This window comes from Myodes glareolus, chromosome 20, assembly GCF_982192425.1.
Source record: "Myodes glareolus chromosome 20, mMyoGla1.1, whole genome shotgun sequence".
NCBI classification, from domain to species: domain Eukaryota; kingdom Metazoa; phylum Chordata; class Mammalia; order Rodentia; family Cricetidae; genus Myodes; species Myodes glareolus.
This window is the reverse complement of record NC_142045.1, coordinates 32,480,698-32,552,606: the sequence shown is the minus strand read 5'-3', so window position 1 is coordinate 32,552,606 and position 71,909 is coordinate 32,480,698. Positions and strand designations below refer to the sequence as shown.

General features: G+C 46.1%; 1 long non-coding RNA gene across 1 annotated transcript; it reads left to right on the top strand.

Moving 5' to 3' along the window:
- The first annotated feature begins 36,725 nt into the window (after positions 1-36,725).
- Positions 36,726-39,887, top strand: LOC146890063 (uncharacterized). Its single transcript, XR_015735760.1, has 2 exons — positions 36,726-37,364; positions 38,154-39,887. It is a non-coding gene; the product is annotated as an uncharacterized LOC146890063 (long non-coding RNA).
- The last annotated feature ends 32,022 nt before the right edge of the window (positions 39,888-71,909 follow it).

The following is a 71,909-nucleotide window of genomic DNA, read 5'->3' as shown; positions in this document are numbered from 1 at the left end:
GGAGACAACCAAATTAATTAGCATTATTAGCTATTAATTAGCATTATCAGCTATTAATTAGTATTATTAGCTATTAATTAGCATTCTTAGCTATTATGTCCATGTAGAAAGGCAAACCCTTAAAAACACAGCATGCAGTGATTGGGTTCCTTGCCCTTGAATGCTGAAAGGCATGGGAGGGCTCACTTCCCCTGCTCTCTCTCCTTGACAACATTCTGTGTGGGTCAGAGGTCAGAATGAAATGGTCCGACTTCTCCCCTTCTTCCATTCAAACTGGACTCTACCATTTCTGCCGGATATTGTTTACCCCACTGGGGTGGGAAGGGAGTCACACCGTGTCCGTGGAGTGGGAAGGGAGTCACACCGTGTCCGTGGAGTGGGAAGGGAATCACACCGTGTCCGTGGAGTGGGAAAGGAGTCACAGCGTGTCCGTGGAGTGGGAAGGGAGTCACACCGTGTCCATGGAGTGGGAAGGGAGTCACACCGTGTCCATGGAGTGGGAAGGGAGTCACACCGTGTCCATGGAGTGGGAAGGGAGGGCCCCTGTGCGTGCCGTCGAGCTGTGGGCTCATCCATGCCACCTGCTGTCCTTTCGGTCCTCTCTCCAGATACCACTGGACCAGTCGTTCTGAAAGCACAGATTGAGATCCAACCTCTCTGCTTCCACTTCCTGTCAGACACTGCACTCCACCACGTGACTTTTATTATTTGACAAAACCCTAGGAACCCTTGAGTTGGGCATCCCTGAGCCCATTTTAATAGGTGAAAGAATGGAGATTTAAAAGGCTCTGTATTTCTTCCGGGATTAAACAACTACCATAAGCGGGAATTCGAAGGGGATCTGCCTATTACCCTCACCCTCCTCCCCACGTCAGCGTCTCTAACCTTATGTTTCTTGTGGTTTTCTGATTAAACCTCTTACTTCTCACTGCCCTGTGTGTACTGTGGCCTGGTCTGGTAGATTGGCCTTACCATCAAGTCCTTCTCTCTGGGCTGGACCTTGGCATTTCCTGATGCCCCTGCCTGGAATGCCAAACTGCCTATTATTACGTTTTTGAATCAGTTCAAATCCTTCTTCCTTCCTTCATTCCTTCTTCCCTTCCTTTTCTTCTTCTTCTTCTTTTTTTTTTTTTTTTTGTTTGTTCTGTTTTTCAAGACAGGGTCTTTCTGTGTAGCTCTGGCTGTCTTGGAACTTATTCTGTAGACCAGGCTGGCCTTGAACTCGCGGAGATCTGCCTACCTCTGCCTCAAGTGCTGGGGTTAAAGGCAAGCGCCACTACCGCCTGGCTGAAACAGTTCAGTTCTCAGCTGCTCAGAGAATTTGTCTTCCCTTCCCCTCTCCAATGGCTTGGGGCTAATCAGGGACTGACTCCCTGCCTTAGCTGGGGCTGTCGTGGCTGTGTTGCAACACCATCACCAAAATGCAAGACGGGAAGGATGGGATTTGTTGGGCTTATGCTTTGTGGAAGGAAGTCGAGATAGGAATTCAAACAGGTCAGGGCCCTAGAGGCAAGATCTGAGGAAAGGTCTTGATCAGCCTGCTTGCTTTCTCTCTCTCTCTCTCTCTCTCTCTCTCTCTCTCTCTCTTTCTTTCTTTCTTTCTTAAAAATTTCCACCTCCTCCCCTCCTCCCACTTCCCTTCCCTTCCCCCACTCTCCCTCCCCCTCCTTCTACAGGCCAAAGAGCAGTCAGGGTTCCCTACCCTATGGGAAGTCCAAGGTCCTCCCCACTCCCCCCAGGTCCAGGAAGGTGAGCATCCAAACAGACAAGGCTCCCACAAAGCCTGTCCATGCAGTAGAATCAAAGCCTAACGCCATTGTCCTTGGCTACTCAGTCAGCCTCCACTATCAGCCACATTCAGAGAGTCCGATTTGATCACATGCTCCATCAGTCCCAGTCCAGCTGGCCTTGGTGAGCTCCCATTAGATCAGTCCCATCATCTCAGTGGGTGGACGCACCCCTCGCGGTCTTGACTTCTTTGCTCACGTTCTCCCTCCTTCTGCTCCTCATTTGGACTTTGGGAGCTAAGTCTAGTGCTCCAATGTGCAGCCTGCTTTCTTATACAAACCAGGACCACCAGCCCAGGGGTGGCACCACCCACAATGAGCTGGGCCTTCCCCCAACAATTAATTAAGAAAATGCCCCACAGACTGGCGGACAGCCAGCATTTTCTCAGCCGAGGTTTCCTTCTCCCAAACGACGGTAGTTTGTGTCAGGTTGACATAAATCTATCCAGCATACTCCCCAAGGCCCTTTTAGCCTCCCTCAGCCTTTTCCACGGGTTCCTGTGTGGGCTCTGCTGAAGAGCATGCGCCGTGAACAAAGGCGGAGCAATGGAGTGTTAGAGACGGGATGAGCCACTTTCCGCCTTTCTGACTGTCAATCGCAGCTTTCCCAGCAGGATCTCCAGCAGTTTCCTGTGATGCTAGGCTGTCAAAGAGAGGGTTAAAGCGAATGTAAAGTAATGATCTTCCCGCCTGCGGGGAAAACACATGTTTTCACTGTAAGCCCCCTCACAAGGCTCCCGCTTCACCCCGAGGACAGTGTAAATCCACACTTCAACACCAGGGAACCGGTGCTGGGCCTTGTTCTGGATTCCCTGGGCCATCTCCTCATCTGGGCGGCAGCATGAACAGTTAATCTGCTCAAGGACCTAGAACTAAGGGACCGGCAGTTTGGGACTGGGAACAGTAGCTGGAGGTTGGGGGGCAGTTCTGGAGCCCACTTGACAGCCCTCAGAAGGCTCTCTGGGGACAGGCTGGCCTTGACATTCTTGGGCTCCTCTCTGGAGCTGCTGGGCCGCTGCTACAAGCACCCCTGTTGCTGCTGAGACAGGAAATGATATTTTCAAAGCCTTTAGCCCCTAAACCTCAAGAACTCTTGTGATGCAGTAAATGTCATGTATATTGTTGAGAAGAGAGAGAGAGAGAGAGAAAAAAAACAACCCAGGTGTGAGCCCGTGTTACTGACATGACAAGAGATACTTGGTAATATCACCGGAAGTCATGCTGTCAAAATAATAGAGAAGGTAGTGTCTAGGTGGGGACCACACCTTATAATAACTGTACTTAGCACCGAAGAGCTTCCGCCGCCTCTTGAGCTCTGTGGTTCCCTCGGAGGTAGAGCCCGAGGTTGGGGGGAGGGGGTGAGACACTGGAGCCTACTCTTCAGGCATCCTCGCTTTTGGCCCAGAGCACAGAACCACACTGAAAGGCTGCCTTGTCTGAGGGAACTACCTCGGCTGCAGGCAGTTACCCTGAGTGGTGCTCAGGAGTGTCATTGATTTAAAGCGAACTTTTACATTGTTTCTGCCTAAAGATTCTGTCTCCTTGGAGGATCATCTCCAGATAAAAAGCAGCTTCTGGGAGCTTGAACCTTGGCTGGCCACATCCTGCCTGTCCCCACCCCCCTCTTTTTTATTTTTATTATTATTTTTTTTTAACACGGGGTCTCATATGTCCCAGGCTAGCCTCGAGCAGGCTAGCTATATAGTCAAGGATGATCTCAAAGTTGACCTTCCTGCCTCTGTCTTCAAGGTGCTGGGATTAGAGGTACGCACCACCACATCTAGTTCACGGAGGGCCAGGGATTGAACTCCGTGCACACACTAGGCAGGAGCGCTACCAACTGGGCTGCACCGTCAGCTCCTTCCATCGTCTCTTCACGAGTGTGCACTTTCTGTTCTCCAGGACACGGATCTAGACTAGCCCTGGGCCCAGCTTCTGTCCTAGATAGGCTTGCTGGGAGGATAAGTGTGTGTAGGGCAGGAGCTGGCCTCGGCTTCTCCATGAATTTGTCTGTGGAGTCTGGAGAGAGGCTGGTAGCTTGGCTGTTTAGTGTACCAAGGGTCTCAGGCTGGAGAGGGTGTGGGCGGCTGAGGACCTTTGGACGCTCGCTGGGCAGTACTTACACTGCAGCAAGAAACAGCTCGCCTCTCCCGGTTCTTCCTGGGAGTTTCTGCCTCTAATTTATGTCTCAAGCCCTGCCCTACCTCCCAGCCTCTTGCTCAAATGCCAGCTTGACAAATTTACTGCTCTAGTCAGCTGTTGATTATTCGGCTGGGTGCTGCCAGGTCCAGGTGGTCTGCTAGGGGGTGGAGTGGGTAATAGTTCCCCGATTTACCCTAAATTTAAGCCTCCGGCTCCAATTCCAGTCAACCAGCCAGTCTTGTGACGTCGTATTAAATAGCACATCTGCACATAGAACCTCCCCATCTCTACCTCTCTCACCCAAGCCTCCAACCTGGCTGACCTGCTGCCTTCTCTGCTGAGCCAAGCTGGATTGCGCTTTAGGAACCTTGTCCTACCTTGCCCTGCTTTGGGGGCATGCTTCCATTTTGGCCAGGGCTGAGCATCTCTAGTTGACCTGGCCCGACTCAGATATTACTCCACCCATTAAGTTTTCTCTAGCTCCCAAACTCACTGCACCATCCTTTTCGGTTTTCTTTTCAGGACATTTACAGGCATCCGATATGGCCCTTTTTGTTTATTATATGTTTTCTGTCTACCTCCTTACCCTCGAGGACCCCGTGGGACTCAGGGACATGGTAGGAACCTGATCAGTACACGCTCAGAGCCAGAACACGGCTACACTATTGTGCGTGCAAAGCAGCCACTGAAAAGTCCGTTAGAGGGTTGGAGAGATGGCTCAGAGGTTAAGAGCACTGGCCACTCTTCCAAAGGTCCTGAGTTCAACTCCCAGCAACCACATGGTGGCTCACAATCATCTGTAATGAGACCTGGTGCCCTCTTCTTGTGTGCAGACATCCATGCAGAATGTATACAGAATGTATATTATGTATACAGAATGCTGTATACATAATAATTAAATTTTTTAAAAAAAGAAAAGTCCGTTAGAGGAGTCCAGAGACACAAGCTACTTGGAAAGAGGTCTCCATTCCTCCCTCTGCAAGCTGTGGGGAGGGTGCTCCTCCTCGTGCTCCCCTGCAGAGGGGAGGACAGCAGCGGCTCTCCTCTGGGCCTCTGGGCCGAAGAGTGCTTTAGCATCCTTGAAGGATGGCCTGAACATCGACTGCTCACGTCTCTGGGTGCCTTAGCTGGTCCCAACTGGTCCTGACTGCCCTGGCTGTTGCAGCAGGTAAGTGTACCCCCATCCGTTAAGCAGCTGCTGCATGTGACTGGGTTTTCTGCTGCCTTGCAGTTTCGTCCTTGCAGACAATTCTATGAGGTCAGGATGTGAAACCTGCTGTTTGAACGAAGAATCTGAATGCAACTCGTAGGTTAAATGGCCTCTTAGGAGTCTGTCTAAATTGGGGAGTCTGTGGAGTCTGTCTGACTCCCAAACACATGTTCTCAGGGCTCTAAAACATAGGTAGACCCCGGAGACCAACTGTCCTGAGCTGTCAATTTCCCCAGAACGTACGAGTTCCCAGGGCTAACGTTAGGAGAGTCTGAGACTGCCTGGGGTGGTTGCTTTACCTGCAGGAGCAGGCGGGAGGTTATCATCACAAGGCCGGCTAGACCAGATTTCAGATGATAGGAGTCTCTGGCTTCCTTTGTGCTGCCGCTGTCCTGTGTGGGGTGAGATGTTACTCTTCGAGGCCAGGCAGAAGTCTTGGGTGGGTGGCCTCAGTACACGCCTGTGTTGTTCCTCGTGGGAAAATCTAGCAAGTGTTGGTCCATTTTGAAATGATTTTATAGGTCATACAGGTTGTGGGGGTCAAAGGTTACATCAGGACAGCCTGAGGAGAAGCGCAGGTGCCCTTACCTAAGAGTGAACTACCAGGTCGCTGGAAGGCTGCTGTTCTCCAACTCAGGGCTCCGGTGTGTTCCCGTTGTAGCATTTCTCCTAGCCATTCGCAAATCTAAACCCTTTGGCTCTGCTCCCACCGTCCCTGCCCTGCTGCCCTTCCCTGTTCCCCTTTGTTTCTCCTCCTGCTCTGCTTTTCCCCTGAGGCTAGTCTTGCTAATCTCCCCCCCCCCCCCGCCACCCCCCCACCCCTCCACCCCCGCTTGTCCGGCAGCTGGGAATTAACATCCGTTAATCAGTTAAAGAGATTATTTACCTAGAAGGGAGCAGGTAGTGATAGTTCCAGTTAATTAATGAGAAAGAAGTTTAAGTTAAAGGACTCTTCTTGGCTTTTCTTTTGCGTTACTGGGTCACTTCAATCACTGTGGATTGGGAGGTGCCGACATCCGTCGAAATGGGACAAGGCCCCTGTGCCGTCCAACATGACATATCTCAATGTTTGAGAGCTGACCACTGACCAAGGCAGAGTTTCCTAGACTGCTACCCTGTTCATCAGCAGTCTGTTTTAGCCTCGACACCACCAACTGGTTAGTTAATGCACTAGTCATTTCTCCAGAACTGGGTTCCTAGCGCCAATTCGGCGTTTCCGTGGCCAGCTTCAATACTCTCCCTAGACCGGCTGCCACTTTCTGTGTCGACTGTAGCGCGGCTTTGCGCCATGTGCCCACCCCGACTTGGGCCACCTTTGCCCTACCCTCATCCCACTGGCTTAGACACATGCTTCCGCTTCTTCCCTTAGCCATTCAGGTCTTCTAGATGATTCCAGATACTGTTAGTCTCTGCAGTGTGGCCTGAATTATTGTACGTTGCAGGTGGCTCTTTGCCTCTGCGGTGTCCTGGTTTTCCGCACTTTGGAGCTGGCGGGGATGCATCCCAACCCTCCCACTCCTCTAGCCACAGGTCTGTTGTTGTCATTGTTGGTTTAGGCGTCTGCTCTCCCCTCTACCTGGCTTCTCTAGCTATGAACATCCTACCCTTCATTCAATAACAAATTTATGAGTCACCTCTTCTGGGAAGCCCTCTTGCATTCTCCTAAGATAGTTGAGTTGAATTGCTTGGTCTTCCGTAACCCTCGGCCATTCGCAGCGTCTTCCCTCTGCTCTGGTCTGGCCGTGGTGCTGGCTCCCAGGTCACAGAGGGCAGGAGTTGTGTTACCTGGCACCAGTGTCCACAGATTGGCTCTAACTTGTCCTGGATCTGGGTTGATGGCCTTGTGGCTCCTGCCGTAATGAGACCTCCTGCCGTCCTTCATGGCCCCCTGAGAGGATGTTTAGGGTTCCCCTAAAAACTGCCGCTTCAAAGCCACAAAGGGAAAAAATAATTCTAGCTAACTCAGGCAATGTTTCTGCCTTCTCAGGATGCTTCGCTGTCCTCCTGCACCTGCATGGCCTCCAGTCAGATTTGGTCACTTCACTGTTGAGCAAGCCAGCAGTGCCCAGCCCCTGAGGTACCCAGGCAAGGTCGGGAGAGGGCTGACCTCCAGACCCCATGCCCTCTCTGGAGGGAAGAGCAGCAGCCCTAACTGGAATGGTTCCCCTCTCTTAACTCTGCCCAGACAGTCTGTGGTACTTCCTCCACCCAGGGGCTGTGTCTTTCACCAACAGGCAAAAACACCTGAGAGTCTCGCTCTGCCATCTCGAGTGACCCGGTGCTTAATTCTCAGGGTTTTTGGTTTTGTTTTACAGTGCTGGGGATGGAGCCCAGTACTCACCGTCCTGCCATTGCAGGCTACAGACTTTCTTTAACTTTTAAAATTCCCAGGTGCCCTGGGTTACCCTTCTCAGTCGGAGTTCTGCCCCAAATCCTAGGCATTTGCATTTTCTCAAGGACCCTTTGTGGCAGGTAGGTCCTTGCCTCCTGCAAATGACCTGGAATAACACTGCCCTCTGCACTCTCTCTGGCAGCCACAGGAAGAAAGTCCTGCCCGCAGTGAGTCTGGGGCCTTTTAGACCAAGGCAGGAAAACAAACACCCTGTCCTTATTCACCCATTCCTGGTGGCCAGTGGATTAAGCATTTAGGAGTTGGATTTGCAATTTGTGAGCTGATTAAACAGCAAGGCTTTACTGAGCCGCTCCCTAGGGCCCGAGTCTTTATGCATCTTTTACAGAGGAAGAATCCGAGTTATGACAACTCCCAACAGGACTCAGTCTGGTTCCCCCAAGGGCTCCTTATTCGCGCTGAATCACCGGCCTGACTGTGGCCCAGAGGAGAGAGGGCGTCTCCTGTGGCTGGCGGATTTTTACTGCTTCCTTTCCATACTTATTCACCTCTGTCTGATCTCCATCCTTGCCTGGTCACTCCTGCGTGCCCCACAAACACGGAAAACCGCTGCCCTTTTCTCTGCTTAGCTAGCAGGCGAGTGGCGTGCTTCCCCCGCTGAGTGCGGCAGCCATGACGGGGGCCCTGAGAAGAAGCCGTCATTCACCAGGCCTGAGCCCACTGTCTCCCTCGTATGCATCTCCTGGATCAGATGAAAAGAGCAGGGGGGCACCCTCCTGGGAGGCCGATCCAGGGGCTTTCTCTCCCTCAGGACTGTTGTCTAGGCTTGCCAAACCCCACAAGTTGGCAAACTGCAGAACTGCTTTCAAAGGGGCCTTCGCCCTCGTTGGCAGGCGCCTCAAAGCTGTCTTGCTTTGCTTTGCCTGTGCCTGGGAGTCTGTGTGAGGCATTCGTTCACACGCCTCAGTGGGGACATCGCTGGAAGCGGCTCACACTGGCACACTCGAGGCAGGGCCACTTGAGTGGGCGTCAGAAACAGAGTCCAGGTGGCCTAGGAGGAGCAGAACCCCAGAGTGGGCATGGAAGGTGCTGGAAAACGTGCAAGCTCCTCGGGAACAATGTTTAAGGACTGGGAAACACTGCCTGACAGTTACTTTTATAAGCTGTAGACAGAGTACTTAAACTTTCTATTTCTGCTTTGCTTTGTTTGTTTGTTTTTGTTTTAGTTATCCTGTTTGGGATAAAAACACAAGTACTTCAGGACCCAGAAATGAGTCCCTAGGACCAGACAGAAAGGAAGATGACCTTGGAATTTAGTGACCTCTAAAACATTTTTTCTAAAGTTTCATCCCTGGTTCTTCACTGACAGTCTTTTACAGAGCTTTAAAGTGAGGTCATTTTGAAAAAAAAAATAAAAAGAACTGGGCATATTGTCACAAGCCTTTAATCCCAGCACTATGGAGGTGGAGTCAGGGTTCAAGGTGGGTCTTGTCTACATTGAATTCTAGGACAGTTCTACAGTGAGAATCCTGTCTTGAAAATCCCCAAAATAGCGGGGTGGTGGCAGAGCACGCCTTTAATCCCAGCACTCACTGCGGAGCGGAGGCAGAGACAGTCAGATCTCTGTGAGCTGGAGGCCAGCCAGCCTGGTCTACAGAGCAAGTTCCAGGACAGGCTCCCAAACTGCAGAGAAAAATGTTATAATCTGCTGGCCTGGTCTGTCACCTGGGTACAGTCCCTTTAAGAGACAAGGCCCGCCCTCTCCCAACCCCTCTCCTTCTACCAAGGGAAGCAGATATCTCCCCTCCTCTTCCTCCTCATCCAGCCTCCACTCTCTCTTTCTGCCTCTCCTGAAGAGGTAACTTCTACTCTTTCTGTTTTCTCTCTCTCTCTCTCTCTCTCTCTCTCTCTCTCTCTCTCTCTCCCTCCCTCTCTCCCCCTCCCTCCCTCCCTCCCTATTTCTCTCTTTTCCCCCTCCTCTTTCTCACTCTTCCTCCCCCCTCCCCTTCCCCTTTTTTTCCATAATCCACTAAATAAACTATACCCACCCTCTGCTGGTCCCATGGCTCCTCCTCATGGGACCAGCTGCCCCGCACCACCTCCCACCCACCTGGGACCCACAAAGGCCTCATGTGGTGGGATCCCTCCTGGCTCACTGCCAGCCCTGGGGAACTGGGCGCAGCTTTTATCTAAACCATTACAGAAACCCTGTCTTGAAAAACCAAAAATAAATAAATCAGTAAGTATAAATAAGTAAGCAGACCCTAAAGAGGACCATTTGAGGCTTATGGAGCAGGGTGAGTGCCGTAGTCTGTCTCAGGTGTCACAGGTGGCGATGCTAGATTGTCAACCACAAATGCCACGTCTGCTTAAAGAAACAGAGCATTTGGACTGGAAAGATGGCGCACTGATAGCATATTTGACATGTCAGCTTGAGGACCAGATGCCCGGAACCCACATGTTCATGTCCGATGTCTCTAGGATCTGTGGTGCTCACTGCTCAGCCAGCCTGGCTGAACCAGCAGCTCTAGAGTCAATGAGAGATGCTGTCTCAAGGGCAAAGTGAGGAAGACCTATCAGCCTTCGGGGGCATCACACACACACACGTGCACACACATCCGAGAAAGAAAAAAAGAAACACATACTGGTGTGGTAGTTCAGTGTGTGCAGTGACAGAGAGACAACCCCCTGGAGACACAGTAACAGTGCCAACCCCGTGGATCAATCACAATTACAGAGCCAACCCCGTGGAGACACAATGACAGAGCCAACCCCATGGATCACGGTGACAGCCAACTCCATGAATCACAATGACAGAGCAAACCCCATGAATCACAATGACAGAGCCAACCCCATGGATCACAGGGACAGAGCCAACCCCATGGATCACAGGGACAGAGCCAACCCCATGGATCACAGGGACAGAGAACCAACCCCTTGGATCACAGCAACATAAAGTCAGCCTAATCTTTGTCTCTGACAGTTTTTTAAATTTATTATTATTATTATTATTTCCAGTGGGCTTTTGTTGAGATACATTAACAGAACAAACAAAAGTATTTTACCAATGATCCTTTTTGCTCACTGTATTGTTACAGAAACCCACCAGAGGAGACCCCTCAGACAGTCTGTAGCCAACTGAAAGCCTGTCTGGGACTACACTAAGTATTCAGGACCCAAGTGTTTAGAGTAAGGGGTTTGAAAAGGCAAAGACTCATAGCTACAGGAGGAGGTTTCGGGCAAGGAGGCGGTTTGACAGAAGCTGAGATAACTTAGCTGGGGCATCTTGACCTCAGGTTCCTAGAATAGAGTTGGAAAATTTCCAAAGGGTTTCCCATCATGAAGATAAGATTCTTGCTGAACCTGAAATGGCCTCAGCAAGAATGCAAGATGGAAGAACCCATGCACTGCCTTGCCCTGCCACACCATCTCAATAGAGACAGTGATCCATGTGGATGTACATGTAACTAACACAGCTTAACCCCAGCAAAGCGATTCGCAGTAGTGTTCTTACCTACTAAGCAGAAAGTCAATGTTCCCGTCTTAATATTTTTAAAAATTTTAAGTTCCCCAGGTGCTCAACTATGTTCATAGCAGCTTTGTTTGTCATAGCCAGAACCTGGAAACAACCTAAATGCCCCTTGATCGAAGAATGGATAAGGAAAATGTGGTACATTTACACAATGGGGTACTACACAGAATAAAAAAAAAATGACAGCTTAAATTTTGCAGGAAAATGAATGGAGCTAGAAAACATTATTTTGAGTGAGGTAACCCAGACCCAGAAAGACAATTATCACATGTACTCACTCATAGGTGGTTTTTAAACGTAAAGCCAAGAAAGCCAGCCTACAAACCACAATCCCAGAGAACCTAGACAACAATGAGGACATTGAGAGAGACTTACATAGATATAATCTACATGGGAAGTAGAAAGTAGAAAAAGACAAGATCTCCTGAGTAAACTGGGACCATGGGGACCTTGGGGGAGGGCTGAAGGGGGGAGGGAGAGGCAGGGAGGGGAGCAGAGAAAAATGTAAAGCTCAATAAATATCAATAAAAATATGAAAAAAAGTTTTAAGTTCCCACAGTTTACTTTGGTCCATGGTGTCTAGGACATAAGAATTTTCTCCTAATTTTGCTGGATAAAAAATGTATTATTTTCAAGTTTGTTTTGTGTCAGAAAACACAAGTGACTGTTTTCTACAGCTCCCTGTCCTCTCCAAAATATGGCTCAGATATAGCATCCAGTATCTTACTAAACCCGCCCTTTTCTCACTCTTACCCACTATCAAGCATTTTTAATTGAAATATTTAATAGCATGAGAGTATTCTAATTTAATTACATTCGTCTTTTAAGATATCTTGAGCTTGTCTACTTATTTATAAAAAAAAGATTTTTTAAAAAATGTATGTGTATGAGTGTTTTGGCTGTATGTGTGTTTGTACCCTACGTGTGTGTTCCTGGTGCAGACATCAGATCACCTGAAACTGGAGTTTCAGGAAGTTGTGAGCCTCCATGTGGGTGCTGGGAATTGAACCCAGGTCCTCTGAGAGAGAGAATCAAGATCTCTTAACACCTGAGCCAAGTCCCCAGCCTCTTGAATGCTTTCTATAAAGCATCAAAATGAATAATAATAATAATAATAAATTATTTTTCAATAGGGGAAGAATACTAAATAGCTGCTCTTTTGAACAAGCACCTATACTCAAACCAGCAAACCAAACAAGAATAAAAAACACCTTCCTGGTGCTATTTAGTCCCAAGTCTATGAATTTGGTGTTGGCTTTATGTTCCTTTTGCCCTGCTCTTAAATTGATTTGCTCATTAAATGTCAAACTTGCTGTTTGCCAGGACTGTCCAAATTGGCTTGCTTCTGTCGTGTATTTACAGAGTGCTGAGGGGTCGGTTCACAAGCAAGCAGCCCTGGAAGGACAATGGCCTTTCCTTCCTGAGACAGATATTTCAGGATTGGGGAAGTGGGGTTTCCTGTGTTCTCACAAGGGGCTGAGAAAAAAAAACCTCCTAGGGCAATTTCAGAAAGAATTCAGCCTGGGCTAAACAGGAGAGATGCTTTCGTGTAACTCTCTCCTACTGAGAGAGGCCTGCATGGCCTGGGGGCTGCAGGCGTGGGAGGAAACATGGCCAGGGTTGTGACTGCTGGGTTCTCTGGAAGGCTGCTGCCCTGGACAGGACTCACTGGAAGGTCAGGACCTCCCTCCACCCATCTCCTGCGCCAACCCCCACTGTTCCAGACTTTGATCACACAACAGTTGTGTCTTACTTCTGTCCTTCCTCACCAAAGAGCATCAGACACTTTGGTTCCCTCTAGAAATGTTCACTTAGTTTATACTGAGTTCCCAGCTTATTTCCGTGTTCAGCCAAATGCCGAGACATGCGGCTGCCGTCAGGGCAGCTTTCTTCAATGTTCCTTTACGTTGTTTTTCATTTTTGTTAATAATTTTTAAGTTAGCATGTAAAATGTCAATATAAAACCTTAATGTCATGCTATTTTCATTCATAATGTATTAGTATACTTTGCTTAATTCCTTCCCTTCTTCAAGTGACCTTCCTGTTCCGTATATTCCTCTCGAGCTCCCCTCATGCCCTCTGAGTTCCCCATTCCAATTTCATATCATACGTGTTCCATTAGTTTTCTTTCATTTTTCCTCTTTTATGGTCTCTTTTTCCTCTCTCTTGCTCTCTCTTCCAGTTTACACACACACACACACACACACACACAACACACACACACATGTTGTCCAAACTCAAATCTGAGTTCCACATGAAAGAAGACATGGCATGTGCCTTGTGAGTTGTTTTATTTCACTAAACATAATGATTTCCAGTTCCATCCATCTTCTTCCCTGATTTGATATTATTTCTGAACTTCTTAATTTCTTGATATTTTGTCTTCATTTGTTTGTTTGTGAGAAACAAACTCTGTATAGCTCTGGCTGTCCTGAAACTTGTTTTGTAGATCAGGCTGGCTTTGAACTCACAGATATCCGCTTGCCTCCACTTCCTGAGTGCTGGGATTAAAGACAAATACCATCTTTTCTTTACCCATTTGTATGTTGGACATCTAGAACATCCAGTTCCATTTCCTGGAAGTTAAAAATGGAGTTGTGTTTTGGGATATCTGTACACTATGTGAAGATTTATTGTTGACTGGTTTAATAAGGAGCTGAATGGCCAATAGCTAGGCAGGAGGTATAGGTGGAATTTCCAGGCAGAGCGAGAAAAAGTGGGGGATGAACCCAGGGGTGTGGAGATGCCATTGGAGACACATGGAGGAGCAGGAGGTACAAGATGGAGGAGAGGTAACACCATGTGATGGAACATAGATTAATATAAATGGGTTAATTTAAGTTATAAGAACTACTTAGAAACAAGCCTAAGCTAAAGGCTGGGCATTCATAATTAATAGTAAGTCTCTGTGTCCTTATTTGGGAGCTGGTGGGACAGAGAAAGACTCATTATGAGCTGCTATAACTGTGGATATCCAAGTATCTGTGTTGTACGCTGGCCTAGAGTTCTTCAGGTGTGTCCCCAGAAGTAATATAGCCGGGTCACATGGTAGTTCTGCTTGTTTGTTTGTTTTTGAGGAAGTCGGTGCCAGTTTCCATAGGGTCTGCTCCAGTCCACTTCCTGCCAGCGGCATAAAGCTCCATTTTCCTCGTATCCTTGCCAGAGGTTGGTGTGTGTGTGTTTAAGATGTATTCATTTTATGTTATGTGTGAATCGCCTGCATATATGTCTGTGCACCACATGTGTTCCTGGTGCCTGAAGAGGTCAGAAGAGGGCATCGGATCCCCTGGAGCTGGGGTTACAGATGGTGGTGAGCCATCATGTGGGTGCTGGGATTCAGGGTCCCCTGCAAGGACAGCGAGTGTTCTTCACCTCTGAACCAGCTCTCCAGGCCTGAGTTGTTTCCTTGACAGCAGCCTAATGAGGATGACTCAGAATGGCGTTTTTCTGCCTCCTCTCTCTTTTGTTCCTTCAACCTACAAGTCCCAGCGCATGGATGGTTATTTGAACATTAGTTTATCCCCAAAATTTTGTGTCTGATACTTGTGACCACTTCTGAATTTGTGCGTGTGTGTTGGTATAGTATACAGACGTGTTCAAATGACTGAGTCCTTGTACATTGAGGCACACATATGAAAAAGGTCAACACTGGGTCTTTCTCAGTCATTCTGTCTTACTGTGAACTGGCTGGTCAGCAAACTGTGGAGATCTGACTGCCTCTACCCCACTTCGGGGCAGGGATTACAGAGGTCTGCCTCGGTGTCTGGCTTTTGTGTGGGTGCTGGGATTCAACTCAGGCCCTCATGTTTGTGGGCAGGCACTTTGCTAATTAAGCCACCTCCTCCCCATCCATCCCTGGAGTCCTCTCTTCTGAATTTTGCTTTTGAATTTTAAATTTTATTCCTTTATTTGCTTGGTTTTTGTTTTGCTTTTTTTTGTGTGTGTGTGACAGGATCTCAGGTAGACCAGGCTGGCCTCAAACTCAGAGGTCCACCCGCCTCCGCCTCTCAAGTGCTGGGATTAAAAACATGAGCTACGATGTCCAGCAATTTTAATTTTTAAATTATCATTTTATTTTGCCTTAGTTTTTGAGGCTGGCTTGGAAGAAGACCAGAGGATGACCTTGAACTCCCGATTCTTCTACACCTCCCAGTGCTGAGGTTACGAGGATGAACCATCATGCCTAGTTCTGAATTTATTTTTCATTAAAAAAAAAAACTATGAAGTCAAACAACAACAATGACAACACCCTTACCAAATGGAAAAAAAATAATGATGATAATAATATAGCCCCGAAGGAAGCAAAAGGCAACGATATGACACGAAGTATCTGTTGAGGAGGGCGGGAGTGGGTGGGAGGAGGTGATCACGTGGCAAGGTTGTTATTTTTTTTCGTCTTTTTTAACGTGGACATAATAGATAGTATCGGATTTTTAAAATTATCTTGTGAAATAGAAAGTTAAGTTTCATCAAATTTAACTTAGAAGGTTAATTAAACTTCATCAAATTTAACTTAGAAACAAATTTAGAAAGTCACACCTATTGGAATGAAAATTCAGATTACCTAGTAAACAGAAACATAAGTCAGGCATTAGAAATTAACAAAGTAATATAGTTATGAGAAGTGTAGTATAGTAATAAATGTAAGTAGTATCATGTATTAAAAGAAGTACACTCAAAAATTGGCTTTAAAAAACTGCTAAAAACAACTATGTACTGTCTTTAAAAATATATCTAAAGGCGGGGTCGGGGGGACAACTCTCAGAGTCAGAGATAGTGCTTAAACTCCCGGAAATATCTCTCTAATAGTGGAATTCCAGGCACCGTGGCATTTGGGAGGGGGAGATATTTTTGGACTAAGTTTCCCAGTCTCTAAAATCAGACCCTGCGGTTGCCAGCTCATAAGACCAGCCCTGTGTGCCTCAGGGTTTGTTCTGGATTGTTGAGCTTCCACAGGGCCGGGGCTGGGGATGCTTTGTCCAATTCCAGGCATTGCGAAGACGGGACCTTTGTGAGGACATGCCGTCTGGTGTGTAGGTGGCCAGGAGCATTTGCTCTCTGAAGTCCCCTGAGCAGACTGTCTGCTGGAGAAGCTTCTGAGAAAGTTATGCTAACTATTCTGGGCTTTGAGTGGGCTATTTGATATTGCCAACCATTTGTATTTAACAGGCCAAGGCTTGATTTATCAAGATTTTCCTATGTGTCATGCCCACTGAGAGGTGGAGTCAGGCAACCCTGGGTTAGAATGCCAGCTCTTCTAAGTACTGGCTGCAAGCCTTGGGAAGATGACCCAAGACTCTTTGACCCTGTTATCTCATTTGTACAGCATGCTCATTGTTCATTCATTCATTTGTTAGGAGGAGTCAGTCATTTATTGCACGCTTACCTTGTGAGAGCCTGTTCTGGGTGTTTCTTTCCAGAAGCAAACTCCTTAGACTGTATTCTAGTGAGGCATGACAGGAAAAAAATAGCCACAGAAATCAGCAGATAAATTCATTACATATCAGGTAGAGTAGGAGATTGCAAAAAAGCCCAGTGTGATGAAGGAATAGGATAATGGCAGTGTGACAGTGTGTGTTTGTGTGTGTGTGTGCATTTGCATGCTCTGGCTGAAGAATATCTGAGGACAGCTTTCTGTGAGGTGTCTGAGGCTAGTCTAGTTCAAAATAAAAACTTTGCATTCTGCCCAGAGCAAGCTCGGAAATCCTGGGAAGGTTCCAAGCAGAGCAGAGCTGACATCTGCTTTCTCTTCAGAGGGGACTGCTCTGCTGAGGGTGGGGGAATCTGCACAGGTGGGATAGAGGCAGGGGAATCACAGGCTCAGGGCTAGCCTGGGCCACGCAACTTGAGTTTGTCTCCAAAAGGATTCAAATTATTCTGGCATCTGAGTTAAGAATATACTGGTTGGGCGACAGGGCACCAGGGAATCTTGTTAGCAGAGATAATAGACTCCTGGACCTGGAGGGAGAGGTGGGAATGGTGGGAAGTGGTGGACTCAGGGTCTGTCTCAGAGGCTTGTGACCAGATTTCTCTGGGGTGGGAAAAGGAAAAAAAAATCAAGGCTGTCACCCAGTTCTCTGGCCTGAGTGGAGCCATCTGATACCCAGGAATAGAGATATTTTGGTGCAGCAGATGGAAGGGCCCACAGTTCTATAATAGCCATAGAAAATGCCTGGTAGATACAGGGGTGGAAACCTTGAGATAAAAAATGGAAATAAAAGAGCGAGATTCAGGAGTGAAGTCGTGGGGAGATACAGATTTGGGTGCTGCAACTGGAACTTTGGGTCTGGATTATATGGTGCATGGGGTGATTCTAGGTAGAAAGGAGGAGGGACCTAGGCCAAGACACTCTAATACTGAGGGGCGGGGAAGTGAGGGGGAGCTGGGAAAAGAGCAGTCAGCTGGCTGGGCAGAAAAGCAAAGTAAGGAAGCATCAGAGAAGCAAGAATTGTAAAAGGATGGATCCTTCCCCCGTGCTGGGGTAGGTGGGTCAACAAGCAGAGTGTAGACCTCAGAATATTGTGAGCTTTTTTTGTTCTCCCTTGTATTTCGAGACAGGATTTCTCTGTAGCTTTGGAGCCTATCCTGGAACTTGATTTGTAGACCAGACTGGCCTCCAACTCACAGAGATCCACCTGCCTCTACTCCCCCGAACTCCCCCAAGTGCTGGTATTAAAGGCATGCGCCACCACCGCCCTGCAGAATATTGTGAGCTTATGTGCACCAACACACCGCAAGCTAGTGCCCAGCAAAAGCTAGCTGTATTCAAAGCTAGACAGTACTGAAAATGCCGTCAGTTGCGGTACTTCCTTTGGGTGAGGATAGATGATCAAGGATAAGGCAAGAGGATGAATATCCTCCTCTGTGCAGGTCGTGACAAAGATTCTGCTTAAACCAAGTGTGGTGGTGTACACCTTTAACCTTTTAATATTAACTTGGGAGGCAGAGGCAGGCAGATCTATGAGTTGGAGGCCAGCCTGGTCTACAGGACAGCCAGGGATACACAGAAAAACAAAACCAAACCAAACAAACAAAAACAAACGAACAAACAAACAAAAAAAGATTCTTTGCTTACTCAGACATCAACCAGGTTTAAGACCTTCTCCTAGCCTCATCTCTGCACTTCCTTGTATCATCCAGTTCTAGCAAGATCTCTGCCAAGTCGGTGTGGTGAGAGTCCTTATCCTTGATATCTGGTCAGGCCCCTAATTGTCCACACCCCCAGGCAATCTATGACCCCTCTAGCCTGCCTTCTGGAAGAATCCTGTTCCGCCAGTTTATCTGCCCACCCCCCCACGTTTCCTCTCAGTAATTTTCAGTCTACTGACTTCCACCCTGCTCCTTGGTCATCTGCGTCCAATGGCCTGTGCTGCGCTTGGAGTGAAGTCCACCTCTCTCCTATATTTCAAGACCTCCAGGCAGGGGACTCTGTGCTGATCATGGTCACCCAGGGTAAAGGTTTGGCTTTTTATGCCCTAACAAGTGTCACTGGACAGCATTTCCCTTGAACAGTACTGACAGAGTCCCCCCAGAGGAACCCGAACACAGGAAGATGGGAAAGGTGGCTGAAGGTAAATTTCTGCCATGGAGAAGCCTGCTATTAGTATAGCATCCCACGCTGAGGGTGTATTAATCATACATCAGTTGTTGGCTCAGCTTTGTAAATATGCATATTATCTGGATCTGTTTCTGGACAATTCTGAGCCTATTGGGATTTGGCAGGGACTTCAGGGCTGTCCTAGGCTATCCCATCGGATTGCTAATGTCCTGCTTGGCTGGGGTGCCATTATTAATGCTGGAAAGCCACCCTTGAAATGTTCAGCTGCATTGACTGAGAGCAAAGCAGGATATAGATCCTCCCAAACACAGACATCCTTAACAACCACCCCCAGTGCAAACTCAGAGAGGCAAGGTGTGGCGCCTTGAGCATCCTCAGAATGCTGTGTGTGTCCGTGTGCCTGGCATGTAGGGCAGACACCCATCTGAGTGTCCTAAGAAAACAGAGACAGCCAGTCACCTGTCCCAGAGTGAGAGGGATAAGAGGGAAGACCAGAGAGAGGAGATTTAGTCCCTGTGGTACACTGGGAAGAGAATCTGATAAAGACTTTAAGTCTGTCTCTGAGTGCTGGCATGAACTTTAGATCTCCAATGAGAACAATTGGGATGGGAGCTACAAGGAAGGTATAATTAAGCATTCCCTGTTGAAGTGTGGTCTGGTCGAGCATTATTTCAGTCCTTGGGCTATAAGGTGGCTCAAAGAAATTCTTATTGCTTGAGATAACAGCATGGCTTCTGTAAGGTAATTATAGTTACAGCCCGAGGGGCTGGTCTGTCTGACCACCAATGCTTGAGGGGTAACTTAAATCCTTTGTTGTAAAGATATTTATCAGTTAGTTCTGTTAATTGGTGGGATTTAAGGTAACTGCAGATTTAGGTACCTTGTGATGGTTTTACAGGCCCAAGGGAAGAGTCTGCAAAGTGAGTTCCAGGACAGATAGGGCTGTTACACAGGGAAACCCTATCTCAGAAAACAAAACAAAACTTGTTACACAGAGAAACCCTACTTCAGAAAACAAAACAAAAAAAGAAGGAAAGAAAAAAGAAAACCAGAGGTGACGGGAGAATTTATAGGTGGTTGTGGTAACACTGTCAGGTCCTTGAACAGTGCTGACTGAATATACTCAGTACGTGTCAACAGCCATTTCCACACAGTGTGGCGTGTCTTGTCAGGAACTGGGGACTCCAGATGCTATCATCAGTGGGAAACTTGGAAGAGCAAAGTTGCCACATTTGTTATATTATCACACAATATAATTTTCCTTTCTTTTCCTTTTCCTTTTCTTTTTCTTCTTTCTTTTTTTTTTCTTTTGGTTTTTTGAGACAGGGTTTCTCTGCAGCTTTAAAGCCTGTCCTGGAACTAGCTCTTGTAGACCAGGCTGACCTTGATCTCATCGAGATCCGCCTGCCTCTGCCTCCCTGGTGCTGGGATTAAAGCTGTGCGCCACCACCGCCCAGCCTTTTTTTTTTTTTTTTCTTTTTCCTTTTTTCTTCCCCAAGACAGGTTTACCATTAGCTATGGAGCCTGTCCTGGAACTCGCTCTGCAAACCAGCCTTTCAGAACCTGGGGTTTCAGGCTAGGGAAGGCCTTCACACTAGACGGCTTCAGCAGACATCTGGGCAACCTGGGTCCTCTTGATCTCCGAGTCTCTGGGATGACAACAGTGGAGAATCTGATGGTATATTTGCTTCTCCTTGTCATCGGCAGTTCTGGGTCCCATGGCAACCCAGAATAAATACAACTGTGGGTGAGGAGCACAGACCAGCTAGATCCATTCTCTCAGTGACATGCGATGCTGTCGCCTGCTGGAATGTCCTCCACAAATACCGAAGTGTAGATTCATATTGCTGATGAATTGATGAAGAGAGAGTGTATTCTCAGGACTGCAGCCAGGAGACCTGGTTTTGAATGTTGCTCCATTACCTCTCAGTGGGATCCTATTGGGCCATTGAGTCCTTTCAGACCTGATGCTTTGAAGGTGAAATGGGACCAACAACAGTGTCCACTGTACTGAATGATTTAGGGATAAAAGAAACAAAGCTTGTGCAGCATTAAGCCCAGCACCTGGCACCCAGCACATCTTTGTTGGATGGTGAAACAAGCGTGGAGAGCTACATTGTACCAATTTGCTCAGGTCCCTTTTCAACAGGGCCCCTTCTCCTTAGCTCCCCCCAGCATCCTGTGCGCCAGAAGTGAACCAGCTGTTCCTATAGATCGCATGACGAATGAGCAACCTGCTGAGGGAAGGCTATTCCGTCGGACTAGGGTGGGGCCTAGGAATCTGCATTATAAATAAGTAGAGGACTGTGATTCCTTCCTAGTGGTCCAGAGGCCATTCTTCAAGACACCCTGTTCTCCGGAGGGGGCGGTTAGTTTTGTTTTGTTTTCTCTGCTTTTTGTTTGTTTTAAAGGGAAGGGTCTTTTTGTGTAAACCTGGGTGGCCTAGAACTTGATATGTAGGCCAGACCGGACTCAAACTTAGGGCAAGCCTCCTGTCCCTAAGTGCTGGGGTGACAGGTGTGTGCCAGCACATCCATCAGGGCTGCAGGAGTTTGACACGCCATCTCTGTCTTTCTGTTTCAGTAAGCGCTGACCAAAGCAACCAGACACTCCAACCTGCTAAGCCTCACCACCGAGCTCTGGCCCCTGCGCTCTGGGGTTGTACTCTAGGCCTAGCTTTATTCGTAAGCTTTTTACCGTGTGTTCAAGTTTGCCCCTTGCCCTAGAACTGAATGCATGCAGACTCCCCACCTTGAGTCGCAAAGTTCCACCCTTCTCCAAGCTTCGTTCTCCTTTATTCTTCTGGAGGAGTCGCTTTGGCCTTGGAGCCACTGAGCACTGAGCACGCTTTGGGTAGACTCCGTCTTCAGTCTGGAGGGCTCGACTCCCTGTACTATTTTAGCAAAGCAGAGTCGTTGCGATGAGACCGCTCAGGGATGGGGCAGGGGGAACCCGTGAACTGACAGACATCAGTAGGGTTACGTACACATGCGCAGCTCGCTCCTGGGTCTTCGCGGGCTCATTTGCTTCCTAGTTTGCTGAGCTCGGAATTAAGTTGAAAAGAATCTGTTTCCCAAATACTTTTAAAGAGAAGAAAAAAAAAGTGGGCAGAGGTGGCACACGTCTTTAATCCCAGCACTCAGGAGGCAGAGGCAAGTGGATCTCTATGAGTTTGAGGCTAGTCTGGGTCTACAGAGTGAGTTCTTGGACAACCAGGGCTATACAGAGAGACCTGTCTCAAAAAAAAGGAAAGAAAAAAAAAGAAAAAGAAAAAGAAAAAAAAGAAAAAGAAAAACAACCTGAGAAACAAAAATAAAAAACAAAACCAAGCAAACAAAAACTCCTAAATACTTCCAATATAATGTTTTGTAAAGAATGTTTTTTCTCATTGGTGAATCTACATAGCCTTTGTAGTGTTGGAAGAAGCGAGTTTTTGAGACAATATGGTCTTGTGACCAGCTCTCTTTGTGTCCCCAAAGTGAGAAAATTTTGTGACAGGGACTTTGTTTCATACGGAAAAAGGACCCAGTCCCTGGGAAGTCAGATTCTGCCTTTGGTTCAGAGTAGATTGGCATCCTTCCTTCCTGGGTTTCAGAGAGATGCAGACCTTCTGGAAGCGGGAAGGCAGCTCTCACAACAGCTAGCAGGGCACTTAACACTTCTTTTACAAGTCTTGATATACATGAAACCTGGTGAGAGGGAACGGCCAGGCCAAGGTCATGCAAAGGACCAGTCATGCCCTTCTCAGCCTGGGTCCTTCTCCATCTGCTTGGGCTTGGTTTTAGTTATCTGCCTTCCCGGAGCAAGTGGCGCAAGTTCACCTGCTACTCACTACTGGCCTTCTAAGGAATGTGTCCCCACGGAGGGTTGCAGGGAACAGTACCTGGGATGGGAAAGACAAGAAAAAAATGAAAGCAGAGGTGGGGGGGAGGGGAGAGAGATAGATGAACCAGCACAAGGGAGGGGGAAGGATGCTAGACAGAGGTGCTGTAGGGGGTGGAGGGGCGGTAGTGGTACTGTGGAGAGCGGGAGAGGGGCCCTGGGATGCAAATTTCAACTCATAGGCATAATCAGCTTTTGAAAGGCTAACATTTTTGGCGGGAGGCTGGCAAGATAGCAAGGGCCTTATTCTTAGCATTTAGACTAACTTCCTCCACGCTCTTATCTTCTTAATTTCACAGCAAACAATGGCCTATTGACTGAGCTTTCAGAGCAGTGGGTGTTCTCAGAGGGAGGCTGGCCGGGACACCAGTGTCCGTCCGTGTCCCGTCGTCCCGTCCCCCCCCCCCTTCTGCTCCAGCTCCTAACCTGTACTCCACCTACCAGCAGTAGGAAACCCAGGGAGTCCTGTTGCTTCTCCTTTCTGTGTTTTAAGGTAAGTACACCTGAGACAGAAGACCTTAGGCTCCTAAAGTTTATGCCCGTGCATGTATGTGGCAAGCACATGTGTGTGTACTTACACATGAGTATGTGCCCTTGTATGTGTGCTAGAGTTTATGCATGTTTGAAATGGATGCATGTGTGTGAATGCATGCATGTTGGTGCATGTAAAAGTGAGTATATGCGTGTGATTGTGTGTGTCAGCACACGGTGCCTGTCAGTTGTACTCTCCTTAGGGAAGGGTATTTGACAGGAGAATGTTAGCATGTGCTTTTTGCTAAAAAGGTCAGGTAAACAAGAGCTCCAGAACTCATTCCCCCCAAACTCCATACCCAGGTCATAAGGAAAGCAACCTGAGCATCTCAGGGTGATGCTCACTTTAAAGTCTGTACAGAATTGCAGCATGTTGGTAAGACCCAGCAGACCCTTTGGTTGGAACCTGCGAGGAAATGGTGTTTGGGGCACTTCCAATAGAGGCCTGATCTGGTCCTTGCTGAAGCCTAACCTTTTGCTCAGATGAGAAAATTGTCAAGTTGGGAGCGTAGGCCCCAGTCCCTCTCATCTATCCCAGCCCCCAGGCCTGGTCTGGACTCCAAATCCCAGCAGGAATATTAAGAAATATTCCTAACAGAAATCTCAGTATGGCTTTAAACCTTTGGAAGGCAGTCTTAGAGTGAGTGAATCACTCTCTTGTGAGAGTCCCCAGTCTGTTTGGCACGGTGTCTGCCACATGCTGTTAAAAGCTACAGTCCCCTTAGTCTTTCCTATAGGATTTCTTGCTGTCCTTTGGGATGGTCGAGCAGAAGCCACTGGCCTGAGGGTGTGCGGGGAGAGAATATTTCAACTTCAACTTTGTACTTCAACTTGAAGTTGAACAACCTGACGCTGTTGAAGAAGTATGACAACTTCAATTTGTACTGTATGTTTTTTTATTATTTTACTGCATGCATGTATAATCTATAAGTATACATCTTTAAAAGTATCGTTTTATTTTATGCATATTGGTACTTTGCTTGTGTGTAGGTCTGTGTACCACATGTGTAGAGGCCAGGAGAGGGAGCCGAGGTCCTCCTCAGGACTGGAGTTACAGACAGTTGTAAGGTACCCTGTGTATGCTAGGAATCGAACCAGGGTCCTTTGTGAGCACAGCAAATGCTCCTAACCAGAGAACTATCATGTCAGTCCTATAAATCACATATATATTTATTTGTATGTATCTTACATAATGTGTTATATTACATAGATCGCCATACATTTTGCCCCACCCCCCAAGATATACGAGGGCTAGGTAGATGATTCAGTGGGTAAAGCGCTTGCCATGCAAGTGTGAGGCCCCGAGTTTGAATCCCCAGCTCCCATGTGAGGCCAGATGTAGTACTGTGTATCTGTGATTGCTATGGTGGGATAAGAGATGGAGATAGCAGGATCTCTGGACTCTTGTGGTAACGAAACAACAGAAATCCTGCCTTAAACAAGGTGGGAGACAGGGACCAGCACCTTTGCTGCCCTCCAACTTCCACACCCGTGGAACATCGCTCACGCATACACAGCATCTCTGATAAGGATTGAGGATGGCCACACATGTTGATACGGACAGAGAGTGAATATTAGTGTCTTCCCCAGACTCCCAGACACACCCAGAAGGAATGTCCTAGCAGCCATCAGGGAATCCCTTTGCTCCTGCAAGTTAAGATATAAGATTAGTCATCAAAGAGGCTTTGTCCTCTTCATTCTCCACACAAGAGCCTTTCCAAACTTGGACTTGAAAAACAGGACATAGAAACAAAGTTTCCGTAAAATAAATATCTTTCCTCGTGTCTCCAGGAAATTCAGGGATGAACGCTGGGGAAAGTCTGCCGGGATATTCAGTCTTGCTATAAAGACTTCTCCTGGTGACTGTCCTGTCCATAGCGTTCCTGTGCTCACAGCGCTGCTCCCTTAGCTTCGTGGGAGAGAGGAGATCACTACCGGCTGCTGTAGGAGGCCTAAGTGCAAATTGGCTGCAAAAAATGCCGTGCAGTTTAAGTGAAAGAGTGGCCCATCAGAGGACCCGTCACTTTCTCCTGTAGACGTGGTTTAAATGTTCTTGGAGACTTAAACCTTCGCTGGATTGTTACTGGAATTTGGGGGAGCAATCCCTGCAGGGTCACCAGAAGATAACAGAAAATCAGGGTGTTCCTCTTAGTGGAGTCTTTAGTAAAGGGAGTCGAACTAACAAAAGAATTTAAGAAGCTGCTCAGCGAAAGCTAAGAACACTTTTCAGTAGAGTTTAAAAGAAAAAACCCACTGGGAAGTGGTGATGCATGCCTTTAATCCCAGCACTTAGGAGGCAGAGATGGCCAGATCTCCGTGAGTTCGAGGCTAGCCTGGTTGGTCTACCTGGTCTACACAAACAAAACAAAACAAAACAAAACCCCTGAGGAGAGGCAAGTGGTAAGTCTCAGCAGCTGACCAGAAGAAAAGAATAGAGGAGAGAAGAGAAAAAAGCCATAACGTTGGGTTCCTGGGGTGGAAATCCCCTACACTGCTGCAGGCAGGTATGGTGGGTGGGGAGGGGCCTCCAGAGAAGAGTAAGGCAAAGTTTGCCTTTTCCTGACTGAGAGAGTGGGTAGACCCTGTTGATCCTCATGGCTGCTCTGATTGCAGGCACTACACCAGGGTGTAGGAATTCTGGGAAGGAAAAGTACAGCATTACATTGAAGGAATAATTTTTCTGCCCACCTCCTTAGCCTGGCCTAAGGTGAGCCTGCCTTCCCAGGAATGGCGTCTTGCCTAGGCAATTGACCCTGTCCAACTGGAATGTTAGGTTCCCGCCCAGGCAGAGAGTCTATTCTCTTGACATCTGCCATCTACCAAAGAAATGAGTGATAGCCAGAGAAGCCAGTTCCTGCTTCCAGAGTCAGAGAGGCACGGGAAAGAGACCTCACGAGGAGGTAGATGGAGTGAGGCCCCCAGACTTACGGAGGCGTCCTGTTCCTGCTGCTGATCAGGAACTTGGGATCATGGGAAAGTGAGGATAGGGTTCCTGGGAGGGACTCCTGGGCTCTCTGGAAGATGTCTTTTGGAAGGATTTCTGGTTTCTTGATGTGTTTTCAGCCCCTGGTTCCATGGATTTTAGATAAATAGAAAACTCTCTACCCACTTCCCGAAAGGTTCTAACTTTTACACCTAAACTAAACTAGCATTGGAGTAATTAGCAGGAGAAAAATCATGTAAATCCACTCACTGTGCGCATGCGCAGAGGAGCTCAGGGTGGGGAAGCGGAGGGTGCAGCTCTTGGGGCGGGGTGGGGGGGAGTGGTTTTGAGGGGAAATGAGCAGACCCCCAAGAACAGACAATAGCTTCTTGTATCTTGTAAATGATTCTCTCTGGAAACTGGAGTGGGATCTAGGCAGACAATGGTTGGTGACAAAGTCTATCTTGGGGTGGTGACATTGTCTTCCTTCCTGTAGGGTGAGCTTGGCCTGCTCTGGCTAATGAGATATCAGGGAAGAGATGGCAGGCAATTGTGTTCCCTCCAGGAGCCTCCCAACAGGAGAAACGGCCCTTGGGGATGGAAACAGGAGGGGGTCCTGGTCTAGGTTCTCAGACAGCTTCTAAGGCCTTTTCATTTTCCTGTAGTGCAAAGCGCTTACTTAGTGTGCAAAGTGCCTCAGGCTGGGGCGTGGTTTTCTGAGACCCATTGAAGCCATGGGGATCCTTAGCAAACCGCACCCAGAGTGGAGGTGGCCTGAGCCCAGTGCCCACACGCTCCCTCCACCCTAGCTGAGACCCTCTTCAGAAGGAGAGGTGGCAACAGCCATCACAAATTACAACTGGTATAGGAGTGGCTCTCAAAGTTAATGTCCTGATCTCGCTCACCGGCTTCCTGGACATTTGCCATTCCGAAGTGAACTATCAGAGAGATCCCCACAGCTGATGCTTTGTTCTTACGAGATGACAGGGGTGTTTATAGCCTTGTGTTTCTCACTAGAATAAATTAAACAAACGGAAGCACAATGCCATCTATTCCCACATTCTGGGGTGGGGATTGTTTGGCACTTTATAGGGTATTCTCTGGGCTTGTTAGCTTGCTGAGAAAAACCCGAGTCTGCCCCTTTTGCCGGCAAGGGAGCATTTGTGCGGGAGGGCTGCATCAAGGTATGTCAGGGAAGAGTGTTCGCATGCTTGACCCATAGGGAGTGGCACTATTAGGAGGTGCGGCCTTGTTGGAGTAGATATACCTTTGTTGGAAGAAGTATGTCACAGCAGAGGCAGACTTTGAGGTCTTCTATGCTCAAACTAGGCCTAGTGTGTGAGTTTTGCTGCTGGCAGATCAAGACATAGAACTCAGCTCCTTCTCCAATACTATGTCTGCCTTTATGCTGCCATGCTTCTCTCTCTCTCTCTCTCTCTCTCTCTCTCTCTCCCTTTCTTTTTTTAAGATTTATTTATTATGTATACAGTGTTTTGCCTGCATGTATGCCTACAGGCCAGAAGAGGACACCAGATCTCATTACAGATGGTTGTGAGCCACCCATGTGGTTGCCGGGAATTGAACTCAGGACCTCTGGAAGAACAGCCGATGCTCTTAACCTCTGAGCCATCTCTCCAGCCCGCTGCCATGCTTCTTGCCACAAGGATAATGGACTAAACCTCTGAAGCTGTAAGGCAGCCCCAATTAAATGTTTTCTTTTATACTTTGCCTTGGACATGGTGTCTATTCTAAGCAATAAAACCCTTACAAATACAGAAGTTCTATTTACTGTTTTTCCCCAGCGTGTTAAAATACCAAACAAGAGAAAAATCACAAGACCATGGACATTGGGGGAGAAGATGTAAAAGGCCCAACCACATTGAAGAACACATACTCAGTTTCTTAAATTTTTGAGCAGGATCCACCTAGAAAGGAAAGTGTGTGTCCATCCACCTCTGTCAGTTTCCTTGGGTTTCAGTAAGGAAGCACTCACTGCAAGCTGAGTGGCTTAAAGCAATAAGAAAGTATTATGGCATCTGGAGGCTGAAAGTCCAAGGTCAAAGAGCTAAGCACATCATGCTGAAATTTGAGCGAGCAATTATTCCTGGCTGTTCCTCATTTCTGATTGCTTGTGGGCAGTGCTTGGCCCTGCCTGGTTTACAGGTGTGTATCTTCAGGCTCCTCTTTAATCACCATGTGGCCTTCTCTCTAAGTCCCTATTTCACACGTGCTTTCTTCCATAGGGACCTCAGCCATACAATGGCAGTCCTCAGAGCAGCTGCGGCTATAAATGGGTGGCACTGTGCCTTGCTCCATTAGAAGTGTCTTAATCATCCAGGGAGCTCTCCCTATTGCTAGATCATTGACTTAGTCATCTCTATTAAAGTTCTTTTTGCCCATGTAGGGTAATCCTGGGTTTCAAGGATTAGGACATGGGTATTTCTGGTATGGTTATTATTCACATATATATTTACCAAAATGTCTTATTTGTATGCTTTAATACACATAGTTTAAATAAATAAATGTACTTCAATAAATCAATAAATGTCACAATGGAATCCATTATTTTGTACAACTGATGCACATTAAATTTAAAAAGCAAAACATATTGGTTAGTTTTTGTTAATTGGACACAAAATAGTCACCTGGGAAGAGAGAATAACTGCTTAAGGGATTGCCTCCATCCGATTGGCCTGTTAGAGTGTCTGGGGCATTTTCTTGGTTAATGACTCATGTTTGAGGGCCCTCTGTTCACTGTCCTCTTAGGCAGTGTCATCCTTGGGTGGAATTGTACAGGAAAGCTAGAGGAGCAAGCCAGAAGGCAGCATTCCTCCATGGCCTCCGCTGCAGGTCCTACCTTGGATGCCTGTCCTGACTCCCCTCGATGGTCGATGGGAAAGGACAGGTGGTGAAGGGTTTATAACAGCACAGAACAAAGGCTAAGCCGCGTGTATTCCTCAGACTAAAGTTAAAATGTAGCAGGGCTCTGCCTGCCATGTTAAGTCAGTTTGCCATGGGCCTTTGGAGTCTACCCAGTCAGTGCTGGGTGAGGATTTTTCCCAAAAGTCAGGCTTCCTGGGGAACGGGCAAATGACTCTTTCAAACTTGGCTTGGTTGTCATTACTAGGACAACTTAGGTACAGATGTGGGGAAGATCCTTCAGTTTGCAGCTTATATCTGAGGGATCAAGGAAAAAGAAAGTAAGCATCCACAAGACAGATATAATGATTACAGAAGGGGCGCTGGGGTGTCCTGTGCTTGACACATTTGTCTTTAGGATCTATGACTTTGTTGTTATGTAACTGGACAATTTCTTATGTTTAATTTTGTTTTAGTAGAGCCCTAGACATGGTGGGGCACGGTAGCACATGCCTTTAATACCAGCTTGTGGGAGGCAGAGGCTGCTGGATCTCTGTTCTAGTCTACATAGAGCGTTTCAGAACAGCCAGTGCCATATAATAGAGAAACCCTGTCTCAGAATAAATATATAAATAAATAAATAAATAAATAAATTTTTTTAGAAAGAGCCTTCAGCATGAGAGCTACATTCTTAACAACTTTTGAATTCTTTTTTATAGTCTTTTTTTAAAATGACTATTATTTATTTATTTAATTATGTATACAGTGTTCTGCCTGCATGTATGCCTGCATGCCAGAAGAGGGCACTAGATCTTATTACAGATGGCTGTGAACCACCACGTGGTGTGCTGGGAATTGAACTCAGGACCTCTGGAAGAGCAGCCTGTGCTCTTAACCTCTGAGCCATCTCTCTCCAACTCCAACTTTTGAGTTCTATAGAACAGTATTGTTAGCCCAATGTACAGTATAGACCTCCAGAGTGTAATCATTTTACTTACATTAAGCTATTTGCCCAGGGATACCTAGCTCCCCACCTCCAGTTTCCTCGTCCAGCCTCACTTCCCATTGTCCCTGGGCCAGGATCCAGGATGCCTTGGTTAAGGGAATTGCTCTTGATCTGTCCTTTAGAAGAGAAGAACAAGGACTCGGTAAATCAGCATTTTCTGTCCTGACTACACTTGTCCCATCTCCCTTCCGTGGAGAATCAGATGATGGAGTGGTGAACTCCAGGGTCTTTCTGCAGAGTTGACAGTGGAGTCTGTCTCCTTTTCATGTGCTACCATGGGCTCTGCTGTCAGCCTGGGACCTGAGGGGCCACGTCCCACACTGCTCCTTACAGCCATTCTCACCCCTGGAGGAGAGAAGCAACCATCTACCAGAATGCTCCTGCTTACATGGAGCCGAGAAGTTTTTGTTTTTGCTTTTTGTTTTGTTTTGTTTTTCTCTGTTTAGCTCTGGCTGTCCTGGAACTTTCTGTAGACCAGGCTGGCCTTGCACTCAAGAGATCCACCTGCCTCTGCCTCCCAAATGCTGGGATTAAAAGTGCGCGCCACCACTGCCTGGCCTGTAACAGAGGTTTTATTCTTTTTCCTCCTGCCTTTCCTGCCGTCCTTACATTCTAATGGACGCTGCGCCATTTTTAGGAGCATGGAATGTTGCATATTGTATTCGCTGTGGTCTAGGGTTTATCCGCTGGGATGGCAACGAGGAACAGACTCCTGACTTTATTGCTCCTGAACTGTGACGTGCCAACAGCAAGGGCTGTTGGGTAGTCTTGTGGCTGCTGCCCTAGACCTCCCTCTGCATGTGAGGAGCACACTGTGTGTTAGGAGTGAATTGCCTCCTGTCCCTGTCCACCCCCCCCAAGGAATAGTTTTCGTGCATTGAGGGGACCTGTTGTTTATTCACCTGCCCCCGTGTTTACTCTTTGTGCATGTGCATTTTCTTTCCTGCCTGCGTCTGGGATCCTCACAGCCCTTGAGATTGAAGAGAGCAGTTAGGACAAGCCTTTCTGACTGGACAAAAAGCCATCTTCTACCCTCTCCTTCAAGATTATCCTGGCTGCTGCTCTAGCCCTGCTATGGGCTGCTCTGTGGTAGGCGCATAGAATGACGAGATTGTTAAAGAAAAGGGCTCCCCCACTTGCTTGCCTCTCACCCATAGTCGGCCTGTGTTAGCATGTTGCTTTTGCTGTAACTAAATTCATGGCAAGAATCAGCCAAGACGGAGAGCTTACTGGCTTACAGTTCAAAGGTCTGCGAAAACATCAGTGAACTAGGAGGAGGGCGGACACACAGCACCAACAGCCAAAAGGTGGAGAACAGACAGAAAATAAAGATGGGTTATAAATCCTCAAGACTAGACCAGGCGTGTTGGTGCACACCTTTGATTCCAGCACTCAAGAGGCAAGCGGATCTCTTTGAGTTCGAGGCCAGCCTGGTCTACAGAGCTAATTCCAGGGCAGCCAGGACTAACCAGAGAAACCCTATCTTGGAGGGTATGGGGGGGATCCTCAGGGCTCCTGTCTTCAGTTAGGCTCTATCCCCCAAAAGTTTCACAGCACTTCACAGTGCTCAAGTATTCACACACAAACGGAGATATTTCGGGGCTACTGAATCGTGGTAGGCACAAGGAAACTGGCTTGCACATCCTGTATTCCCTGTGTTGTTTGTTTTTAAAAGGCAATTGGGGCCCGCCTGTCTACTACCCTCCACTCTGCTCCTTAGGTGGTGACACTCTGAACTGAGTTATCCAAGCAGTCTACAGTCTACAGGCTCTCTCCACCCCCACCGTGTGTGTGTGTGTGTGTGTGTGTGTGTGTGTGTGTGTGTGTGTAGGAAGAAATTCTGGCTTAATTGTTTTTAATTAGCCAAGACAGCACTTGTGAAGGGGGCTAACGGGATTTGCCAAACTAAGCCTTCAGAAGAAAGTATAACCAAAAGTGTGAAAGAAATCCATGTTCAAACATTGGCAAGTGTGAAACATTCAAGAATCCTGTGTGAAGATTGTATTGTCGGAGCAAAATGAAGTCAAGCCAGTCTCTGGCAAGTGTTCACAATGAGCGTGGGATGGTTCAAGCTGTTGTGACATTTTTGCAAGAAGCCGAGACAGCAAAGTCAGTCTAACCTAGGGATCCAGAAGGCTGAGGCCTGCACTCTGGCTCTCTGTGTGTAAGAACTTAGCTGCTGTATTGGCTGGTTTGGTGTCAGCTTGACATGAGTGAGGATTATTTGAGAGGAGGGGCCTCCTTTGAGAAAATGCCGCCTTAAGCCTGGGGTGTAGGCAAACCCTATAGGGCGTTTTCTTAATTAATGATTGATGGGGGAGGGCCCAGCCCACTGTGGGTGGGACCATCCCTGGGCTGGTGGTACTGAGTTCTATAAGAAAGCAGGCTGAGCAAGCCATGGGTAGCAAGCAAGTAAGCAGCAGTCCTCTATGGCCTCTGCATCAGCTCCTGCCTCCAGGTTCCTATCCTGTGTGAGTTCCTAACTTGACTTCCTTCAGTGATGGGCTACAATATGGAAGTTTAAGCTAAAACAAACCCTTCCCTCCCCAATTTGCTGTTGATCATAGTGTTTCATCACAACAGTAACCCTAAGGTAATTGCTTTGCATCCCAAGGATCCCAAAGAGGTTCCAGGACAAGAACTGGTACTTTGCTGCCCTGCACATCTTAGAGGCAGAGAAGAAATCAAATACATTCTAAGATATTGCTGATCACCCCGACAATATGTGTTCAGGGCACTAGGGCCCCAGGTGCCACAGAAAGAGATGGCCTCAGCTCTTTTAGAGTCTACGTTCCACAGACCCTAATTCAGCCAACCAGAATAAAAGGCAACATGAAACACATATCCTATTGGTAATACAAGTAAAAGTTTGGGGAATATGGGGGTCAGAGAAATAAATTCCGAATGAGTAGCCTTTAAGGAGAGAAGAATGTTGGAGAATACTTTTATCACAGAAAAGAAGTAGACATTTGGCCGGGCGGTGGTGGCGCACGCCTTTAATCCCAGCACTTGGGAGGCGGAGGCAGGCGGATCTTTGTGAGTCCGAGGTCAGCCTGGTCTACAAGAACTAATTCCAGGATAGGCTCCAAAGGTACAGAGAAACCCTGTCTTGAAAAATAAAATAAATAAAAAGAAAGAATAAGAAGATGTCATTTGACCTGGGTATTGAAATATAAAGACTTCAGAAGGATAGGAAAGCAAAGTAGAATTTTGACCGAAGCTTATACCTGAGAGCGTGGGGGTGGTGGACTCAGAAACAAGGCAGAGACTAAAGAGCCCTGGCTTCCTTCTTGGATGCTCCTCACTAGGCTGGGAGAAAAGAATGTGGTTTTGTACACCCACCAAAGGTGTCTAAGCATCCTGGGAGGGCAGCTGTCCAGCTGAGGGTACCTGCCAGGTAGCCTGCCTCTTTTGACTCTGCTGGTCCCCTGCAGTTTGCACATTTCCGCATACACCTCGGCCTTGTGGATATAATGGAGAAACTTGTCAGCCTCTATATCAGTCACATTAATGACAGTGTTCGGGGCAAGCAGGAGCTAGGGCTTCCAGCCACCTTCCCTGAATCACCAGTTACCACCACATTGGCCATTCAGTCATCTGAGAACCAAGACTAAGCCCTCCCTTGGCATGGACAGGAGATCACAAATCTCTGTCTCAGATCTTTGGTAAGAGCATCCTTTGGCTCCGGGTTCCTTTCTCTCCGGGGAAGGCTCAGACTGGAGCTGACAGTCCTTCTTCTCATTCCCGGGGGGTCAGCTGTTGCTGTGCTGGGAGGCTACAGTGCAGCTGGAGAGGGCTTGCCCAGAGCGCAGCTGCTCCCGGCTGGCCCCAGTTGCTCTCATTACTAGTGGCACACCTGAGCGCCTGCCAGGGGCTCTGAAGCTGGCTAGGTTCAGGGAGCACACACCGGCTTCTTATCTCCAGCACTGATAATTGTTGTTTGCACAGAGTGCCAAGCTTGGGAAACGCTTCACAATGAGACTGAGGTTTCGGGCTTCTGCCTGAGTGGAGATCTTGAATTCTCCAAAGAATTTTTTGAGAATGTGAATGAAATTGTTCATTAGATGTTAGAATTTAGGTTTGGAAATACTTTGAATACAGATCTCTTTGGGAAGAACTGCCATCTTTGGAACGTTTACAAGGATGTTTTTCTTAGTTTGTCCTTTGATAAGGTATGCTTTCCCTGCAGGCCTCATAGTAGCTCTCATTAAGGTATCTTATACTAAATTAGATATTTTCATTATGTTTCCCAATTTTGTGCCTATGTTTGCAGAGTGGTGGCTTACATTTATAATTCTAGCACTGGAGAGGCTGAAGAAGGAGGATTGCTTGAAGTCAGTTTGGTGACTTGCTATATAGTGAGACTCTATGGCAACAAAAAAAAGAAAAGGGATGATGTGAAAAAAAAATACAAGGCCTTTTGAGTTTATTTATGATGCTTTGTTTATGTATACATATGTACATTTGTCTTGTCTTTACACAGACAACTAGTTCTATATCAGAAGGAAATCTTATCTCTTTCTACTTTTATTTTTCTTTGTATTTCATTGATCATATACATATATATGTACATACCCAATAAATACATGGACATGTGTATAATATGAATATGAAATATAGTGTGCTGGGTGGCTTAATGTCAACGTGACACAAGCTAGAGTTATCTAAAAGGAGGGAACCTCAATTGAGAAAAAGCTTCCAGAAGATTTGACTGTAGCAAGTGACAGCTCGTGCTGGAGAGGAAGCAAAGCAAGGGGGACACTCCTCCATTACTGGTAGGGATGTAAACTTGCACAGCCACTCTGGAAATCAACATGATGCTTCCTCAGAAAATTGGGAATTCATCTACCTCAAGACCCAGCTATACCACTCCTGGGCATATACCCAAAGGATGCTCCGTCCTACTACAGAGACACTCGCTCAACTACATTCATAGCAGCTTTATCCGTAATAGCCAGAAACGAAAAACAACCTAGATGTCCCTCAACCAAAGAGGGACAAATGGATAAAGAAAACGTGGTACATTTAACACAATGGAGTTTTGCTCACCTGCTTGAAAAAATGACATGAAATTTGCAGGCAAATGAATGGAACTAGAAAAAATTATTCTGATTAAGGTAACCCAGACCCAGAAAGACAAACATGGTGTGTACTCACTTATATGTGGATATTAGCTGTAAAGTAAAGGATAACCATGCTACCATCCACAGACCCAGAGAAGCTAAGTAACAAGGAGGACCCTAAGAAAGACGCATGGATTTACCTGGTAGATTTTGTGGGTTAACTGAGGATGGGTGGGGATGGGAACAGGAGGGCTCAGGTTGGGGGTGGTGGTGGAGAGAGAGCGTACTGGGAAAGACAACAAGAATTGGGGGGCATTTGGGGGTCAATGTGGGGATACAATGCAGTAGAAACTAACTCCCTGGAATCTACAAGGGTGACCCTAAGGAAGACTCCTAGTAGTGGGGATCTGGAGCCTGAACTGGACATCTTCTGTAACTAGGCAAGGCTTCCAATGGTGGGACTGGGACATCAACCCAGCCACAAAACCTTCGACCTACAATCTGTCCTGCCTGCAAGATATACTAGGGTAATGGTGGCACAGAACGTGTGGGAGTGGCCAGTCAGCAGCTGGTCCAACTTGAGGCCCATGCCACATGCCAGATATTGCCTAAATGGACAGAAACCAGAGGCTGTATAGCTCAGGACCTAGGACAGAGCCAAACAAGACTATAAAAAAAATCGACGAAATTATATGATATTCTGCTATATACATAGATCAGTGCCTAGCCCAAGGGAACCTAGAGGGGAACCAACCCAAAGGAAGAAGGGGAGGAAAGATTATAGGAATCAGGGGGGTTGGGAACGCCAGGAAATGATGATCCATGGAATCAACTAAGCAGAGATCAAAAGGGTTTGTCGAGACTGAAATGACACTCAGGGAGCCTGTACGGGTCTGTGCTAGGTCCTCCGCATATATGTTACGGTTGTGTAGTTTGGTGTTCTTGTGGGACTTCTATCAGTGGGAGTGAGGGGTGTCTCTGACTCTTTTGCCTGCTCATAGGGCCCTTTTCCTCCCACTGGGTTGCCTCACCCAGATTTGAAATGAGGGTCTATGCTTAGTGTTATAACGTGGAGTGTAACTTGTTATGCAATTTTTGGTTGATATCTCTGGGAGGCCTACTCTTTTCTGGATAACAATGGAAGAGTGGATCTAGGGGAGAGGGGGGGTGGAGGTGGTGGGGAAGATGGGGGAGGTGGGGGAGAGACTGGGAGGAGTGGAGGGAGGGAAATCTTCGATCAGGATGTAGTGTATGAGAGAAAAATTTAAAAAATGATTTGGCTGTAGGGTATTTCCTTAATTAGTAGTTGACAGGGAGGGCCCAGCCCATTGTGGGTGGTGGTGATATCCCGGGGCTGGTGGTCCTGGGTTCTATAACAGAGCATGCTGAGCCAGCCGTGAGGAGCAAGACACCCCTCCATGGTCTCTGCACATGGCACACAGCGTGGAGTCGTCCATTATAGCACGGGCAAAAAGTAATGGTTCTCTTATCGTTGACTTAATCGCTTTGTTGTCTAACTTTTTATTTCAATTTCTCTCATCCACACTGAAAGAAAAAAGAAGTCCAAGATAACATAGATATCTATTCGTTGATGTCCTTTCCTCTCTGACCTACCTTCATGTTGTATAAAAGCATTCTCCAAAGGTAAACATTACATGCTGCAGGAAAGCTTCAGAGGGAAAAAAGCTGAGCCGCGAAGAAGATAGACACCAGAGCAGCTGCCTGGAAGGAAGAGAAACCATCGGAGCTGCCTGGAAGAGCTTTAGACCAACTGAGGCACCTGCAAAGGCCACTGTCCAATCTGTGGAGCTGCCCGCAGGCTGTACAGTGTGCTCCAGGCTCCCAGCTTTGTGAGCTGCCGCCTGTGTTGGGGTGGGCTTTGGTGATGCTTTGTGTCCTTTCTGCTCCTCTGATTAACCCCTCACCCATATTCCTGTGTAACCCCGATAGAGCTTGTTGGTTCATCAAGGTGAACTTTGGTGGTATCTGTTAGTCTTCTGCTACCACTTTAAGAACCACGCCCACCCCAGCCACTTTTGGACCTCCCCCCAGCAGCCATCCTCTCTCTCTCTCTGGTGCCTGTGTGTGTGTGTGTGTGTGTGTGTGTGTGTGTGTGTGTGTGTATGTGTGTATGTGTACGTGTGTCTTTATTTTCTCTCTGTTTTCTCTTTTTTAAGCAATAAATGTCTCCCTCTTTTTTAAATAATACTATGTCCTATGAGCCTTTTATCCACCGTAACCACCCACCTGACTCCCCCGGCCGCATGGCATTGCAGGGACTCACGGCCATCCTTGCCGGACTCCGTGAGCCGCCCAGGACATCCCATCATCATATTCTTTTTAAAAGAACAAAATTTGGTGCTGTGGACTCAACAGATTCACCCGCCAAGGGCCAGAGTTCCAGCCTTAACTTTCGTCTGGGACTCTGACCACCAACTTCCGGGACTGAATCGGACCGAGGACTTCTCAACCCCGCCAACTGCCTGGACCACATTCCTACAAACAACACCGGCTTCTAATTGTAAATTTCCTCACTCCAGCCAGCTTATCTGAGCCTTTTTAACCCGGGATTTACCGGTCCTCCCAGTGTTTCTGGGCTCAGGGGGTACTTCTCCACCCCATCGCTGGCATCCATTACGGCTTGTGTCCTCTGTTAAGCCTGTGCATTCCCGCACCTGGGGACCCGAGGTTCCCAGGCTTCTTCCTCTTTATTTCAGTCTTTTCTTCCTTCCAACCTTTCTCGTGGACGTAATTGGCTGATCCGGTTTGGCCTATACCCCCCACATGTGGATTGAGGACGCTCACCCACATGTCCTGGGTGGTCGATTTGCATCTCACCTAAACGGGGAGCCATTCCCCATAGGCTCGAGATGCCACGTTTTTTTGCGGGTTTTCCACGGTCTTGACCTGGGAAAGCAAGTCGTACCAGCCTAAATATGCCTTAAATTATCTGTTTATATGGGTTTTTCATGATTCAGACTCTGCATAGCAACCAGGCGGCCCTCGGCTTTTAAAATTCCCGCGGTCTTTCCATTCAAGCCACAACACGTGGCCGCCGCCATGTTCATTGGGGTCAGGTGACTTTATCGCTAGATTCACTGAGAGCCAGATCACGCGACCAGGCCCTCCCACTGTTATGTATGTCCCGCTTTCCCCTCCCCCTCCTCAGTGTTCACTGAAATTCTCTCCTTAGCTGTGATTACAGGTGTTTTGCACAGTGACGTGCTTTCTGATAGGGCCCATCAGAAACATACACTTTGCCTAATTCCTGTTCTCTATGTATAATAATTGTTCATTTCATCTCGTTCAGACTACAAAATCATAAACTGGTATGTGCTTTTAAGCTGTTTTCTACCATTGTCAGTTCTGCCACTAATCTTAATGTTACAAACAGTTTTTTTTCTTTCTGTCTGTCTTTTTACAAATGTGGATCTTACCTATTAAGAGTCAATACAGTCAAACTCAAACCCAATCTTCCAGACAGATTCTATACTGCAGCTATACCTAATAATCAGCCCTCAACTGCTCAGAGATCTGGGGAATGCGATATTTAAATGTTTAATTATTTAAAAAACTTTTCATAACAAAAAGAGACAGGTTGGCTTCTAGCAAGCACTCTGTTTCCTCCGAGAAGACATAAGACAAACCATCACTGACCACCGTCCATCTGCAGTTTGCTTCAACTGCCAAGCGCTGACCATTGGGCAAGAACTGCCTATCACCTAAACTGGAGACCTCCAAATGTGGACATAATCACTGGAATCGACAGTCTAGCTGCGCAGGTAAGGTAGACCTGTCTTCCTAAAGATTTCTTGGTCCACAGGGTCTTCAAAAGCCTGGCAGGCTCTACATTAAACAACAAAGGTCAAATGCAACCTTCAGTGACCAGGGAGGACCAAAGAGTAGCTCTGGGTGCCAACCAAGTAAGTTCTCTGTCATTTTTTAATCAGTAACTCAATTAAAATCTTATCCTTCTCAAAGATCTCTGACAGTCTGATAGCTGAGAGGTTTTGCCAGGTTGTCTCACCAAATAAAAATACTTTTCATTATAATTTCTGTTTTTACAAACCCAAGGAGTTCTTAATACAATATATATATGTCTAAAACTTCTGTTTTTCTTATAAGTTCCAGGGAGACAAATTAAAAAACCCATCATAAACAGGTCAGATACAAACTTCTCAATTCCCTGGTCCTAAAATTTTTTTTCTCAATTTAACTTTGTCCTCTGTTCTGCCAATACCCTAACCAGGTCCAAGGGACACCAGACATTTCCATGCCACAGACACCTGTCCTGTTGTGAGCAGAGACCAGCTATGCCAGAATGTGACCAACACCCAGCTTCTCTCGGATCTCCCTCACCCCCACACCCCCCCCAAAGACGACGCCCACAAATCAGCTGGAAGCAGTCTTGAGAATTCGCCACCCCAATTCCTTCAACCTGTAATGTCTAACCTTCTACTTTTTATTATAAAAAGGATCCGGGAATGTTAGTCTTCTGCTGCCACTTTAAGAACCACGCCCACCCCAGCCACTTTTGGACCTCTGCCCGCAGCCATCTTCTCTCTCTCTCTGGTGCCTGTGCGTGTGCGTGTACGTGTGTGTGTATGTGTGTGTGTGTGTGTGTGTGTGTCTCGTCTCGTGTGTACGTGTGTCTTTGTTTTCTCTCTATTTTTCTCTTCTTTAAGCAATAAATGTCTCCCTCTTCTTTAAATAATACTATGTCCTATGAGCCTTTTATTTGCCGTAACCGCCCGCCTGACTCCCCCAGCCGCATGGCGCTGTAGGAACTCACGGCCATCCTTGTCGGACTCCGCGAGCTGCCCGGGACATCCCATCATCATATTCTTTTTAAAAGAACAAAAGTGTCTGTACTTTGATCTGTGGTGGGCTCCCTATCTGGGGCGAGTAGACATGTGTGTTGTGTCTCCCCAGGAAAAGTTCTGTCACACAGACTTCAATAGGGATGATGCTGTTATTCTACCCATGTAAATATTAAGGTTTATTCTGATTTTTTCAATAAATTTTTACGGTTATTTAGTTATTATTTTTGTGTGTCTGTGGATTCATGTGTGTCACAGAACCTGTTGGGGGGGGTCAGAGAGCAACTTATAGGAATCGATTATTTCCTTCTGTCGTGTGGATTCCAGAGATTGACCTCAGTCATCAGCTCTGGCACTTAAATTCCTTTACCCACTGAGACATCTCACCAGTCCCTTTTTTTTTTTTTTTTTTGAGACATGGTTTCTCTGTAGTTTTTGAAACCTGTCCTGAGCTGGCCCTTGTAGACCAGGCTGCCTTGAACTCAACAGAGATCTGCCTGCCTCTGCCTTCCTAGTGCTGGGATTAAAGGCGTGCGCCACCATCGCTGGACCAGTCCTATTATTATTATTACTTTCATTTTGAGATGGGGGGGTGTCTCTCTCTATACTCACAATTGGCCTAGAACTCAATATGTAGATCTGGCTTGCCTTGGACTCACAGAGACCTTCTGTCTCTGCCTCCTGGGTGCTGGTGTTGAAGGCGTGGTTCAGCTGCTATTTTGTTTTTGGTTTTTTTTTTTTTTTTGAGAAGGCTCCTGTTTTGTAAACTAGACCGTACTTAAACTTGAGATCCTCTTGCCTCAGCTTCCTGAGTGCTGGGATTACAGGCATGTGCCACCAAACCCAACTTAATCTCATTGTGATGAACAGTGTGAACCTATTGAGAAAATTGCCCCCACTCTCATGAAAGTCTCCTTCAATCTGGTATTTTGGTGCTTCTCTGTGAGATTAATTTTATTTTTACATTACAACTATTTTCTAATAAATCCACCGGAGCATGCCTGATTATTTGGATCTAATTTATTAGTCGCAGCAGTGTGTGATAGCAATAACAATGGAGTGCTACAGCATCTCCACCATCAGGAGGAATTAGGATATCATTTTCATCTCACCTGGCAAGGCAGGAATGAAGCTGCAAGAGGTCATTGTCTTGTTTGCGAATGAGAAGCAGGTATAGGTGTGAGGGGCCCCACCCTTGGCCACTGAACAAATGGGAAGTCTTTTCAGTGACAGGGCTTGATTGTTAGCTTAGATGATCTGCCTGCCAGTCTAGGGGAACCCGAAGGACTGGGATACATTCAGAAAAGAAGCCTGGCTGTTTCCTGGTTGTTCCAAGTTAGGGCTACACCAGGTATTTTACAAGCTTTATAAAAAAATGGGGGCTATCTACAAATGGGCATTTGGACCAGAATATGGTCCCAGTTATGTCAAAACTAGAAATCTTTGCTTCGCAACCACACAAATCGGGTAGTATAGCTTGCAGCCATGCTTGCCTACCCAGTGATGGCTTGCCGTCATGGAAACGGCTTCTCCAGAGAGACCATGGTGTCATCTGTCAGAACTAGGTTACATTCCTTGAAAACAACCCAACTCCCCCAGCCCCAAAACTTTACTTATTTTTATATGTAGACTGTTTGCTTGAATGTGTGTATGTGCACCATGAATGTGCCTGGTGTCCGTGGAGGTCAGAAGAGGGTGCTGATCCTCATCCCCTGGGACTTAAGTTACAGATGATTGTCTACTACCGGGTGGGTGGCGTACTAAAGCGAGCCTGGTGAGGCCCTTCCTATATCCAAGATGGGACCTCCAGCTCCCAGATAGCGGCCCTCTGCCAGCACTGAACGGATGTTTGGTGTGCTGCTTGCTCGAGTCCTCTTGTCAATAACATATTGTGCCATAAGTATTGCATCCAGACAGCAGCATCTTGCAAGGTGAGGAGGCTGGAGCTGCAAGCAACACACAGACTTGAAACTTTTGTTAGCGTGCAGGCAGAGGCCATGGACTTGAAACCACACGGCATGCTCTTAAAGGCAGTGTTACCTTTAACTGCTTGTCCTGTTTCCCGGCTCTGCTGTCTCTGGCGCTCCTTTGGATCATCGGGGATCTTGGTTGAATTCCCGGTGTCCAAGGCTAGCCTTCTTCAGAAACTAGGTTTCCTTTGCCTTTCCTGGAGCTTGCTCTGTAGACCAGGTTGGCCTCTAACTCACAGAAATCCGCCTGCCTGAGGGCTGGGATTGAAGGCATGCGCCACCGCCACCACCACCGGGCTAGCAACTAGGTTTCTCTTCTTAGATTCATCTTGTTTCTGCCACACTTGAGTCAGCATTCCGCCTAAATATAGAAACTTATAAGGAAAGGTTCCTTTCGTTTCCAGGTACAGCAATTGAGTCCAGACCACACTGTCGTCTCAGTAGCTCCGAGAGCTTGGGTTGTACTTCTGTTTTTCAGACTGTGGGATAGCACTGTCCTAGAATTAACCTTGTGACTTGGTTACCTTAACTTCTTCAGTCTCTTCTGGGACTCCTCCCCATGCCTTCTATTTCAGATCTGGGTCATCGGTCCTTTATCTCCTGTCTGAATTGTGGACCATTAGCATGAATGTTGCCAAAGCCTTCCTGCCTGCATCGACTGTATGTAACATGCCCTTCTCTGTAACTAGGAAAGATGCCAGTTATGGAATGCACTGAAAGGTGTAGGTGGACTTTTCTGTCATGCCAACCAGCTCCCAAATAGACGCCACAGAGATGTGTTATTAATTATGAGAGCTTGCCCGGTAGCTTAGGCTTGTTACCAACTAGCTCTTACAACTTAAATTAACCCGTTTCTAGTCATCCATGTACTGCCTAAGGCTCGTTCACCTCATCTATGCTCTGCCCATGTTGCTTCTTCTGTGTCTGCCTTTCTTCTCCCCAGTGTCCTCTGCGCCTGGAAATCCTGCTTCGCTATTGATCATCCAGCTTTTTATTAAACCAGGCACAGTGATACATCTTCACTCGGTGCAAAGGAATATTCCACAGCAGAAAGGTACATATTTAATATTTATCTAATATTTCTATGAAGACGTCTGATATTTATAGAAAGATTTATTGCAGCGTTTCATACGTGCTTCTGGTTATGGCAATAGTGTGAGGTCCAGAGCATCAGTGTCTAATGAAGGAAACAGGCTGTTTGGAAAATTTGTGCGGATTCACACAGCTGGTGAGCCGAGGAACAATGGTAGGTAAACCGTGACACAGCCTTCCGATCAAACCAAAGCATTTTCTTAGCACAGGATCGAAGGTTTGGCTGCGAAGGGGAACACAGGTAATACGTCTTTCTCGCTCTAATGTGAGATAATCCTGTCGAGCTCTTGTGCCTAGGCCGCTCCGTGGAGCCGAGGGGGAGGTTTTAAACGTCAAGAAACACTAACCTTCAGCCGCTGCTCAGAGGCTAGTCCAGGTAGGGAAGCACGAGGTGCTACCACAGATGTTTGTTCTACTGGTTTGTTCTACCAGTCTGCCCTGGTTTGCCTCTTCTCACCCAAAGGCAGGAGCAGAAAGACACAGCAAACGAGCGGAGAGGGCACAGGAGGATGCCACAGCTCTCTGGAGGCTGTCAGGATTGATTGATTTGGAGTTGGGCAAGAGGCATGGAGGAATAGGCAGTTTGGAAAGCACAGTTAAGTTCTACGGTCCTCACTGGGATTCTTGTTCTGTACCCTGAAAGGTGGAGGGTTGAGGAGGCTGGGTATAAGGTGGAGGCAATGTAGAAATATATTTCAGATGTCATGTAAGGAGAATGCCATATATGAGTTCAGAAATTTCTCTTGTTTATCAAAGGTTAGAACTACAAATTCCTTTTTTTTTTTTTTGTTTGTTTGTTTTTGTGTTTTGAGAAAGGGTTTCTCTGTAGCCCTGACTGTCCAGAACTTGCTCTAGACCAGGCTGGCCTTGAACTCAGAAATCCACCTGCCTGCCTCTGTCTCTGAAGTGCTAGGATTAAAGGTATGCATTAGCACATCTGGCAGAAATTACAGTTCCTTTTCAGCTAAAGCATTTAAATCGCATGTTATTTATTTATGTGCCTACATGCGATTTCATTCCCATGTCATGGTAAGTGTGTGGCGGGCAAAGGACAAGCTGAAGGAACCAAACCTCCTCCACCATGTTAGCCCCAGGGACTGAACTCAAGGCCTTAGGCTTGGCAAGGAGCACCTGCACATGCGTGTTCCCTCGCCGGCCCTCAAATTCTTTTGAAGTTTTCTAATCTTTCGGAGTTCTAGGCGTGTGTATTTATAATGAAGTAACTAACTAACTAGTCCATGTATGCTAGCATAGAGTATGTATGCATTTGGTTTGTGTAGGAGTACACAGGGGTACATGTATGCATGAGGGTGTTTGAGGTCACCTTTGCTTGTCATTGCTCAGGGCCTGTCCCCCTTATTTTTTCTGACAAAGTCTCTGTCACTGGTTCCTAAGGTTGTCAATTTGGCTTGGCAGGTTGGCTGGTGAACCCCAGGGATCATCTTCCCTGGTGCTGGGATTACAAGCATGCACCACTGCACCAAGTTTTATTTATTTATTTTTGGCATTTCAGCTCTTATTAATGTACATGAAGAACACTGTTTTTATCTCTATTTATTTATTTATTTAATGTGCACATTTGTCTGTGTGAGGGTGTCAGATCCTCTGTAACTGGAGTCACAGACAGTTGTAAACTACCCTGAGGGGGCTGGGAATTGAACCTGGGTCCTCTGGAAGAACAGCCAGTTCTCTAGCCCCACACCCCCAGTTTCTTTTCTTTTCTTCCCTTTCCTTCCCTTCCCTTCTTTTTCTTTCCTTTCCTTTCCTTTCCTTTCCTTTCCTTTCCTTTCCTTTCCTTTCCTTTCCTTTCCTTTCCTTCCCTTCCCTTCCCTTCCCTTCCCTTCCCTTCCCTTCCCTTCCCTTCCCTTTCCTTCCCTGCTCCTTCCTTCCTCCCCCCCTTTCTTTTTTAAAATATGCATTATTGTTTTGCCATGGGATGTTTCAGGTTTCCCGAAACTGGAGTTACAGACAGTTGTGAGTTGCCATGTTGGTGCTGGGAGTTGAACCTGGGTCTTCTGGAAAAGTAATCAGTGCTCTTAACTGCTGAGTCATCTCTCCCATTAGTTTCTTTTGAAAAAGTCTGTTCCCTTTGCTCTTTTGCCCCACCTTCCACCAAGATTAATGGCAGCTTCAATTCAAGTATCCACAGCCTTTCATTTTGCACGACATATCAAGCATGAAAGGTGAAACATGCGTGCAATATTCCTGGAAAATACCCAGCCTTTGTTTGTTTGTTTGTTTGAGACAGGATTTGTCTTTGTAGCCCTGGCTGTCCAGGAACTCAGTATATAGATTGTAGATTAGGCAGACCAGACTGTGAACTCACACAGATCTGCCTGTGTCAGTTTTCAAGTGCTGGGATTAAAGGTGTGCACCACCACATCCAGCATAATGCTTAGTCTTAATAAAGTTTTCATGTCTAGGAATCTGGGAATAGATCTACCTCGAGATCCAGCTTTGGTAAAGTGGTACTTTTGAGCATATACCCAGAGAAGTCTATGTCCTACCCTAGAGACACTCGCTCAACTGTATCCATTGCTGCTCTGTACACAATAGCTAGACATTGGAAACAGCCTAGACATCCATCAACAGAAAAGTGGATGATGAAGATGTGCTATGTTGATACAATGGAATATTATTGAGCTGTTAAAAAATGAAATCATAAAACTCTCTGGCAAATGGATGGAGCTAGAAAACGAAGATTCTCCTGAGCAAGATAAGACAGACCCCAAAAGACAAGCGTGGTATGTATTCTCTTTTGTGTGGATGTTAGCTTTGACGCTCTCAATAGGCATGCTACTGAGGCTGTGCATAGAGTGAAGAAGTAACGGGGAGGGAATGGAAACAGACTATGTTTCTAGTTGTGGAGGGGAAGATAAGCCGGGGTAAGGGCAGGGAGTACAGGGAGGGACAGCTAACACTAAGGGCCATCTGAGGGGCCATATGGAAACCTATTGCAGTAGAAGCGTCTTAAAATATAGAAGACATATGCGAAAGAAATCTAAATGGGATCACCAAATAACAGGGGAGACGAAGCCCCAGCAAGTCACCTCTCAGCAAGATTGCCAGTGCCGGAAATGGGGTATATCTTACTGAGTTGTTGGCCCAAGGAGTCCCATGGAAACTCCCCCAACAGCGCAAGCTGTTGCCGAGGCTGTGTGTTGCTCTCCTCAAACCGATGGTAGGATGCTATTACTGAAGACAATACCTGCATGTCTTACTGAACATGGAAACCTCGAACTGGTGCCCGCTTAGAGCCTTCACCCCTCCTGACCAGTGTTGATGGTACTGGATGGCACTCTGTACGCTACCAGAGAAGAAGGGTGACCACCGACCCAGCCACAAAACCTTTGATCCACAGTGACAACCTGCCTGCATGACACACTGGTGCGATGGTGGAGCAGGGCTGCTGGGGTGGCCAGACAGGGCAGCTCCGGTCTGGGTGGTGGAGAGGAGGGAGTCAGCTATACCCACGCTGAAGATGGACTTCATACACTGAGGACTTCAGATGTGAAGGTGTAAATCAGCTGGACCTTTCCCAGGAGGCTGTGTGACCAAATAGCACAGACGGGGTGGCTGAAACAAGAGAAATGCATAGAAAGTCTCCTAGCTCTGGAGGTCGGGCTTCCCACATCAAGGATGTGTGTGTGGTGGATGCCCGTCTCGGATGCCACTTGGCATACACATGTCTGCTTTCATCACGTGAGGTCTCCCTGTGTTCCCACACAGCTCCCCGTTAAAGGACACTAACTGTGGGATTAGGCTCGCCTCCACAACAGTGTTTTCTCTTGATAAGATCTATAAATAAAGCCTCTTTCTGAAGCACTAAGCTTAAGACTTCAATACATTTAGGACAAGGGATGAGATACAAGACCTCTTATGACACCAACATTCCTGAATGCACTGAAATGTCTGCGTTCTACTAGCTCATATAATTTCATATGTTTTCATGTCTTTTATTCTGTAGCAAACCTCTGCAACTCCAATCCACAGCCCATGGGCCATAGGGACAACTATGCATGTACCCCCTAAAAATGTAAAAATGTAAGTTGACTTAAATACTATGAGTTTATATATTTTTTTTTGAAACTTTATTGTACCATACTTGGGTGTGAACTCTGTCGATGACAACATCTTCTCCTGGCTGGCAGAAAAAGTTGCCAACAAACCCAGAATTTTTGTCCCTAGATAGGGGATCAAACTGACTGTGGGCAATGTGCTCTTTATTCAAATCTCCAGTGAACCTAACAATGAATTTTGAATATTTAAAGGGGCCGGACAAGTGGCCTTTAAAAAAATAATAAATGTAGGCTTTATTTCCTCCTTGGAAAACTCCCATCAAAACAAACTGATTAAGCAGCATATGGTCACAATAACAGGTGGCTCTGGAGGTCCCCTGTGGCCTGTTGGCCTGCAGAGCCTGGCCTCCTTAGGGCCTTGGAGCAGAGCTGCGTGGTGCTGGGGCCCAACAAGGAGGCTGTCGAACACAGGGGAGCAGCCGAGCATGTCTGCAGCTGGCCGGGCCTGCTCTTGACTCACCAGTGAGTAACAGGGAAGTTCAGACAATGCTGAGAACAATGTGGGGGAGAAACCTGTTGGAGGAAGGAAGTGAGATTCAGCAGCGCTTTTTCCCCCAGCTGCTCGTGAGCTCTGCTTTCTGAAGCGTGCCGGAGCTCAGCCAAAGGTGAATTAACTCAGCTATAATGAAGACTATGTAGGTGCTCTCCCCTCCCCAGACTAGGGCTCCCTTGAACTTGGGAGCTCTGCTTCAACCGCTAATGTTGGGATCACTGGAGTGCATGGCCATAGAGTTGCCATTGCGGCACCTCACTGGATGCATCTCACAGCGCATGCCTAGAGCTTGCCGTGGCTCCATGCTGCCTTCCCAACTCAGGATCCTCCCGTTTTTAGCCTCTCAGATATTGCAATTACAGGTTTGTACTGTCACGTCTCGCCAAAGGTCTTTAAAAATCTCTTCCCTCCTGCCAAAAATCACATTTGATTGCGCACAGGTGACCAGGGTTCTTGTCCCAGTGGCACACCTGCTACAGCTAGGTGACCTTGTGGAGATCATCCAATCATAAGTCACGTCTGTGAAATAGCGTTCAAAATGCTTTCTTTCACAGGTTATAAAAAGCAGCTCTGGGGTCTGGCAGAGGACACTCGGTTGGTAAAGCTCTCGCCTATCTTGAAAGTATGAAGACTGGGTTCAGACCCTAGAGGCTGCATAGAAATGGGTGGCATGGTGGAGTGCTTGTAACCCTCTGGCTGGGGAAGCAAAGACAGAGGCTCCTTGGGGCTGCCCAGTTAACCAGTCTAGGTTAATTGTGAGCTCTGGACCAGAGAAAGGCCTTATTTCAGAGAAGGTGGGTGGGCTTCTGAGGATAATACCTGAAGTCGTCCTCTGGCTCCAGATGGGTGCACACACATGTGCATGTCCCAGCACATTTGCACACACTAGACCATATAGTCGCACACAAATGTAAACATCTACATGCATTAAAAAATGAACTCTAGCACTGGACAGGAATAGGATGGTCAAAATGTAAGGGATCTACACAGGGTCAATACTTGAATATTTTGCAGACCCGACAGAAAGAATGCATTTAAGCAAAAGCGATGGGTAGAAGTGGTTTTGCCGTAAGCAGAATCTGGACTTGCTTTCTGAGCAGGACTCAGCATTGAGCGGGCTCAGATGCTACCTCCCAGGCACGCTGACTGATACCTACAGACTGCCCCCACTTAATGTGGTTGGATTTATGACTATACCACTTCACAGTGGTATAAAGACAATTGCATATTCAAAAGGAACTTCAAAAAATGTTGAATTTTGATCTTCATGGCAGGGGGCTTCCTGATAGCTGCCAGAGACCACGAGGACAACAAGACACTACATTGTACATTGTGTGGCTTGGCTAGGATGTTCTGTAGATGAAGTGGATTCGATGCAAGCCAATTGATGGTACTTTTAAATTTTTTCTTGGGATAAGAGTCCATCATAAGTGGCGGGTGTCTGTATTCCAAACACTGGGCTCAATGAAGGAAGTCCACTAGGAAATGAGCCACTCACTGCCCAAATTCACTCGAGTGTGAGAAACTCAGAGAGCAGACAAGCTTGAAGGTGGACAGAACGAGTGGGTCTCTGTCTCTCTCTTTTCTGTGGCATCTTGGCTTGATTTCCCATCTGGATGGCTTTGTCCCAAGTGTGGAGCAAGGTGGCTGGAACATTCTTGGCATCTTTTTCTTGAACAGCTGCTCCCTAGGAAGCCGAGGGAAATTTGCTTCTTACTCAGAGGGCAACGAGCATCTTTCCCAGAGTTTCTACCAAACCTCTTCAAGTACTTCTCCCTCAGTCTCTTAGTCGCATGAGCACTCCAAAACTGCAAGTGGGCAGGATTACTTTTAAGAATGTGGGGGCAGGAAGTGAGCCAAATTAGGCCCATATTCTGACAAATGAGCGGTAGTAATTGCTAGAGAAAGTGTGTGGCAGTGGTGGGTTTGGGAACAGAGCTGACACAAAATTCTTCTTCATAAGTGAGCCTTATTAGGGGAGAGAGCATTGTACCCATGGGAGCCAGGATTGGACCTTAAGGTGGCAGAGCGTTGAAAAGCGATAGTGCATCATATCAGAGACAACATAATGAGACCTTAAAGGGAAAGAGAGGAGCTTCATTAAGAGAGATAGCTTAAGATAAAAGATAGCCACCATGGGCAGGATGATTGCAGTGGTGGAGGGACCCAGAGACAGGTCTCCAGAGAAACCACTAAAGAAAGGAAAATGCTGTGGAACAATGGTCTTGTTCCCTGTAAAGATTCATGACTTGTATTGGTTTAATTAAACACTGATTGGCCAGTAGCCAGGCAGGAATTATTGGCAGGCGACTAGGTAGGAAGTATAGGCGGAGTGATCAGAACAGGAGAATTCTGGGAAGAGAAAAGGCTCAGTCTGCAGTTGTCACCCAGACACAGAGGAAGCAAGATGAGAATGCCTCACTGATAAAAGGTCCAAGCCACGTGGCTAACACAGACAAGAATTATGGGTTAAGATGTAAGAGTTAGTAAATCAGAAGCCTGAGCTAATAGGCCAACCAGTTTATAATTAATGTAGGCCTCTGTGTATTTCTTTGGGACTGAATGGCTGCGGGACTTGGTGGGACAGAAACCTCTGTCAACAGGAAAGTATTTTGCATCCTTTTGGGAGGTGGTAGGAAGTTCTACACCAGGTGATTTGGTCTGGGTCAGCCCACTTGACAAGAAGCATCCAGGGGCCAGTACTGGGGATTACCGTAAAGTAGATACTGTGAAGTCACAGCACAACATGGCTTCTTGACTCTTGTCCCAGAAAGGGGAGGGGGCAGAAGGAGGCGAGGGAAGAGCTGATGTTTTCAGCTGTGAGATCTAGCTGTCGAAAGTGATCTGTGCCTAACAACAGTAATTGGTAGTGAGGTTCATCTGCCCCAGCTGATTTGCCTCAGTCTTTTCTTCCCCAGTAGGAGTGTAATCTTAGTAAATTAAAGAAGGTCTAGACAAGTTTTGACATGCCCAAGCTAGAGATCTGAGTGTGATTTCCTCTGAGGACTGGATATAGCCACAGGACACGGTTGTCGTCAAGAAGGCTGTTTGTGAATGGAGGATGCTGTGGGGGAAAGCCAACGATGACATGCATGCAGAAGAAGATGCGTAAACCCTTGGGGTTGTATCAGAGTGGAGGGCCAGATGTAGCAGATGCAGACTGAGGGGCGGTGCTTCCCTAGGAATCCATACAAGCTGAGCACCAGAGAGATCACTGCATTAAGAAAAACAGTACTGCCAGGAGGTGGTGGCCATTTGGGAGGCAGAGGCTGGCGGATCTCTGAGTTTGAGGCCAGCTTAGTCTTCTAGTAAAGGAAGAAACATCAGGGATTACTCTATGTCTTGCAGAGGAGGAGGTTAAAGATGACACAGGTTGCATGGCTTTGCTGAAGTCAGCCACCCCATGAAAAGCAGCTAACCCCAGTTCCCAGCTCTCCCAAGCCAGTTCATCAGTGCCGCAGGTTCCTTTGTGAGCACCAGCGAACTTCACACTCTAGCTCCGCCCCACGAACCACTCCGCTGTGTTTATCCACATGAGATGCCCGAGAGGGGCCAGGTGGGTTGAAGTCAGACAGAGGGGTCTGCACTATACTAGAACATTCTGCTTACAGGTAGCATCTGGACACGATGCTTTGTGGTCTCTGCCACTTACAACCCTAAGCTTTATTGAGGCTAATGTCCTACTTGGTTGGACTAGAAGGAACTGCTCTTGTTTTGAATAGTGAGTAGAATGTATGAGGTTCCCTTTGGAATGCCCTGTTCATTCCATTCAGTTTCTATGTATGGAGATATTTTTTATGGTCTGTTCTGCACTATATGTTCGCAAGTTGGCTTTGAGGCAGTTGTGACATTTTGGAAGTGCGATACTATGCAATTACTGAATAATGACACCGGTTCTGGGCAGCCACATGGCCTCACACATGTGCCTCTTCTCAGGGGGCTCAGGTCAATATTTCCAGTGAAACAATTTTGAGAAGTTTTATTCAAATCACACCTCCTCCAAAGAATTCCTCCTGGTTTAATGGGAGCTGGGGGAATATAATTAACTGGAATACTAGTTTGGATTGGCCAATTGAGATATTAGAATTTAAGAATTGGGGATATTAAACCACCTCTGAGGATTTAGATTAGAGCAAGGGAAAGCTTCGAAATAAAACAAGATGCAAATATCAAATAGTCCACATTAAGGTATGTGTGATGAATATTGATTTTATTTCCCTTCATCTGAAGTCTGAACCGTCTCAGGTTGAAGTTTTTCTCTTTAATGGGAAAAGACAAATCGAGTGTCTAGGAGTGAAGGTCTGCGTGTGTGGCCTCCCCTCTGGCATCTGAGTGACGCCTGGGACCGCGGCAGAAGTGAGAGCAATCATCACACTGGAGAGAGCGGAAGAATGAAGTGCCCATCATGGGGGATAAGAGACCGGAGATCAGAAAGCCTTTCTGCTGTTTGGTTTGGTTTAGAGAGTCGAGCTAGCGTATCCAATTAAAAAGTTAAAAAGCAAAAAGGATTCTGCAAAAGGTCCTTTTTCAGATGGCGCCTTCACTTTATGAAAGAATGCTATAAAATTCCCACCCCCTTAAATTCATTTTTTTTAATATTTTACACATTTTAGCTATTTTAATTATCGTTGTTTTCAGTGTGTGTCTGTATGTGGTATGTGTGTGCACGCTCATTTGTGTGTCTGTATGTGGTGTGTGTGTATGTGTGTGTGGTGTGGGGGGTGTGTATACTTGCCCATTGTACACTTATGGAGGCCAAAGGTCAACGTCAGGCATCCTCTCTCACTCGCCATGTTATTTTAAGACAGGGTCGCTCACTGGAACTCACCATTCCAGACTGGCTGACAGCAAATCCCCAGGATCTGTCTGTCTCGGTCCAGTAGCCCTGCTGTTACACAGTCCTACTACCGCATCCCACCTTTAAATGGGTGCCAGGAATCAAAGCTCCTCTCCTCACTTTACCCACTGAGGATCTGTTGCTTTCAACCACTGAACCATCTCCCCAGCTCCTTGGTTCTTAAATTAGCACTCAAGGTAGGTTCTTTATACAATTATATTTTCTTATTTACATGTTCCAATTCACCCCCTTCCCCGTGATCCCTGCTTGCTTTTGGCTGGTTCCCTTCCTTAATGCATTCTGCTTCTGGGCCACATATATCCCATTACCCTTTCCCCATCACCCCTGAGATCTCTTACATCCCTTACAGGGTTGGTGGGAGGGGTCATTTAAAGCGCTTCTTTTGATAGTGGTGATAGCAAACCTCTGGCTGAAGTTCCTCCTCCCCAAATGACACCCTCTACAGCTCTTCCTGGGGATATCTCCCCTGGGAGCGCGTATGTGGAGATGTGCAAGAATCCTGGAGTTGACTGGGCTTGGTGGCACACAGCTTTAATCCCAGCACTCTGGAGGCAGAGGCAGGCAAATGTGAGTTCGAGGCCAGTCTTGTCCACAGAGCAAGTTCTAGGATGGTCAGGGCTACACAGAGAAACCTTCTTTGATCTCCACCTCCCAAAAAACACAAAACAACAACAATAAGAAGAAGACCAATAGCAACGAAACCCAACAACTCCCTAAGGAATCTTGGAGTCGCACGGTCTTTAACAATCAACAAGGAGCTGAGTGCTTACCATAAGATAACCCCTTGTTCCTTCTTGCCTTTCACACTGCCCTGGAAGTCACGTTCTGGGTAACAAGAAGCTGGCAAAGGAACCAAATGCCCATTCTGACCCATAGCGCTAGACCTCTTGCTGGGTCTAAAGTTTCAACTAGGAAGATAATAGCCCATTTGTTGAATGTTCTTTTTCTCACTTTCGTGAAACTGACTTTAAATGTGCCCATTGGGGTCAGACTTCATGGTGGTTTATCAGAAGCAGGAAAAACAGTGATGGGTTATGTTCAAGTCTGTTAATTCTGTGAGGGGGGCTATGGATTCAGGAGAGCTCAGGGAGCCAGCGAATGGTCCCTCAGCTAAGCATCTCAACGTCAAGATCAGCAGGGCGGTCCAAGATCTGCAGAGGATTTGGAAATCTAAAGCAGAGTCAAAGATTTTCCACCTTAATTTTCCAGGAATTGTAAGAAAGAAATTGGCCAAGAGTATATAGAATACACTCTGGGATGGACTTTTAAAAGTTTGTTTATTAAATCTGATGTGCATATATAAAACAAAAATACAAAATAACTGCTGGTATACCTAGGCTGTGGGTCTCATGTCAAGCCTTTGACTGCTCGAGAGGATACTTACTGACGATCCAGAAATCTACTGTAGATGCAGGGAATGAGAACGTAGCTCTGCGTGCCCACACTAGGCGAGGTGCTAGAGAGGGCTTCTATCCGCGGTCTAATTGCAGCCTCTTTGCGGAGAGCTCACCTGGGGTGGCTCTGGGTTCAGTCTTTGAAGATAGTTTCCTTGTCCTGCCTAATCTTTATTGTCTCCTGTAGCTCTGTCAGCCCTTTCTGTTGCTACTTCCTCTGATGACCCAGAGCCACAAGGAAAAAGGTCCAGCTGAGTGTTCACGCAGGGCCTGCGAATTGTTCCATGGCCAGGAGGGACTTTCTAACACCGTTTTAGGCTTCAGGCAAAGTTGTGCCCTAGGCTAGCGATGCCCTGGAGGTGTTCCGCCTTTCTTCACTCTTCCTAGTCTTTCCTTTCCGAATTCTATCCCACATTGACCTGCCCCTGAGGGCAGCAGTTGGGGTCGGTTATCACGACCTCTTCTAACAGAATGTCTCTCAACGACTGCTTTGCCTGCTGCTGGAGTGTGTCCTTCTTACCACAGTGTAAGAATGTCCACCAGCAAGTCCCCAGGGCTGACTGACCTTGTCATTGTTATAAAGAGCCTTGTTGAGTGAAGGGACACCTGGCAGTTCAGCACGCTTCAGCCTGACCCAGTTGCTCAAGGGTGATGACAATTGAGATAAAATCCTTGTCTGCAATTCTTTAACTGGGCTGAAGTAGATTCTAGACTCACCGCCTGAAGCCAGTGTAATCACACCGGGTGGCCGGTGTGAGCGTGTGGTAGGAAGCCACTGGTCACACCTACTCCAAGCATGTGTCCGGGAGCTATCTTTCTGTAGAACTTTCTTGGAGGTCGATTTGGGGCCTTATTATATACTTATTTGTAAATTTGGCTTCTTAACTTTCGTGATTTCATTTAAACACACAAATGTTAATCATGTTGTATAACTTTTTTCTTTATGGGAAGACTTCAAACAAATGGAAAACTCAAAAGCTATGTGTATGTTTGCCTATATGTAACCACTTACCAAAACACCTTATTGACACGCTCCTCTATTATAACATATTCATCTGAACTGAAATACTTAAGCTGTGTACTATCAATCCAATAGAATAGCCCATTATTTCCAAAGGTATTTGTATGTGTATATAACCATACTTTTTTTTTTCTGGTATAAATACTTATTAGGAAGAGAAAGCTCATGCTAAGTTTGAGCCAGCATCTGGCTTGTGCCAAAGTCATTCTCTGTAACTGAGTAAACATGGTGATACACCTTTAACTGCTCCAGACCCTCCTTCAAAAGGCTGCCTCCCTAGGCCCAGGGCCCAGGAAACTGAAAAGGGAAGCTCCAGTTCTCACACCAGGCTGCTGGTCAGCGCTCTACTGAGCCTTGGCACAATGCCACCCCTGTCTTGTCCTGTGTGACCTCCGGAACCTGTGAGGTCTGGCGTCTTCTCGGATGGAAGTCATCATCTGGGACTTCAATCAATTTAGTACCACGGTTTCCTGTTGCTCACCTGGTTTTCTATGTGCTGAGGTGCTTTCCAGCAAAGCTCCCCTTCCTAAAATATAATTTTGTTGTTTGTGAGACAGGAGCCTGTTCTGTAGTCCAGGCTAGTCTGGCCTTGAACTTGTGAACCTCCTGTCTAGCTCCTTAAGTGTTAAGATTGTAGACTTGTGCCTTCATGCTCAGTGCTGTGGCTCCCTTTGTATATGGTGTTCTATATTAGACTCTATCGAGGCGCATTAGTGGACTCATTGGTGAGCTCTTTTCTCTGGCTGGCATTTCTTAACCTCACAACTTCCCTTCCACATAGGTCTTGCCATTCGTGTCTTGGACAGTCAGCAACACGGGACTCTCTAGTCTGAGAAATTAATCTTCCATTTGTTTTCTTGATTATTTGGAAACACACAAGAGGCAAGAGGGCTTTTTGGGCTTTCGTTGTGACCAAGCCCAGAGGATTGTGGGAGAGTACAGATACTTAGTGGTTTGCTGAATTGCTCTGGAGGAGGATGCTGTGATTTTTATCACTGCAGGCTGTCTTGCTCCAGCCCAGCCAATAGAGCCAGAATGCAGAAGGTCAACTCTCGTACTTCCCCAGCTAAAAGCAAGATCACTTCCTTTCCTCTTTCTGTTGGCGGTCGTCTTTTCTTGATGTTTGGCTGGTCCCACTCTGATGCCCTCTGACCTGTTAGGTTATTTTAGGGGCCTGATATTGCCAAGGAGTTCAAAGAGGGGAAGTGGCAGGGATGGCCGATTGCCCTCTGCATAGTTCTCCACAGAAACCTGGAACACTCCAGTGAAGAGGAATCTCTAGAACAAGCAACTTGATGAATTTTATGGTTTTGTTTTGTTTTTCTGAGACAGGGTTTTATTGTAGTTTTGGAGCCTGTCCTGAAGCTAGCTCTTGTATACCAGGCTGGCCTTGAATTCACAGAGATCCACCTGCCTCTGCCTTCCTAGTGCTGGGATTAAAGCTGTGTGCCACCACAGCCCGGCCCCAATATACTTTTTAAAAAGTCGTTTTTTACTTGGAAGCATTCAGAATCCTCTCGTCTGACTAAGTCCGCGTGACTTCTTGCTGGCTTTACTCACTCTGTCATGCTTCAGGACACAGGAACGTTTTCCTCCTGACTAGCAGCTGTATTTGGCTACTTGCTGCGATCCTTCTGCTGTCTTCGATCTCCTCTTTCCAGTCCTAATAGTCTCTGTTTTATTCTCTTCTGTAGAGAGAGCTCCAGTATACTGATGTGAAAACGCGTAGCGTTTCTCTTTCTGTCTGGCTTATTTCACTTAGCACACAATCTTCCAGGCTCAACTCGTTCTTTTTTATATCAGGCCATTGTGTATACAATCTACACAGTGGACTGATTTTCTGCCCCCTGGATACATACCCAGTGGTAGGATCGCTGGGTCATACGGCAGACCTAACTCTCATGTATGGGATGCATCTATAGTGTTCTCCGCTATGAATGTACTAATTTCCAGTTCCTATTAGCGGTGTGTGAGAGTATCCTTTCCACTGCTGGGGCATCCTCAGAATTTGTTAGTTTTCATGTTTTGATAATTACTTTTTTAACTTAAGCGAGATGACGTCTCACTGTAGTTTTGACTCATATTTCCCTGACCTGCAAATTGGTGACTGGCATATCTTCTTTTAAGAAATACCTGTTCTTAAAAGGTGGTGGTGCACATATTTAATTCCAGCACTCGGTAGACAGAGGCAGGCAGATCTCTGTGAGTTTGAAGTCAGCCTGGTCTATAGAGCAAGCTCCAGGATAGGCTCCAAAACTACAGAGAAACCCTGTCTCAGAAAAAAAAAAGATCATTTTTTTATGTGTGTAAGTGTTTTGCCTACATGTATGTATATGTACCATGTGCACACAGTACCTGGAAGGCTAGAGAAGTGCGGAGTTAACAGGAAGTTGTGAGCCACTATATGGGTGTAACTGGAGTTACAGATAGAATAGTGACTGCTATGTGGCTGTTTGGGGTTGTATCCAGGTCCTCTGAAAGATCAGTCAGTGCCCCTAACCACTGAGCTGTCTCTCCAGCGCCTACTTTCAGGGTCTTACTTAAAAAGTAAGAGAAGATAAATTGTCCATTCCAATATCCTAAAGTGTTCCCTGTGGTTTTTTTCCTAGTAGTTTAAGGATATCAGGCCTTATTTTTATGTCTTTTACTATTTTGAGTTGGTTGTTGTTCATAGTGAAAGATGAATCTACTTTCAATGATCTATATATGAATAACTAATTTCTCCTGCACTATTCATTAAAGAAATTGTCCTTTCTCTTGCTCATGTTCTTGGTACCTTTTTTGAAAACCCAAATGCTATAAATAATTAATTTGTTTTTTTTCTGATTTCTATTCTTCACCATTGGTTTATGTGCCCATTTTTATGCCAGTATTATGCTGTTATGCTGTTTTGGTTACTATAGTTTTATAGTATATTTTGAATATAATTGTCTCTATTAGTTAGGAGAAGTATTTTGTATCTGCAGTGTTAAGCCTTATTAAATCTAGTCTTCCCTGCCTTGAAGAGGACATGGCATACAGGGGTATAAATTTCTTCTAGAATGTACTAGATGTCTAAAATACCCATGTAAAGTTTCTAGACTTAGGATCTGTGACCATGGGTCAGGATTCCATAGTCTCAGTTATTTGTTATTCAAGGAAAATCTCTGAGGTTTTAATCATCGTCATCATCATCATCATCATCATCATCATCATCATCATCATCATCATCATCGCCTAGGTCTCAAAATATTGCCTAGACTGACCTTGTCTCAATCTCCTGATTACAAGCATGTCCTTTTATGACCTGACCTGAGCTTTTAAAGCTTTAGCTGCCATTTTCCCCTTCTCCCTCCCTCCCTTCCTTCTTTCTTTTCTTTCTTTCCCCTTGAGACAGGGTTTCTCTATGTAGCCCTAGCTGTCCTGGAACTCACTCTGTAGACCAGGTTGGCCTGAAACTCAGAGATCTGCCTGCCTCTACCTCTGTTGGGATAAAGGTGTGCACCACCATTGACTGACTTTTATTTAGCATTTTTCAAGTAGGAATAATATTCATTCTCTTCCTACAGAGCACTTTTGAAAAGTCAACGAGAAGATTGGAGAAACGGCTCATTGGTTCAGAGCACTGGATGCTTTCCCAGGGGACCGGGATTTGATTCCCAGCACCCACAGAGTAACCATCTGTAACTGCAGCTCCAGGGGATGCAATGCTTGCTTTGACCTCTTGGGGCGCTCCTTACACGTGGTGCATAGACATCCATACACATAAACTAGAAATGAGATTCAGTGAGGGATTACATATGAAGTTCAAGGGCAAGCACAAGGGCTCTGCAGTTCAGGAGCAACCTCCAGCAGGATGTGGTGGCACACACCTGTGGTTATAGCACTTGGAGGCAAAGCAGGGAGATCGGGAGTTCAAGACCATTCTTATCGACATAGTTTGAGACTAGCCTGCACTACACAAGAGTCTATCCCAATAAAATACAAATAACAACATGATAGCTAAATGGTGAGGTTGTTACAGAAACGTCTATGTCACTTGTTCTTCTGCCCATTAGAAATAAAAGAATGCCTTCCTTGTGTGTGTGTGTGTGTGTGTGCTGTGCTGTGTGTGTGTGTGTGTGCACCTGTGTGCCTGTGTGTGCACAAGCCTGGGTGTGTGTACCATAATGTACTGGTTGGTTTTTGTCAACTTGACACAAACAGAAGTCACCTGAAAGGAAGGAATCTCAGCTGAGGACAGTCTCCATCAGATTGGCCTGTGGGCATGCTTGTAGGGCGTTTTTTCGATTCACAATGGATGTGGAAGGGCCCAGCCCACTGTGGGCAGTGCCACCCCTGGGTGAATAGGCGAGCAGGCTGAACAAGCTGTGGACGCAAGCCAGTAATAAGCAGTTCTTCTTCAACCTCTGCTCCAGCTTCTGCCTCCGGGTTCCTTCCTGCCTTCATTTCCTGTGATGATTAGAGTGTAATTTGTGTTATCCAAGGAGACCTTTTCCTCTCCAAGTTTTGGTCTGTGTTCTTCAGAGCCACAGAAAGGCAAACTAGAGCAGAGCACAGCTCCCAGGAGTCAGTTTGGTTCTCTCCTCCCATGTGAGTCTTGGGATTGAACTCATGTGGTCAGAATTGGTGGCAAATGCCTGTACCCACTGAGCCATCGGGTCTGTCTCCAGATAGTACCCTTTTCACTGGGCCACTCAGAGGCATCTGCTAGGCCCCAATTGCATGTGACTCTACACTATGTACTATAATTGTTCTTCTTGTGAAAAAGACCATGGCTTTGTGAGCCTGCTTTGGAACGCATGCGCCCCTTGTCAGGGCCACTGTCTTGGGATCGTGGGCCAAGAGTAGGGTGCTTTCTGTTGGCCACAATCAGCATAGTATTAGGATGCTGTTATCCACTAACTAAAGAGACTGTGGGACATGCCTTGGTTTTGCCTGGCTCTATGTTTAATAGAACGACAGAGCGTGACTAAAATATGAACATAATCAGGTTTTGAAAACTGAAGCTCTGTCTTAGGTTAGTCCCATCTAAACATTTATTAAAGCCATCTAAGCGTGGACCCTGTTAGAGTAGAATGTACAAGGAAGGTCTCAGCTTATGAATGCATAGAAACAAAACCAGTTTATGGATTTTTTGTGGAGATGATTGACAATAGCCCTGGAAAGTTGAACTTAATTCCAGCAAATGAATGTTAGGGAAATAGACTTAACTAAAGTTAAAGGAAATCTTTGGAATTGAGAAGCATAAGATCCAAGACATTTAGAATAATTGGGTTATTGTTAAGGAGAGAAAAAGATGAAAAAAAAAACCACTGGAAAATATTTTCTTTGGGCCTACTGAACAGTGATAACAAGAAGGAAAAGCCGGGCGGTGGTGGAGCACACCTTTAGGAGGCAGAGGCAGGTGGGTCTGTCAGTGTTCAAGGCCAGCCTGGTCTAAAGAGTGAGGAGTGAGTTCCAGGACATCCAGGGCTACAAAACCAAACCAAACCAAAACCAAAACCAAAAACAAAAAACCCCTCCTATCTTGAAAAACCAAACCAAACCAAAACAAAACAAAAAAGAAAAATAGTTCACATATGAAGCAGATGAAGAAAATGTATATTTTTGGGAGGTGGGGAAGGAACTGAGGCAGATTCCCAAGCAGCAACCAGCATACTACAAGGTGACAAAGAGTTGAAAGAGTAACTGCAGTTGTACTTTTACTCTGTGCTTCTTGGGGCCCACCACCCAGCTCCCAAATAAATACACAGAGACTTGTTTTTATTTATGAATGCCTGGCCTTAGCAGTTTGTGTTTCTAGTCAGCTTTTCTTAAATTATTCTGTCTACCCTTTGCCTCTGGACTTTTCCTCTTTTAAATTTCTTATCTCTTTCTCTCTTCTTACTTCATGGCTGATTGTTTTGCTGGTTGGCTGGCCCCTGACATCCTCTTCTTCTCCTTCTCATACTCCTCCCCTTTTTCCTATTTATTCTCTACCCACTAGCCCTGCCTATTTCTCTCTCCTGCCTAGCTATTGGCTGTTCAACTCTTTATTAGGCCAATCCGGTGTTTTAGACAGACAAAGTAACACAGCTTCACAGAGTTAAACAAATGTAGCATAAAAGAATGCAGCAAATTTGCATCATTAAACAAACATTCCACAGCATAAACAAATGTAACACGTCTTAAAATAATATTCCATATCAAGGAAGGTCACACTAGATTTGTAAGAAACCATTTGCAGGAGGAGGAAAGGAAGGAGAGAGGGCAGCAGGGAATGTTAACCTTTTTGGTTAGACAAGGCAAAGGCACTGGCACTAATGCTGTCAAAAGAACACATTTTCAGGGCTGAGGACGTAGCTCAGTCAGCAGAGTACATGCCCATCAGACTCAAAGCCTTGGGGTTCCATCCCTATACTACATAAACTGAGTGTAGTGTTTTGCATCCTCAGCATCTCAGCTTTTGGGAGATGGAATCAGAAAGATGAAAAGTTCAAGGTCATTCTTGGCCATTTAGAAAGTTTGAAGCTAGCCCTGGCTAGATGAGACCCTATCTTGAAAAAGAAAATAACTAAGAAAGGAAAATTCAGATGTTTGGTAACCCTAAAACATTTATCTACTTACAAAAGAGAGCAGGAAATGAGACAGACATATGTTTGTAGGGAATGGCCATAAGCATGGTGGGTAATGGAAATGGCTTAAGAATATAAAGTGGGTTGGGTAGCAATAGTACAAGTCTTTAATCCCAGCCCTCAGGAGGCAAAGGCAGAGGCAGGAGGACTTAAGGCCAATCTGATCAACAAAGCAAGTTCCAGGACAGCCAGAGCTGTTACACAGAGAAAGCCAGTTTTGAAAAATCAAAAGTAAATAAATAAATCAAATAAATAAATAAACAAATAATAAAGTGAACAGGAGTGGTATATTACAAGGTAGGGAAATAAAGCAACCAAAGTAATTTCAAGAATGAGTTTGTGTAGCAACTGCTATCTAAATTATGAAGAGAATGTACACCCATCTAAGTCCACATGTATTAGTTCCCTCATAGAGACACTGAAGCACACACCAGTAGTTAGCAGTTAAACCTAAGGAAGGATCTCTAGGTAAGAAAGTGTGTTAAAAATAAAATTTCTGGGTAAAATACCTGCCATTGCTATGGATTAATCCTCTTGGACCCGTAAAGATTTGTCACTCAAATTGGTTTAATAAAGTGCGGATTGGCCAGTAGCCAGGTAGGAAGTATAGGCAGGTTGACCAAACTAAGGATGATGGGAAGGAGAAGGGTGGAATCAGAGGAGTCACCAGCAGATGTAGAGAGAGCAAGAGATGAACATGCCATGTTAATAAAGATAGTGCCACTTGGCAGAGCATACATAGGGAATATGGGTTAGCTTAAAATGTAAGAGCTAGTTAGTAATAAGTCTGAGCTATTGACTGAGCATTTATAAGCAATATTAAGATTCTGAGTGATTATTTTGGAACTGGTGAGCAGAAGAGAAACAACTGTCTATATGGTATAACTTGAATCTTAGTGTTTCCCAAAGATCCTTTGGTTATAGATTGCTCTGGGAAGTAGTGGAACTTTCTGGAGGTAGGGTCTAGAGATCTAGGGTCTTAGGTCATTGAGGACTTGCTGGTGAATGGAGCCATGCAGGCCTGGTCTTTTCTACTTTCCTGGTTTGATCTGCATTTTTTAAAAAATACTACATGTTTCTACCATGATGCATTGCCACGTGTTCAAAGCTACAGGGCCAAGCAACCACAGACTCAAGCTTGTAAAAGCATGAACCAATGTAAGTCATCTTTCTTTACTGCACATCTGTTGTATTTGTTGCATAATGGAAAGCTCCCTGACACATACTCTGTACTTCAATTGGGACTCTGTGATCGGCATGGCTTCCTGCTCTGCTGAAGGCCTGGACTTACAGTCACAGGGATTTACCTGGCCTAGCATCTTTGGCTTTCAGAGACCATGGCTGTCCAAGACGGTCATGAGTGAACGGCGCAACAGTTCCAATCAGCTCCGGTGCTTGTCCCTCATTCTAGACTGACTCTCTCTTGTGTATTATGTGCTTGCTGTGTCTCATTTACCGTTATTGTTCCTTGCTTAGCTTATAACAGGATGTCTCTGAAGGCAAATAGATTTCAAGAATTATGTGATGACTTATCTGTATTACAAAAGGTAGTCAGCTTAGGGTGGATTTTGAAATGAATTTTGATTCTGCAACATTTCCACTGACTTTGAATAGTAGCTCAAAAGCCTTTCAAGGGGTGTTCATATGCTTGAAATAAAATAGGACTCTTGGAGACTATTGTCTTTTAAGTACGTATTTGTACTTAAAGAAAGAAAAATAGACAAAGCTCAAAATTAAAGAATATGTAAATATTTCTCTTTATTTCTTCTTTTGAGACTATTTTTTAAAGCTTTCAATAGAAAAATTTGTTATTATTGATTTCATCTGTCCTTATCATTAAAACCTTCCCAGGCCTGCTGTCACCCTAAGAAGCGTAAGGGTATCTCTGCGACACATTGTGTGACCCTGGAGGTAAGGACTTTTGAAGGTAGATGGATAGTCAAGACCTTCAATTTCTGTTCTTCTCCTAATTACAGAGTAGCCTTGGAGATGTTTGAATTTTCTTTTCTTCAATATCTTCAAGTTCTTGTGATCCAATGAATAAACCTTGGGATATTCTAAGGAGTACTTAGAATTCAGGTGGAGTGCTGGTGGAACTTCTTCATCCTCCAGAAGAGAGGAGGCACCCTGAGTTAAATTGTTAAATTGCTTATACACCCCTCCTCTCTCTCTCTCTCTCTCTCTCTCTCTCTCTCTCTCTCTCTCTCTCTCTCACACACACACACACACACACACAAACACACACACACACACACACACACACACACACCATCCCATACCAGTAAGAAGGCACAACTCCCAGCTCAAGTTTCACCCACTCTTCCAGTTCATTTTCAGGCCGTGGATGGAGAATTGTTCTATTCAACCCGTATGTTTTAAGGAAACATCTATAGAATGTTCTTCGGACTGCAATTATGTGAGTACTCACCCCATAGTGGTAAGTAGGATTGGAAACAATTGCAAACACAAAGAAAGAAGGCAAAATCTGCAACAAGACTCATCTCTTAGCACTGACTCCCAGAAATGAGTGTACTGGCTCTGGCGCCATTTGTATGTCTAGTGCTCATATGCCAGGCTTGCCTTTGACTTCTGGCTTGTCTTGGAGGGATCTCCAAGGTCACTCGTAACCTTTTAGATCACTTCCTCTCTCCCAGTTGTAGAATTCTCTCAGCATCTCGATGCCGTGTGAGGTTCAGCTTCATGCATCAAGGGGATTGTTGACTAGAGTTTAACTCATGGAAAACCCCCTAAAGGAACATGAGTAAATAATATTTACAATAAAATTTTCTTTGGACAAGTGGATTTGCAGAAGCTATTTTAACTAGTTATAAGAATTCTTTTTTAAAAAAAATTGTCTTTCTAGAGTTGTGATTATACCCAATTGCTCTGTGAACTTCTGAGAGAAAAAGACAATATTCACTGTTTCCCAAACTTATTAGGCCACTGAAATTTTCTTTGACGGAACACCTTGGGACTCAAGTTCTTGAGCACTCTTTGGGAAGTGCTGGGCCAGGCAGTCTTTCTGTTTATCTTGGATTTTGTCCTTACTTGCTCCCCACGAGGTCTTTACTTTTTATTCCTCCTTCTCCCAGCCCCCTCTTTCTTCTCTTTCTCCTCCTTCTCATCTTCTCCCTCCCCTCTTCTTTCCTGCCTTTCTTCCATCCCCTCCCTTTTCTTTAGAGAAAACTTAGGAATTCATCTTGGAGTCACTTTTGAGCGAATAGGGCTGGCTAAAAATTTTGTTCTTGATATAAAAGACTACACCCATCCTTCTATTGCAGTCAATCTACTGATGAAAGGAAATTAGTCATCAGCTGAGCAAAATTGATATGCTTTTTCATTTTTCCAAAAAGCTGGGGCCTCTTACTTATTATGCAGTATGACAATAGGGCTTGGCCGCTCCTTCTTTTATGCAACAAATGGTTTCCTAGCTGTACTTGAGTATCTTACGTTTGTCTTTTCAGAAAGAGTGGGACCTTCTTTAAGGTGGGACCATACTGAATTCTCAATACTGTCCCTACTTCCTTTCAAATGTTACTGTTCACCAGGCAGTGGTGGCACACGCCTTGAATCCCATCACTCAGGAGGCAGAGGCAGTTCTCTGACTTCAAGGCAAGTTTGGTCTGCAGAGTGAGTTCCAGGACAGCCAGGTCTACACAGAGAAATCTGTGTCAGACAAAACAAACCAAAAACGTTTAAATAATACTGTCCTTTCAAATAATGTGGTTCAAACAGTCAAACGATACGGTTCATATTCCTTTAAATAATGATGTTTAACGTTTGCAGAACTGAAGCGTGCAGCTCGAATAAACCAGACTTTCTGTTAAACTGTGCATCTCCTGAACTACTGCAGAAGGCCAAGAAGAAAACTAAAGCTGAAGGAGATCTGCTAACCGTAGGAGAAACATCTTCTTGAACCACATCTAACAAGCCAGACATAAAATCTGTTTTCCTCTCTGAAGCACTTGACTTTTAGGAAGCAGATATTTAGCCAACTCCTCAGGGTTCTCAGAGCTTCGTGCATTTGAACACTTTAAACAAAGACAATGAGCAGCCACTGGAGTCAAACCTGGAGGGAATGAAGTTTGCTCTTCCTTGATAACACCTGCCTCCTGCGTGGAGAAAAATCCTCAAGACACTGCCACCGTCATTGTTAGACCTTTCTCCTAACCCGCTTGATGCTGTAGGGAGGGAGGCAGCATTGGCCGAGAAGGTATGGACATAAGCAAGTAGATTATCAAATGTTTGTGGTTAGATTTGAACCTGTTGAGACAGTTGTTTACTCGGCTAGAAGTGACGTTAAAGAACTAGAGTTCGCTTAGGCCATAGGGCACTTGGCTTTTGGGTTTAGGGGTACACGTGTTTTCCTGTTGAAACACCAGGGGCAGAGTTAGGGTTGCAGCTCATTGGTGGGGCACTTGTTTAGCAGGAGAAGATTCCAAGTTCTAATACCAGAAAGTGCAAGCAATATCAGAACAACAAAGCAAGGTCTCTCTATATGGAGAGGCACTTTTTTTTTTTTTTTTTTTTACAGAGAGCATGACTCTGACCCTCCATGTTACTGCCGGTGCCTGTTGACTTTTATGACTAACTCTACTACCACACTTCAAAGAATATTCACTGCTAGAAAGATAATTCATTTATAACTCCCTTTGACTGTTTTATAATTCTTGATCCTAGAGCCTGGCTTATAAGTATTTTCCCTCTAAATCTTTGTTCTCATTAATGTATGTAATTTCATTGATAAAATTTAGTCTTTAAGGGGCTGGAGAGATGACTCAGCAGTTAAGAATACTGGGTGCTCTTCCAGAAGACCTGGGTTCAAGTCCTAGCACCCACATGGCAACTCACAACTGTCTGTCATTCCAGTCCCAGGGTACCCAACACCCACATACAGACTTATAGGCAAAACACTAATGCACATTAATTCAAAAATTTAAAAATGTAGCTTTTAAAAAAGTAATTTATGTCACAAGGTTTTTTTGGAAATGTGATCTTGATTGTCACATACTGATTTTTTTCTTGTGATAAATATTGGCAAACTGCTCTCCAAGCCATTTCTCTCCCTTTTGTTTGGACACACATAGTATATTCCTTCAAAGTCATAGTGTTATCTTTGGACATAGGGAGACCACATGTGACATTTCTTGGTCCAACCTCCATGTGATCCCCTATGTTTCCCCCCTTTTACTTGCTTCATTTGTGGGGAGGTGCTCGGGGCAGAACCTGGGGCCTCTCACTTGGCAGACAAAGACTCTTCTACCCCTGAGCTCTGCCCTCAGCCCCCACCTTGAATTTTGTCGAAAATGAGCATGACTTTAATGAGGCTCTGGATCGGAGGGACAGAACCCAGGACACAAGGAGAAGCTGGGTTCTTGAATCAGCACAGGGGTGGAGGGAGATGTTCATTTTAGACTTTATGTGTAGAAGAAATAACCTTCTCTGTCGTCTGGGCCTGTTTGCAGCCCTGGGCTTGTGTTTGTAGTTGACGGAACCCTAATTGTCACAGTTTCTAAGAAGCATTAGCAAAGTGTCGGGCAGAGCAATGGAGCAGAGTGTGTGCACTTTGAAGCACAACAGAGCCAGAACCATGGCTCTGATATTTATTGCTCGGTGACCTTTGACATGTTTCTTAATTGTCCCTAGTTTCAGCCGAGGCAGTGCCAGTCAAATGACCAACAAGGCCTAAGCTACTTGGTCCATAGACATTTTGGGGTCATGTGACAAGAGCTGCTTCTGCTTTTCCTTAACTTATTCTTACTCTTTTCTTCCTCCTTCTTCTCCTTCCCATATTTTCAGCAGTGCTAGAGGTCAAACCCAGAGCCTCTGGGTGCTAGGCAAGCGCTTTAGCATTAAGCTGCAGTCCTAACCCTGAACAAGTTTTTCTTAATGAGCTTATTCTCTTGGCAAGTTGGTGTGAACGGAATGGGATTTTCATTCTTCCTTTTGACCTGTCACGGCTAATGGTTTAATAACTAGCTAAAGGTTTCAGCTCTTAAAGGCCCATAGAAGATGAGATGGGAAGTCATTCCTAAGACTGAATCCAGTCTCACAGAGCGGTGCTGGCATTTTCCGTGGAATAACGAAAGCGGCCCTTGCTACATTCCTGAAAAAAGAGGTAAAACACATTTTTGAAGAGAAGACGGTGTGTGTGTGTGTGTGTGTGTGTGTGTGTGTGTGTGTGTGTGTGTTGGGGTGCCTGACTTTAGCCGCTGCAGTTAGAAGTGAGCAGATGTGCTTGCCCCTGGAGAGCCATGCTGACCGACCTCGACCAAAGCAAGTCAGATTTCCTAGTGCGGACAAGGCCTTACCCTCCCTTGGTGGTGCCTACCAGAGGGCCTTTTGGCTTATTCCTTGGCTGTCACTCAGGGCGGAAGGGTTGTGTTTGGTGAGAAACACATTCTCTGTTGGGTCCTTGGGCCTTTTCTCCTTTACCACCCTGAACTGGGCTGTGATGTGTCCAGAGAGGTAAGTGTCTCATCTGGGGAAGGGGAACTAAGTGGTAGGAAATCCACGTTCTTCTCTATGGAGGGTGTCTCAGCGAGCTGTCAACTCTTAAGCTCCATCTTGCCTTATAGAAACTGATTAGACTGCTTATCCCATTAAAAATACCACAGAAAGATTTTGAATTAGTGTCTATATGTGTGTACACATAACTTAAATACACACGTATATATTAGCAGTTAATTTGTCTTTTGTTTCTGTTGCCTGTCCTGATCCTAAGCTAGACTTGGAGGAAAGCACTTTCTAGGCCTCAGGACTGGAGATGATCTAGAAAAATCCCAATGCTGTCTGCTTTGCCTGTCCAGGTACAGTCAGAACACAGACCTGTGTTGGGGGTACAGTTCTCCCAGCACAGGTGATGATGGTGGTTGTGGTAGGTTTGGGGGAGGTAAAAGGTAGGCAATAGGGCTGCTGTAGGAGTAGTGTGTTGGTCTTGGTTTCTGCTGGTTTCACTTTGCAAAAACAGAGCCGAAACAGAGTTCTCCAGGCTATTCTACTTGCATCAACTTTTAATAAGGAGTAGAGATGTATAGAAAGTTCAATTCTCATTTTAATGCTGTTAGACAAATGGATAGATTTTTATTGAAAGGCATGTATCCATTGGGCTGATGTAGCTCTTCTGGTTATTTGGCTCCATTTGGAATGTCCCAAGAATGCGGATGTGGTCAGTGCCATGGTTTGGTAGCGTGCTGCCGAATAAAGTTCTCTCTTCTTCTTTCTGTTAAAAAATTATTTGCTCAAGAAAGGGGTTATGACCCATTCTATTTCACCATCCAGCTTGCCTGAATTCCCAGGTTGCAGGGGGGCAGAAGAAATCTTTAGCTACAATGGGCTTAGAGATATAAGTGATACAAGAGCCCTCCCTTATCAGCACCAAAGCCCCAAGGCAGAAACACTACTGTCACTGTACTCACAAGTGACTCTTTTTGTGTGTGTGTGTCATAAAAAGGTATGTGTCTCTCAGACCATGCATGCATGCAGCATTGAGATTGGGCAGAAGTTGGACCAGGAACCCTAGTGTTCAGTTTGCTTCTATCCCAGGCTTCTCTGTCCTTCCAAAGACCAAGAGAATAGAATCAAAACATCTTATGTTTTCAGTTTGCGAATTGTAACACGAGGGCCGGCTTGTTGGGGTTTCTGTCCCACCCGGTACCCCACAACTGGCAATTCCCAAAGAGAAAATCACACACAGGACTCCATAACATTATAAACTGATTGGCCCTTAGCTCTGGCTACTTATTAGTTCTTATGACTTATCTTAACCCATTATTCTCATCTATGTTAGCCATAATGGCTCCGTGCCTTTCTCAGCTGGGCAGCTTGCATCTTGCGTCTTAGGTGGTCTGGACAGGAGTGGCTGAGGGAGCTTTCTCCTCCCTAGCCTTATCCTATTCTCATTGCCCCGCCTCTACTTCCTGTCTGGTTGACCCGCCTATACTTCCTGCCTGGCCAATCAGCGTTTTATTAAAATACATGATTGACAGAATACAGATAATTCTCCCGCACCAGCGAATGTATACCTTTTATACATGTGGTGTAGTAGTTTGAATGTAATCGGCCCCCTTTGATCTCACAGAGAGTGGCACTATTAGATTAGGGGGTGTGGCCTTGTTCAAATGGATACGGCCTTGTTAGAGGAAGTGTCTCACTGTGGGGATAGACTCTGAGGTTTTCTGTGCTCAGGATACCACCCAGTGTGTCTTCCTGTTGCCTGGAAGATGTCGCACTCCCCGCTACTAGCCCAGCACCATGTCTGCTGCACGCTGCCGTGCTCCTCGACGTGATGATCATGGACCGAACTTCTGAAACTGTAAGCCAGCCACTCTAATTAAATGTTTTCTTTCTGAGAGTTACCATGGTCATGGTGTCTCTTCCCAGCAACAGAAACCCTAGCTAAGACGTGTGATATGTATATAGATGGCAAGGCTATGACCGGTTCCAGATACTTAGTATGCTTTCCAGACCAAGTTGGACGGCTTGGTGGCCGACCACTTCAGGGGTCTATGCCATCGTTCACTGTGTTGACCAATCTGCCCATCAGTTTGTCATACCCAGGAGAAGCATAGCAGTTCGGCCAGGAGAAAGTGAAGCAGGTCGTAACATACAGTTGGATGGTTCGCCATCCTCTGCGAGCAGCCATTGACAGACTCCTTTTTCCTGAGACTACCATGCCACTTCCAGGAGCATCATTTCCTGGTGCAATGTAATGATTCTTTTCAAAGCCCATGCTCCTACTGTAGAGTACCTGTGGACTCCACAGGGTCCTGGTCCCAGCTTTCTGGCGGGTAATTTTTTGGACTTGAACACTGGGACTAGTACTGGTAACTACAGCTGTTCTTACTCGAGCATGGGCCTGGAAGGCCTCCCAGACACATCTCCTCCCCTTTCCTGGTCTTACACTGGGGAAAAGGGCTGCTTCGGGCCATCTGGTTTCTTTCAGGTTGAGGGCATCTGCGCAAGGTCCTTCCTAAGCCTGCCTAACTCTACAGAAATCCCTATGAATAGAGAATCAAAATGCAAACCTTTGCCATGCAGGACAGGAACCCGCCCTGCCACAAACTGCTTCCCTGCAGCCAGCTTGACATTTCGGCAGGAGCAGTGTTCTGTAGTCTCATGACATTGCCTAATTTGTGTTGTATTTTTAATATCCTTCAAAGTGTCCATCAATGAAAGGGAAACAATGTGTGTCTCGGCAGAATCTTGTCTCCACTTACAAATCTTTTCGCTGGCAGAATTCACATTAATGCTAATGAAATCTTAATGCTGAAACTGTGTTCTGCGGTGGGGGGATGGTCTCCCCTGCACCGAAGCACATTTTCTTCTCATTAGCCCCACCATCTTTATTAATATTAACAGTAATAAGGAGAATCAGGCAGGATGGCTTCTGGCAGACCCCAGAATTAATGGGGGCCAAAGGAAGGGAAGATAAATGGTGGGATGGTTTAGATCTATTTTGATAGTGAATGAACTGCATCCTCCTGGGACCCTCGTAAGAGTTGTTTCCTTCTAAATGAGGGATGCCATGAATCACTGCCATCCAAGAACTGTTCACACTAACGGGGAGAGCACACTGATGTAGCCAGGGTCTAGAGATAAACCTATCCTGGGAGGGTTTCCCAGTGGGTGTCGTGTGTGTATGTGCACACACATTCTCGTGTGTGTGTGTGTGTGTGTGTGTGTGTGTGTGTGTGTGTGTGTGTGAGAGAGAGAGAGAGAGAGAGAGAGAGAGAGAGAGAGAGATGTTCGTGGTCATGCATCTGTGGTCAACAGGTAATTTAATCAATTTGTTAATCACCCTGATATGTTTTGCTGCGGGACTGTATTATTTAATATATATCCATAAATCTGTCATAGTTCTAAGGTCCTGAAGGTGGTCTCACTCACCCTGTAAAACATTTTAAAGATAAATATGGTCATGGAAAGAGGGATTGAGCCAGAGAAATGTTCTTTCATAGCAGAAGAGAAAATTCGTGCTGTGGGAAAGTCGATCAAAAGTGGCCAATGATGCATTTCCTACGGACTCCTGTCCTTTTGGAGGTTTCTCGGAATTATTTTTTTTCCCTTGCCTGTTCAAGCATTGAATGTCACCATGTCAGCTCTACCTACTGTTCCCAGGTCTAGTTGTTACTCTGAGAGGAGTTAAGACATCTCTAAGTTGTCCCCAGGCAGAACACAGCAAGGGCATGTGGGGATAGAAGGCTTGGGACACCATGCTGACTCTTGAGGGTTTCTTGTCTTCCTATTGCTCTAAGCAAGGCCCATGCCACAGAGATTTTGGCGGAGTGGAAGGGAGTCAAGGGTGGTCCTTTTGCTTCAATGACTTGTTCTAGAGTGGTAGCCAGGAATGGTAGCTCACACCACCCCTTCCCCTCAGACAGCACCCTAGGGGCCTCCTCCAAGCTGGATGCCACAACATAGGGCCCACAAGTTGGCTATTCTGTTGCGACATTAGCAGGGTGGCATGCTTAGCAGAAAGCGTTCTGTGCTTTTAGGGCCTGTGAGCAGAGCATGTTTTCAGGAATAGAAAGGGTGACGGCTCACAGGAAAGCCATGCATGCATAGCTGAAATGCAGTCTGGGTGCCACCCTTGGAGAGAGACGGAACAGTCAAAACTTGCTCAGAGAATGGTGTCCAGAGCAGGAAGAGGATGTGACCCCAGGTCACATCTGGAGCTCTCAGAGGAACTGAGCCTACTTATCTGGAGGAGCACCTGGAGGACTGACTATCTAAAGAGCTTTC